Source organism: Tachyglossus aculeatus, chromosome 6, assembly GCF_015852505.1.
Source record: "Tachyglossus aculeatus isolate mTacAcu1 chromosome 6, mTacAcu1.pri, whole genome shotgun sequence".
Lineage (NCBI taxonomy): Eukaryota > Metazoa > Chordata > Mammalia > Monotremata > Tachyglossidae > Tachyglossus > Tachyglossus aculeatus.
In genome coordinates this window covers 40934016-41006104 of record NC_052071.1, presented here as the reverse complement: position 1 = coordinate 41006104, position 72089 = coordinate 40934016, and the positions used below count along the sequence as shown (strand labels likewise).

General features: G+C 46.4%; 1 protein-coding gene across 1 annotated transcript; it reads left to right on the top strand.

The window, feature by feature from the left end:
• Positions 1-36995: 36995 nt before the first annotated feature.
• XPNPEP2 (X-prolyl aminopeptidase 2) lies at positions 36996-71342 on the top strand. The gene is made up of 21 exons (XM_038747947.1): positions 36996-37149; positions 42173-42255; positions 44056-44166; positions 45304-45367; positions 45727-45831; positions 47746-47832; positions 48834-48980; positions 50082-50183; positions 52629-52710; positions 54509-54704; positions 55242-55331; positions 57066-57175; positions 61728-61805; positions 62453-62524; positions 62849-62909; positions 64531-64600; positions 67690-67794; positions 68713-68772; positions 69703-69779; positions 70593-70682; positions 70787-71342. Exons 1-21 carry the CDS (start codon positions 37104-37106, stop codon positions 70985-70987), a joined length of 2037 nt encoding a protein of 678 aa, XP_038603875.1. The 5' UTR covers positions 36996-37103; the 3' UTR covers positions 70988-71342.
• The last annotated feature ends 747 nt before the right edge of the window (positions 71343-72089 follow it).

The following is a 72089-nucleotide window of genomic DNA, read 5'->3' as shown; positions in this document are numbered from 1 at the left end:
TCATTCATTCAATCATATTTGTTGAGCGTTTGCTGTGTGCAGAGCACTGTACTGAGTGCTTGGGAAGTATAAGTTGACAACATGTAGAGAGTACGACTTCTCACTGGAAGGGAGAGGACAATAACTGTAGGCTACTCAGGTGTCCAACGGCTCCCGATCCAGTTGGGAATTGTCCAGGCGTTTAGATTTAGCTGGATCCCAGACTGAGCCCCCTTTTTCCTCTCCTCCTTCCCCTCCCCATAGCACTTGTATCTATATTTGTACAGATTTATTACTCTATTTTACTTGTACATATTTACTATTCTATTTATTTTGTTAATGATGTGCATAGAGCTTTAATTATTTGTTCTGACGACTTGACACCTGTCCACATGTTTTGTTGTCTGTCTCCCCCTTCTAGAGTGTGAGCCCGTTGTTGGGTAGGGACCGTCTCTATGTGTTGCCAACTTGTACTTCCCAAGTGCTTAGTCCAGTGCTCTGCACACAGTAAGCACTCAATAAATACGATTGAATGAATGAATGACTGAGCCCCCTTTTTCCTCTCCTCCCCATCCCCCCCACCTTACCTCCTTCCCCTCCCCACAGCACTTGTATATATGTTTGTACAGATTTATTGCTCTATTTATTTTACTTGTACATATTTACTATTCTATTTATTTTGTTAATGATGTGCATATAGCTTTATTTGTTCTGATGACTTAACACCAGTCCACATATTTTGTTTTGTTGTCTGTCTCCCCCTTCTAGAGTGTGAGCCCGTTGTTGGGTAGGGACTGTCTCTATGTGTTGCCAACTTGTACTTCCCAAGCGCTTAGTACAGTGCCCTGCACACAGTAAGCACTCAATAAATACGATTGAATGAATAAGTGCTGAGGGGCTGGGAGGGGGATGACTAAAGGGAGCAAGTCAGGGCAACGCAGCCATTGGCAACTGAAATCATTTTTATTGGACAGTTTAAGGACTTTCTTTCCTCTAGTATTTGAGGAAAGTCTGGTCCCTCTGGGCTGGTCTGTGGCACGATGGCCTGACACCTTCCCTCCCTCTGCCCAGGGACCTGGCCTGGATAGGTTTCTAGTGTGAATATTTGCAGACTTTCACACTCAGTGTTTCTAAGTTTAACCACAATTTACCTGCTTTTCCGCTCACTTTGCCTCTTCCTCTGCTCCGGGAAACCGGCTAGCATGGGATGGGATGGGACTAACACTGAGAAGTAGTGTGGCCTGGTGGAAAAGACACATGCCTGGGAGTCACATCACGGCCTTGCCTCCAGTCTCTGGTTAACAGATTCATAAGCTACAGTCCAATACGAAAAACAGTATGAGCTTTAAAAACCGCTCAGTATTTGGATTATTTTGGGTTTCATTCTGTCAACTCTCAATACCCTAAATGCTGCCATAACTTTTTTACTTTTCTTTTTAAGAAACATTCTATGATTAGATGTCCTATGTACATGGGCACATGGTGGAAGAGATTGTTCCTCCATGCCACACACAGACGTGGACACAATTTCACCAGTAGTTTGGAACTCAACAAAGACGGGGGGTGAAATATGTGTTCCTAAACTAAGCTGAGCCAGTTTCAATGTAACAGATTTTCAGATTCAAAAATGTGAATCTAGGGTCTCCTGTGGTTCTTTAAAGTAAGATAAGACTTAATGTATTTGTATTGTATGCACGTAATAAGACTGCAAGCTCCCAGGAGGCAGGGACCTTGTTGGATATGTATCTTGTATAGTGCTTAGCCCACTGTTTTAGCTTGATCCATTTTCATTAAAGCAGAACATCATTGAGACCAAGCAGGCTCCATCGCTCATGCTCTCTCTCTCTCTCTCTCTCTCTCTCTCTCTCTCTCTCTCTCTCTCTCTCTCTCTCTCTCTCTCTCTCTCACTCTGTAGGTCAATCATATTTATTGAGAACTTACTGTGTGCCGAGCACCATACTAAACTCTTGGGAGAGTACAATATAATAATTAATGAACACATCCCCTGCCCACAACGTTACAGCCTAAAAGGGTAGACAGATATTAATATAAATGAATACAGATATGGACATAACTGCTATGGGGATGGGAGAGGGGATGAATAAAAGGGGCAAGTCAGGGCAATGCAGAAATGCTTGGTCAGGGAAGGCCTCTTGGAGGAGATGTGCCTTCAATAAGGATTTGAAAAGACGGAGAATAATTGTCTTTCAAATATAAGGAGGAAGGGCGTTCCAGGTCAGAGAAAAGATGTGGGCAAGAGGTCCTCCCACCGATGATGACTAGGGGTTCCCAAGATTGGCAACCCTGCCATATATCTCCCACATTCTTTTTTTAGCTTTAAATTCTTCTCAGATGGGGCTTAAAGGTAGCTCCCATTACCTAGTCCTCTCAGGGGCTGTGTGGGACCACTAAGACGTGAAGAGGCTGTGCCAGGGAAGGTGGGAATCTAGAGAATAATGCCAGCCCACACTATGTGTGAGGGCACTGGGCAGTCTACCCAACACCCACCGCTCCCCTTCCCACTTGCCCTCTCTCCCCGAGTCAACCTGTTTGTGATTTAAGGACCAGACTATGAGCTCCCTGGAGAGACTTTGTTCTTCTTTTGGCCCAATTTGATCTATTATGCGAGATTATACTTGTGTATGATGCTGGTAAACATTAAGAAATATTATAGAAATCCCAGTCATAACAACAGATGTTGTCCCTAAATGAAGGGGACATCTCTCACCATTTTTCTTGGATGGCTTGTTGAAGCCAAGACCTTTTCAAGGCCTAGAGAAGCAGTGTTGCCTGGTGGATAGAGAATGGGCCTGGGAGTAAGAAGGACCTGAGTTCTAATGCTGGTTCCACTGCTTGTCTGCTGCGTGACCTTGGGTGAGTCACTTATACTCTCTGTGCCTCAGTTACCTCATCTCTAAAATAGGGATTAAGACTGTGAGCCCCATGTGGGACATGGACTGTGTGTAACCTGATAAGCTTGTATCTGCCCCAGCATGTAGTACAGTGCCTGGAACATAGTAAGTGCTGAATAAATACCATTAGAAAAATAAAATAAAAAGGCCTGCAAGTCAGCAAACCTGAGCAGTAGTCCAAGATGCTTCTCTAACTTATGAGGTCAGACAAGAGTCCTCTCTCTGTGCCTCAGTTTTCCCATATGTAACACACACACACACACACACACACACACACCCAACCATTCTCTACCGAACTTACCAAAGGGGTGAAATTTTGCCAGAATCGATTCCAAACAGGGATTCTAACTAGAAAAATGAAAATGAGCATATACCTACAGCCAAAATAATAATTAAACTGGGCAGAGGAGGCATCAGGCTGCAGCTGAGTAAAAATTTGAATTTATAGAGAAAATGTCATGCTCCTCTGCTCCTGCTGCCAGCCTCTGCCAGATGCTCTGTTCCTCTGATATTGCAAAGAGTGGATAAGGTTGGAGAAAATTTTTCAGGCTAGTCAAAACATTTTCTGACATTGTTTAAATAAAGGAGGAAAGGTGTGTGAGCAGGGGCTACTGGGGTGAAGTTGCAGATAGAATCCCTTTTATGGAGTGTGGGAAAAAGAAGGAAATAACCTTGGCCAGCATGGGGCAAGGGAACTGCGTAGTAGTCTTCCTTTTGGTCATTTAATCCTTTAGACAAAGAACTTAAGAAGGGAGGAGCCACTTGAAAAGATGGTTTGAGACATGGTTGTCAACTCTGTTCAGGCCCAGTGACGATCCTTACCTTTTTAATAAATGAAGTTGCCCATCCACCTCTACATCAAACAGAAACTCCTCAACCATTGGCTTTAAAACACTTAATCATCTTGCTCTCTCCTACCTCACCTCGCTACTCTCCTACTATAACCCAGCCCACACACTTTGCTCCTCCACTGCCAACCTTCTCACTGTGCTTCCAACTCGTCTATCTCGCCACCGACCTCTCGCCCATGTCCTGCTTCTGGCCTAGAAAGCCCTGTCTCCTCATATCCGACAGACAATTATTTTCCCCCCCTCAAAGCCTTACTGAAGACACAACTCCTCCGAGAGGCTTTCCTAACTAAGCCCTCCTTTCCACTTCTTCCACTCCCTTCTGCAGCTCCCTGATTTGTTCCCTTTCTTCATCCTTCCCCTTCTCAGCCCCACAGCACTTATGTATGTATCTGCAATTCATTTATTTTTAATTTATGTCTCTCTCCCCATCTAGGCTATAAGCTTGTTATGGGTAGGGATAAGCGCTTAGTGCAGTGTTCTGTACATGGAAAGCGCTCAATAAATAGGATTGACCGAGTGACTGACTAGACCCTGACATGGAGGTGCTGCCTCAGGGGGTCACACTGGAGACCACAGAAGAGCCAGATAATCTCTCACCCAAGCTCACTGCTGTCAGAGTCTAATTCTGAAAAGCCATTAGATGGAGAGAAACCAGAACCTCCCGGAAGCCCAGAAGAACAGCTCTATGGGGGCAGTCGTGATCCGAATTGTGATGGTTTTTATAACCGCTGCCTACTGTGCCGCCTTAGGTGAGTCACCTAACTACTCTGTTGCTCGGCTTGCTCTTTTGTAAAATGGGGATTAAATATCTGTTCTCTCTCCCTCTTAGAAAAGCAGTGTGGCCTAATGGCAAGAGTGCGAGTTTGGGAGTCAGAGGATGTGGATTATAATCCCAGCTCTGCCACTTATCTGCTGCGTGACTTTGGGCAAGTCTCTTAAATTATCTGTGCCTCTGTTACATCATCTGTAAAATGGGAATTAAGACTGTGAGCCCCACGTGGAACAAGGATTGGGTCCGACCTAATTACCTTGTATCTACCCCAGTGCTTAGAACAGTGCTTGGCATATAGTAAGCACTTAACAACTACCATAATTATTATTATTATTAAACTGGGAGCCCTATGTAGGACAAGGACTGTGTTCATCTGACCATTAAATAATATGAAATAGATCAGTGCGTGGCACATAATGCCTAACAATTTTTATTATTATTGCTAATAATAATAATAACATTAATCACCCAATCAATGGTATTTACTGAATGTTTACCATGTGTAGAGCGCTGTTCTCAGTGCTTGGAAGAGTACAATACAAGAGAATGAGCAGACATGTTCCCTGCCCATAATGAGCCTACAGTTAATATTATTATTATTATCCAAAAATGCCTGATCAAACTAAAAGCAATTGCCTCTCCCTGCAGCCTTCTACGGACATGGCATGCCTGTCTTCTCAGGTACAACAGCTTCTATTCATCCCCAGGAAGTTTCATCTATTGGCAATAGTGCAATAAATCCAGGCCCAACCTCCTCAGGTGATCATTACAGTCACCTGGACAATAGTAGATTGGCTGCAGCTGGCTCAGAATTTCACTCAGTTGAATCTTGAGTGTTTTTGTTCGGGACTCTTATGACATGAGTAACAGGCTACTACTCCAACTGCACTTGCTGTTTCAGCTTCTCATCCTCTTATAATGAATGGAAATGAAAACAAGCTACGGATTTTCATCTCTTGGCGGCATACTCATCTTTAATAGAGGTAATGATTTGGGGCATTTGTCATCCATATCAAGGCTTTTTACAGGGATTATCTTGGATCCTTAATTCCTACAGTCTTAACTGTTGGAATAAGGCAAAACAAGAGACCTGGATTCATGTGACCTCTCTGTCCAAGTTCAAACCACTATTTCTTCCTTGTGTCTGTGTTGAAGTTGTGAGTTTCCAAAGTCTTTGTTAGGTATTTGACCAGTGTGATGTCTATCCCTAGAAATCAAGTGAATTGGGCTTGGGCTGGTGATGGGTGGGCTGTACAGATGGGGTGGCTGAGGCCCAGAGAAGTGAAATGACTTGCTTAAGGACACACAGCAGACTAGTGGCAGGACCCGGCTTAGAACTCCCGACCTTCTGACTCCTAGGCCTGGGCTCTATCCACTACTCCATGCTGCTTCTCTGAAGCAGAGAGGTGTCTTGCTTAAGAAAACAAGCATAGAAATGTAGAACTCCGTCGTAGCCGGTCCTTGCGGACAGAGGCAGAGAGTATCGGGCCAGAGGCATTTTTCTTCGGTGAATCAAGGCAAGATTTGTTGAGCTCTGGGCATTCTGACAGTCTGGTATGAGTTTTTAAATAGCAGCAGCTCCCAGCCGGCCACACAGTAGTCCGGAGATTGTTTTCAGGCACCTGATGGACTGCAAGACTGGCTAGTTCCTTAATTCTGTGTACATTTTTACATATTGCGAAATCTTCATCACTCTCTACACTTGAAAATCTTAAGATGGTAGAGGAGGCTCGCTGCTGATCCACTACAGCGAAGAGCAAGATGGCATTAGACTGGTTTGCTATTCTGTAGGCTTTTTAAAATGGTATTTAAGCACTTACTATGTGCCAGAGACTGTTCTAAGCACTGGGTAGGTACAAGCTAATCGGGTTGGACACAGTCCATGTCCCACATGGGGCTCAAGGTCATAGTCCCCATTTTACAGATGAGGGAACTGAGACCCAGAGAGGTGAGGCAACTTGCCCAAGGTCACACAGCAGACAGGTGGTAGAGCATATATACATATTCATTATTCTATTTATTTCATTAATGATGTGTATGTTTTAGACTGTGAGCCCACTCTTTTAGATTGTGAGCCCACTGTTGGGTAGGGACTGTCTCTATATGTTGCCAATTTGTACTTCCCAAGCGCTTAGTACAGTGCCCTGCACATAGTAAGTGCTCAATAAATACGATTGATGATGGTGTATATATATATATATCTATAATTCTATTTATTTTGATGCTATTGATGCCTGTCTACTTTTTTTTTTTGTCTGTCTCCCCCTTCTAGACTGTGAGCCCATTGTTGGGTAGGGATTGTCTCTATCTGTTGCCGAATTGTACTTTCCAAGCGCTTAATCCAGTGCTGTGCACACAGTAAGTGCTCAATATGAATGAATGAATGAATGTTCCCTTCTTTTGGGGCTTCTGTGTATCCACCCCAGTGCTTAGTACAGTGCCTGGCACATAGTAAGCACTTAAATATAATAATAATGTTATATTATTATTATCCCAGGAGGCTGTGGAGCACTGGCTGTGATTTTCACCTATGAAATAAGATTAAAGCAACTTCAGCCTCCAGCAAAACAAGAAGCTGCTGGAGAAGCAGGATAATTTAGGGGAAGGAGCCCAGGTCTGGGAATCAGAGGACTTTGGTGTTATCCTAACTTTGGCATTATCCTGACTCCTCTTTCTCATTCAACCCACATATTCAATCTATCCCTAAATCCTGTCTTTTTAACCTTCACGATATTGCTAAAATCCACCCTTTCCTCTCCATTCATTCATTCATTCAATCGTATTTATTGAGTGCTTACTGTGTGCAGAGCACTGTACTAAGCACTTGGGAAGTACAAGTTGGCAACATATAGAAATGGTCCCTACCCAACAGTGGGCTCACAGTCCATCTTCTAGACTGTGTGCTCTGCACACAGTAAGCACTCAACAAATACGATTGATTGATCCAAACTATCACATTAATCCAAGTCCTTATCCTCTCTCTCTTTGATTACTACATCAGTCTCCTTACTGACCTCCCTGCCTCCTGTCTCTCCCCACTCCAGTGCATACTTCACTCTGCTGCCCAGATTATTTTTCCACAAAAACATTCAACCCATGTTTCCTCACTCCTTAGGAATCTCTAGTGGTTGCCAATCCACTTCTGCATCAAACAGAAACTCCTTACCATCAGCTTTAAAGCATTCAGCCCTCAACCACCTATCTCACCTTGTTACTCTCCTACTACAACCCAGCCCACACACTTCACTTCTCTAACGCCAACCTATACACTGTACCTCAATCTCATCTATCCTGCCATCTACTGCTCGCCACATCCTGCCTCTGGACTGGAACTCCCTCTCTTCATATCTGACAGATAATTACTCTCCCCACCTTCAAAGCCTTTATAAAGAGCACATCTCCAAGAGGCCTTCCCGACTAAGCCCTCTTTTCCTTTTCTTCCATTCCCTTCTACATCACCCTAACATGCTCCCTTTATTAATAATAATGATGGCATTTGTTAAGCGCTTACTATGTGCAAAGCACTGTTCTAAGCACAGGGGAGGATACAAGGTGATCAGGTTGTCCCAAGTGGGGCTCACAGTCTTAATCCCCATTTTACAGATGAGGTAACTGAGGCACAGAGAAGTGAAGTGACTGGCCCAAAGTCACACAGCTGACAACTGGAGGAGCTGGCATTTGAACCCATGACCTCTGACTCCCAAGCTCTTTCCACTGAGCTATAATGCTATTTTATTCATCCCCCCCTTTCAGCCCCACCACACTTATGTTCATAGCCATAATTTATTTATAGTAATGTTTGTCTCCCCCCACAGACTGGAAACTCACTGTGGGCAGGGAATGTATCTATTATACTGTTACATTCTACTTTCCCAAGCCCATAATACAGTGCTCTGCACACAGAAGGCACTCAATAAATACAATTGATTGATTGACCTGAGTTCTTATCCCAACTTCGCCACTTGCCTTCTCGATGACCTTGGGCAAGTCACTTAACTTCTCTATGGCTCAGTTTCCTCAACTGTAAAATGGGGTTTTGATATGCATTCTCCCTCTTACTTAAACCGTGAGCTCCATGTGGGACAGGGTCTGTGCTAGACCTGATATCTTGTATCTATGCCACCACTTTGTGCAATGCGTGGCACATGGTAAGCCCTTAACAAAGACCACAGTTATCATTATTAGCAGCCACAGGGACAAGTGACCATGGGAAACATCTTGCTTAGAGTCAAATATCAGGACAAAAGTGAATTTCCACCCTCTAGCTAGTTCTAGGAGGCCTGTTCTGCTGAACAAAACCCTTTCCTTCTTGTTAGACTCCAAAATAGCTGTAATCCTTTGAGGTTGGCATCTTTGATCCACCACACATGTGTAGGCTGGAACTTTTCAGAATGAGAAGCATGAGAAGCAGCATGGCTCAGTGGAAAGAGCCCGGGCTTGGGAGTCAGAGATCATGGGTTCTAATCCCGGCTCCGCCAATTGTCAGCTGTGTGACTTTGGGCAAGTCACTTCACTGCTCTGTGCCTCAGTTACCTCATCTGTTAAATGGGGATTAACACTGTGAGCTCCACATGGGCCAACCTGATCACCTTGTATCCCTCCCAGCGCTTAGAACAGTGCTTTGCACAAAGTATGTGCTTAACAAATGCCATTATTATTATTATTATTATTATTATTTTCCCCAAAGTTTGGCCCTGAGAGGCCATTTCTGCTACATTAGGAATGATGCTTCTTGTTGCAACTGTTTTGGACTTTAAATATTATCATCTTGCTAGACCCAGAAATTCCATCCTTCCTAAGCTTAGGGATCAGTTCACCACTTCTAGCTGAGGCCATTTTCCCAAAACGTATTTGTTAGGGTTCTTTTTCCATTCATTTTACTTCTTATTCCTTCATGTGCACAGCCTTTTCTCTCACGGCAGAGAATCAAAATGTCTTTCATCCACTCTATTTTCATGCTTTTTTTTTCCATACATAACTGCTTCTAATTCAAATTCTTGAAAACCCCTTTGATTTTCTATCCATCACCAGGTGTGGCAAGCAAAAATCCAACCGCCACAAACCACTTACCATCTCAGTCTCAAGAGCAGGTGCTAGTGGAATGAAAACCACCAGGTCATCATTTCAAAGTGGTTATAGCTGATGATGAGCACTCACTGTTTGCAGAGTAGTGTACCAAGTGCTTAGGAGAGTACAGTACTAGAGTTGGTAGACACGTTCCCTGCTCACAGGAAACTCACGTAGCTGGCCAGTGGCAGAGTCGAGACTAGAACCCAGGTCTTCAGAGCCCCAGGCCTGTGCTCTTTCCACTAGGCAACTCTGCCTCCCTATTCCTCCCTGTAAAGCTGGGATCATCTGGTCTCACAGTGCTGAGACTGGAGCAGCAAGGGTAAGCTGCTCTAATCTTGGAGGGGCAGCGTGCGGACTAGGGTCTCCTGGGGAGAATGCCTCTTCTGGGTGTGAGAGGGAGGGTCCCACAAATATGCTTAGAGATCAGCACATTCACCTCAGGGGACCCCCTTGCTTTGCACACAGCTGATTCTGCAAGAGTTGCCATCCCCGAGAAGGGGGATGGGATGACCACAGATTCACAGGACCCTGGAAATTTCAGAGTGAGGTTTTACAGTCATGGGAGGCTGTTTTCCAGTCAGAGCAAAGTGGTAAACACCTCCACCGGCAGTATGATGGCATACCGACCTTCAGACCTGGATCCTGAATGGTCGGGCATGAAGCTGAGAAGCCGGATGGTTTCCTGGAGGAGATGTGGGGTGACAGGCATTCCATGAGAAGGAGGAAAAGCTCTGTGGCCTTCCTGGATCAACCACTGTCTCACTGCATCCCAGAACTGGTCCTGGACTTTCAGGGTCTCAACAGGGTGTCGAATGTGTGGTTTAGACTGGGAGCCCTGGGTGGGACTTGATTAACTTGTACCTCCCCCAGGGCTTACTACAGTGATTGACACAAAGTGCTTAATAAATACCACAGTTATTATTATTATTATTCAAGTGTTCCCGAAGAGGGACGATAGGTCCAAAGACGAACCAGCCGGCATCAGTGGTCAAGAACTCAGGAAATATGTTGGGCTCCTGAACCACTGACCACTCTCTTCATTCTGACCGTATGGCTCAGATTTCCTCGGATAAAAAAAAGCCTACACGTTTCTCGTATCAGTGAGGCTGATGGTGTCCAGAAGATGTGAGGGACAGAGGTCATGTGCCACTGACAAGAATCAGGTGTGCCACTGCAAGCCTGTGCCCACAATCAGATCAGCCTACACTGTGGTCCCTGAGATGAGAAGGAGAGTTTTGAGTCCTTTTGGTCTCCCAAGATTGATCGAGCGGGAAACTGGAAAAAATGTGGGCCTGGGAATGAGAGAACCTGGGCTCTAATCCCAGTCCTTCCACTTACCTGCTGTGTGACCTTGGGCAAGTCACTTTACTTCTCAGTGCCTCAGAGCTCTCCTCCTCCAGGAGGCCTTTCCAGACTGAGCCCCTTCCTTCCTCTCCCCCTCGTCCCCCTCTCCATCTCCCCATCTTTCCTCCTTCCCTTTCCCACAGCACCTGTATATATGTATATATGTTTGTACATATTTATTACTCTATTTATTTATTTATTTATATTGTACATATCTATTCTATTTATTTTATTTTGTTAGTATGTTTGGTTTTGTTCTCTGTCTCCCCCTTCTAGACTGTGAGCCCGCTGTTGGGTAGTGACTGTCTCTATGCGTTGCTGACTTGTACTTCTCAAGTGCTTAGTACAGTGCTCTGCACACAGTAAGTGCTCAATAAATATGATTGATTGATTGATTGATTTCCTCATCTGCAAAATGGAGATTCAGTATCTGTTCTTCCTCCTACCAAGTCTGTGAGTGCCATGTGGGACCTGATTATCTTGCATCTACCTCAGCGCTTACTATGGTGCTTGACACATAGTAAGGCTTAACAAATAACGGAATTATTACTTATTGAGCACTTATGGTGCACAAAGCAAGGGAGAATGCCATAAAATAGAATCAGTAGACACTATCTCTGCACACAGGGAGCGTAAAATCTAGTGTGGGAGACCAACATTAAGATAGGGCAAGATACATAAATGCTGTGGGGGTGGGGGTGATTATTATTATTATTATTATTATTATTATCATTATTATTATTATTATTGTTGCGTTTGTCAAGCACTGTTCTAAGAGCTAGGGTAGATGCAAATTAATCAAGTTGGACACATCTCCTGTCCCACATGGGGCTCACAGTCTAAGAAGGAGGGAGAACAGGTATTTTATTCCCATTTTACAGATGAGGTAACTGAGGCCCAGAGAAGTTAAGCAACTTACCAGAATGTACTAGTGAGTAGAGCACAGGCCTGGGAGTCAGAGCACCTGGGTTTTAATCCTGGCTCCAGCACTAGTCTGCTGTGTGACCCTGGGCACATCATTTCATTTCTCTGAGCCTCAGTCACCTCATCTATAAAATGGGGCTTAAGCGTATGAGCCCCATGTGGGACGGGGACTGTGTCCAACCTGGTTAACTTGTATCTACCCCAGCGCTTAGAACAGTGCTTGGTAGATAGTAAGCGCTTAACAAGTACCAAAATTATTATATCTACTTCAGTGCTTAGAACAGTGCTTGTCACACAGTGAGTGCTTAACAAATACCACAGTTATTATTATTACTTGCCCAAGAACATACAGCAATCAATTGGCAGGGATAGGATTAGAACCTATGTTCTCTAACTCCCAGATCTATGCCCTTCCCTCTAGGCCACACTTTTTCCTGGGATGAATGTCAAGCATTATTGTTCCAGCAGCCAGACTCCACTGCAGGATTTCAGACACCCCAGCCCCAGGAGGAGCTGGCAGCAGGCTGGCCTTCACCCCAGAAAGCATCCCTCAGTGCTGTGGGCAGCAAGGAGGGAGGTGTAAAAAAACAAAAATAACAACAGTGGCCACTTTTCAAAGCTAAAATTGAGAGTCTATGAACAGAGAATTGTGCACAGTTGCTGATCAGCCTCGGTGCCCAGCACTTGCATAATACTAAATGTTAAATATAGAAACAATACAATCCTTACAAATGCCCCTCAGGGCCATCCTGGGGTGCCATGTTCTTTATTTATCTGGGCTTCAGTCTACTCCAGTCTGCCTCCATGTCTGCCTTAATGGATCTGTTGATTTGTCAGTATTATTGTATTGTATGTTCCCTGAGGAGCCACAATAAATACTCACTGACAATTGACCAAAACATTCTCTCTAGGTGCAGACTACTAAGGCCGTGTCTACATGAGGAAAAAGAAGGAGCATGGCCTAGAGGGAAAGAGCAGAGGCCTGGGTTTTAATCCCTACTCTTTCGCTTGTCTGCTCTATGACCTTCGGCAAGTTACTTCACTTCTCTGTGGTTCAGTTACCTCATCTGTAAAATGCGACTGAATCCTACTCCCTCCTATTTAGATGGTGAGCCCCATGTGGGACAGGGACTGTGTCCAACCTGGTTAACTTGTAACTGCCCCAGCGCTTAGTATAGTGCTTGGCACAAAGTAAGCACTCAACAAGCACCATTAAAAAAAAGTATTTAGAAACAGTTCTAAACCTTTTTCTTAACTTTCACTTTTTTAATCCCCCCTCCCACCTCCACAGGACTTATGGAAATATCTGAAATTTCTTTATATTAATGTCTCTCTCCCCCACTTTAGACTGAAAGCTCATTGTGGGCAGGAATATATCTGTTATATTGCTATATTGTACTCTCCCAAGAGCTTAGTACAGTGATTGCTAAATAAATATGATTGACTGACTGATTGGCCTTGTCTTCTTGAGGAGACAGAATGGGCCCATTTGGGGCAATTAATTAACCTAGAGGCAACTGACCATGGGGCATTTATAGAGCAGCAACTGGAGGCCCACACACCAAGATCCAGCCATGCCCTTGCTTACCCACAATCTCCAGAGTCAGTGCTAGGGAACCTGGATTCCTCTGCCCACTGACTGAAAATAACTGGGACGGATTGGAGCCTTGGTTCCAATCCACGGAAAAGGAACTTTCCTGTTCCCAGCCCGGAGCCCCTTCCCTCTTCTCCCAGCGGGCTTGAAAACTATGCCCTGGCACCCTGGCATCCTGGCATTCGCAGTTCAGCACGTTGCCCAAGCTCCAGGCATCCTGTTTTCCTAAGCCAAGAGCGGGGTGTTTGAGTCACCACGATGGGCTTCCCAGGTGGCGGAAAGCTAACAATAGCAAACAAAAAGAGGATGTGTCGCTGCTGCCTTCCACCCCCACCACCCGAACTCTGACACTGACCTGGAAATAGTCCTGCGATCCGCCTTCGAGGAAACCAGAGTCCAAGGGAGAGCAGAACTGCCCCTCCAGACGCAGTGCTGCCCGACACGTTTGGTCCTGTTGACTGCAGTGGCTCGGGCGTCTTTGCGGTTGGGGTCAGTAGAAGTGGGGAGCCTAGGGACACCTCTCCCAGACTCCCCAGGAGTGTGCCTTTCCTTGGAGAAAGGACAGGACACAGACCTGGTCCTCCTCTTCCTCCTCTTCCCCATTCATCAGCAGTCCTAATGAATTAAAGCATTTGTTCCATGCTTACTAGGCCCAGAGAACTGTGGTAAACAATGCGGTACATTCACAGCAATCTGATCAGACACGGTCTCTGTCTTACATGGGGCTCGTAGCCTAAGGGGGAGGGAGAACAGGGATTGAATCCCCATTTCTACAGAATAAGAAACTGAGGCACAGACTTGCTCATAGTCACACAGCAGGATTAAGGCCCAGGTCCTCTGATTCCCAGGTCCCTGACCTTTCCACTAGGCCAAGCCAGTCAGTCAGTCAATCATATTTACTAAGCATTTACTGTGTGCAGAGCACTGTAATAAGCGCTTGGGAGAGTACAATAAAATAGAGTTGGAAGACACATTCCCTGCATATAACAAGCTTACAGTCTAGAGGGGGAGACAGACATTAATATAAATGAATAAAACTACAGATATGTACATAGTGCTGTGGGACTATGAGGGAGGATGAATAAAGGGAGCGAGTCAAAGTGATGCAGAAGGGAGTGGGAGAATCTGCTTTCCCAATGTTGATGCCCCCTCCTCATCTCCAGGCAATATGGGAAAGGAAAGATGGGATAGGTATCTTGCTGGATACCTAACAGGGGTGCAAATTGCATCCCACCTCTGCCACTTGTCAGCTATGTGACCTTGGGCAAGTCACTTAACTTCTCTGTGCCTCAGCTCCCTCATCTGTACAATGGGGATTAAGACTGTGAGCCCCACGTGGGAAAACCTGATGACCTTGTGTCTCCCCCTGTGCTTAGAACATTGCTTGGCACATAGTAAGTGCTTAACAAATACTATTATTATTATTATGAGGAGGCATTTGATTGGATTATGGATATGCTTGGGCACCCCATCTGACCTATCTGCACCAGGCTCGCTATTGAAATGTATCCTCTGATCGGTCCATCCTGTCGTCTGTGACTTCCCTGACAAATCTCCCCAGTTTTGGGCGCTGGAGAAGTGTGACACATCAGTTGAAGCTGGAAGACATTCCCTGTCTGATTGTCTGGGAACGTGTCTCCTAACTCTGTTGTATTATACTCTCCCAAGTGCTTAGTGCAGTGTTCTGCACCTAGCAAGAGCTCAATAAATACCATTGACTGATGGATTAACTGAAGTCTTACACTGCTGCTTCCTGTTCACCATTCCATCCAACACAACCCTGTCTCCCCACTACCCCTTCCAACAGGCATATTGGCAACTAATCCATCATCATCAATTGTATTTATTGAGCGCTTACTATGTGCAGAGCATTGTACTAAGCGCTTGGGAAGTACAAATTGGCAACATATAGAGACAGTCCCTACCCAACAGTGGGCTCACAGTCTAAAAGACTGTAATCTAATCTAAAAGACTGTAATCTAAAAGATTTGTAATCCATCCATTACAAGCAAAGAGAATCAGTGTAGCCTAGTGGATAGAGCACGGGCTGGGAGTCAGAGGACCTGGGTTTTAATCCCAGCTCCACAACCTATCTGTTGTGTGACCTTGGGCAAATCACATAACTTCTCTGGGCCTCAGTTACCTCATCTGTAAAATGGGCATTAAGACTGTGAGCTCCATGTGTGACATGGATGGTTCCCAACCTAATTAGCTTGTATCCACCCCAGAGTTTAGTATCATGCCTGGCACATAGTAAGCACTTGACAAATGCCATAAAAATACCTAAGTGCTTATAGGGGTAGGAATCAGTGGGGAGAGAAAATAGAGTGGGGAGAGCTGGAGGGAGAGAGAGTGGGCATAAATCTCCTCCACAGGCCTGGTGAGGGAATGAGAGATTTCCTCATCTCCCTGCCCATCCCCCTGGTTAAATCCCCCCAACTGGGGTGGCTGTCGGCTGCCTGCAGTTATCCTGGCATCTGAGTGCATGGGGTGGGGTAGGGTGGGGTAAGTCAGGGCTGGACTTGCCCCAAGCCTCAGTGGCATATCGGCAGGGAGGAGAATGAGCAGAGAACCGACTGGAGACAGAATGGCAACCAATGTGGGAAGGAACAGATAACCCAGAGAAGCTATTCAGCTCTTTGGGATTTTGGAAAAACCCTTCCCGTTTATTATTATGCCTCTTTGTATTGAGAGTGGCAGTCATCAGAAGTGAAACAGGGAGGGAAGCTGAAGCAAAATAAGAAAACCTCAGAACACGTGACTTAATTACTGAAATGAAATCTAAAAGGTGACAAACAGGGCCACAAGGGCCAGGGAGAGTGACTCTTCCCAAAGGAAGCTACCCTGCCATTTCCTCTATCTGTAATTTATTTCAATGTCTGTCTCCCACTTGGGACTGGAATCTGCTTGTGGGGAGGGAGCGTTTCTTCCAACTCTCCCAGGCGCTTAGGTACAGTGTTCTGCATGCAGTACGTGCTCAATATCACTGACTGATTGACTGAATCAATCCCTTTTATGTCTCAGCTTGTAGAGCAGAGAGAAAGGAAGCCAAAGGGAGAATTCTCCAGAATTAGCCAAACTCATCTCATGACATATGTCAGTTCCACTACATTGTGGGTTTCTCAGGATGGTGTTTAATAAGAGTTTCTCACCTGGGTATTTGTACCCAGTGCTTAGTACAGTTTTCTGCACAGGGCAAGTGCTTAATAAATACTATTACTACTGCTAGCCATTTCAGAGAAACACCCACTGACAGAAATGGAGAATTTTCTTCCAAATGACACAGGACTATCAGAATTGATTCACTTAGGCTGTGAGCCCCATGTGGAACAGGGACTGTGTCTGACCTGATTGATTTATATCTACTCCAGCGCTTAGAATAGTGCTTGACACATAGTAAATCCTTCACAATCACCATAAAAAAAGTGGATTGCAACACGACATTGGAAGAAGCAGTTGTGAGTGTGTGTCTGCAGTATCGCATGTGGTGTGAAAACCGGGATATTAGTGAGGCCTAGTGAAAAGATCACAGGCCTGGGAGTCAGAGGGCCTGGGTTCTAATCCTGCCTCTGCCACTTGTCTGCTGTGCGACTTGAGCAAGTCACTTAACTTCTCTGTGCCTCAATTAGCTCACTTGTAAAATGGGGATTAAGATCATGAGCCCTATGTGGGACAGGACTGTACCCAACTTGATTATCCTGTACCAGGCACTTAGTACAGTGCCTGGGAGATAGTAAGTGCATACCACAAAAAAATACTACAAAGTGACTTTTCCTTAAAGAGCAGTCTTTAGAGTATGCAATTTCCTTGTTGTAGAAATGCTGGATGGGCCGGAGTTTTGCCTTTCCTTACTCTAAAATGCACACATCATTGAAAAAAGCTGCTCAAATTCCACCATCTTGGGAAATTCTTCTTTACCTGGCCCACCAGTGGCAGATACTCCTGTGAAGGGATTAGCTTCCTTTTGGCTATGATGGCTTCCCTATCCCAAATTCTTGACTCAGCTTCTCCTCGCTCCTAATGAGCACTTTGCTGGGGAAGGAAGGGAAGACTCACGAAGCCGAATCACTAACATGAACAGTGAGGTTGATTTTTCCTGGGGTCATATCTGGTTTAAGTGTCTCTCCTTCAACTGTACTGTCCCAGTGTTTTCCCAGTGACAGGTGGAGAATGTCAACAGGAATGGATAAAATTAAAACAGGAAAAAGAAAATCGGTGGAAGTTTTGCTAAAGTATGTCAACAAGACCTAGCCTGGCCGCAAAGGATAAGTTTGTTTAATCCGTGAATAACAAGGAAGGGATTGAAATGTTATCAGCTACACGTCTCTGAGGCAGAGGCAGGAGGGGACTTTTATTCTAGCACTTAGCATAATGCCTGACACATAGTAAGCGCTTAACTTTGCACATAGTAAGCGCTTAATAAATACCATCATCATCATTATCATTATTATTGTTAACAAATACCATAGTTATTATTATTATTCATCTTAATGCTTACTGTGTGAAATGTGTAATAAGCGCTTGGGAGATTACACTATAGCAATAAACAGTCACATTCCCTGCCCACAGTGAGCTTACAGTCTAGAGACTGGTGCCAGCTTTGGAGAGTCTCTAAATTCCCTGGCCTTGGTCTCATAGGAAACCACAGTGGTGTCTGTCTGTAGGCTAGCCGGTGCCATGAACAGTGAGCCAACAAGGGTGGTTCATGATACAGATAGGAGAGAAGCCACCAGCCAAAGAAGATTCCGGGTTCTACCACCCACTGTCAAAAGGGAAAGGTTTCACCAGTCTGGAATGGTGAGGAAACCAAGAAAGTAATAATAATAATGATGGCATTTGTTAAGCACTTACTATGTGCAAAGCACTGTTCTAAGCACTGGGGGGGATACAAGGTGAACAGGTTGTCCCACGTGGGACTCGTAGTCTTAATCCCCATTTTATAGTTGAGGTGACTGAGGCTCAGATAAGCTAAGTGACTTGCCCAAGGTCACACAGCAGACATGTGGTGGAGCCGGAATTAGAACCCAGGACCTCTGACTCCCAATCTCGGGCACTTTCCACTGAGCCACGCCGCTTCAGCTTAGAATAGTGCTTGGCACAAATACACTAATTATTATTAATTACGATGTTGCAGAGAGTCCATCACAGAGTCCCTGTTGAGTATGGTGGAGCCGGGATTAGAACCCATGACTTTTGGCTCCCAAGCCCGGGCTCTTTCCATTGAGTCACACTGCATCAGGTAGCAAGGGCTTATTCTAGTTGGGCAAAAGATCATAAAGTATAGATCCAATATGCATTTGCTAAGAGTTGGTAGACCCAATCCCTGTCCACAGGGAATTTACTATCTACTGGAAGAATGTACACAAGAAACTACTAGATGCCTGGGTACATCACTGAATTAGAATAATGAGTTTTCCTTAACACCTAGTTTTGCAAGAAAGTTCTTAACCAGCTGAGGTGTTTTAGTACAAGATACAGCCAGGGCATCTGTCTGCTAATTCTGTTGTATTGTACTCTTCCAAGCACTAAGTACAGTGCTCTGCACATAGTAAGTGCTCAGTAAATATCATTGATTCATAGATTAAGGAAGAAGAGGGTGATAGCTGGAAAAAAACATAAAAGGGATAAAATCCAGGAGATTGGTGGAAAGCTGGAGACTTCCAAGTCATGAAGGTCCAGCTTTCTTCTTTTGCCTTTCTCTTTTCTGGTCACCTCCTCCACCTTGCCCTCCCAGTGGGAGGTAATCATCTTAGTTTTTCTTGGGGGATGAACTGAAGGTAGAAAGAGTAGGGCAGTTGTCTCCCAGGTGCAGCCCTGAAGTGGGAGCAGAATGAGGTTGGGCGGGGAGGTTGGGGTACGGGCTTCGAGGCAGGCCAATGTCTCAGCCTCCTTCCTTCCACCCACAAGCACCTGGTAGTCATTTCCTCTCAAGCATAAGCTATGCTGCCCATTGAGGGGAGAGGGAATAATAATAATAATAATAATGACATTTATTTAGCACTTACTATGTGCTAAGCACTCTTCTAAGCACTGGAATGTAAGTTGAGAGAAGCTGCATAGTCTAGTGGAAGGAGCACAGGCCTGGGAGTCCTGTGTTCTAATCCCGTCTCTGCCACGCGTCTGCTGTGTGACCTTGGGCAAGTAACTTCACTTATCTGGGCCTCGGTGTCCTCATCTGGAAAATGGGATTTGAGACTGTGAGTCCCACGTGGGATTAGTCTGTATCTACCCCAGCATTTAGTACAGTGCCTGACACATAGTAAGTGCTTAACAAATGCCACTGAAAAAAAGGAGCCCCTGGAGGTAAAATTCATCTCAGTGTGTGTCACCAAACTGCTCTGCATACACTAAATGCTCCCTAAATACCACTGATTGATTGTAAACAGGGAATGTAACTACCAACTCTGTTATATTGCTATATTGTGCTCGCCCAAGAGCCTAGTACAGTGCTCTGTGCATAGTAAACGCTCAATAAATATGATTGATTGATTGATTGAAAAGGCAAACGCAGAACCCCCAGACCCAGCCACATCCTATGCACAAAACAGGCTGTCTCCTGAGTTGTGCTTCAGTTTGATGTTTGCAGCACCTGACTCTATTTTTCACTTTGGCCTCCTTGAGTCTCATTCCTGATGAAGGTTTTGCTCAAAAAGACCCGTTCCTTTGCCAACAGAGCTATTGATGAAAGCAGTTTGCTGTCCCAGTAGCTAGCAACAGATGAGATGTCGACACACTTCCTGAGTGAACAGCTCCTGTTTTTGAAAGACACTGGGAAAAAATAATGGACAAATATGGCCTCCCTCAGAATTTCATAAAAATGGGAAAACAACTAAACACAATAGAAGCAAAGGGAAATAAACAAACAGTGAATCATACCTCGGCACCTGACCCCTTAAAGAATGTTCAAAACTGACAGAGATCTCTGAGAATGCTACAGAGCTACCCTTTGGTGAGGCATTTGGCTCAGGCAATTGTGAAATTTCATTTTGCAAAAGCAACTTATTTTTTTTTTATCTTAGCGATTATAATTCATTTGTGTCTTAAACTTCCCGTTGGATTGAAAGCTTCCTGAAGATAGGGACTGTGTTTCTTCCTCTTTTAGCCTCTGAAGGCCTTGGTGCCAAGCTCTGCAGTCAGTAAGTTTAATCAATCAATCAATCAATCAGAGGTATTTATTGAGTACATACTGTATAGTCCACTATGCTGAGTGATTGGGAGAGTACTGAAGATCAGAGACATTTTCCCTGTCCCAAGGGAGCTAACAGCCTAAAGCAGGAGACAGATCTTAAAATGAATTACAGATATATACATAGGGGCTGTGGACCTGGGGTGAATACCAAGTGCTGAAATAATAATAATTACGTTATTTGTTAAGCGCTTACTATGTGTCAAGCATCATTCTAAGCAAGGGGTAGATATAAGTTAAGCAGGTTGGATACAGTCCCTGTCCCACATGGGGCTCACAGTCTTAATCCCTATTTTACAGATGAGGAAACTGAGGCCCAGAGAAGTGAAGTGACTTGCCCAAGGTCACACAGCAGACATGTGGCAGAGCTGGGGTTAGAACCCATATCCTCCTGACTCCCAGGACCATGCTCTATCCACTAAGCCACACTGATTAAAGAATGCAGATTCAAGTGCATGGGTGAAACAGAAAGAAGAGGGAATAGGGGAGTTGAGGATTTAGTCTGGGAAGGCCTCTTGAAGGAGATATGATTTTAATAAGACTGCAAAGGTGAGAAGAGTGGTGGTTTGTCATATATGAAGTGGGAGGGAATTCCAGGACAGAGGGGAGGATGTGGGCAAGGAGGTAGCGGTGAGATAGGCAAGATCAATGTATGGTAACTTGGCGTTAGAGTAGTTCTCAAATCAGTGGGCTCATCAATCTCTAAATGACAACCAGGGGTTCAAACTAGAAAGCCATCCAATAGGCCAACAGAAGTAGTACAATCAGTCTGTCAATCAGTGGTTTTTATTAAGCTTCTACTATGTGCAGAGCACTGCACTAAGCACTTGAAAGAGTACAACAGAATAGTTGAGCATGATCCCTGTACAAAACTTTGAGATGAGCCCAAATGAATCTCGGTCCCCTAGATTCCAAACTGCCTCAGAGAGATGTGATTCAAACCTTGGAAAGTCACAGTGAACAAACAGAAATTCCTACTTTTAATGGAATCCTGGATTCCCCAGAATAGGGGTAAAATGTTTGTTTACCCAAAGTATCTATGGGAATCAAGTGCCTTTTGTCCCCCACTTAAACTGTGAGCCCCTTGTGGGACACAAACTGTGTCTGACCTAGTTATCTTGTATCTACCTCAGTGCTTTGTACAGTGTTTGGCAAATCTATTATTATTATTATAATCAGAAGCAGTGTGGCCTAGTGGATCAGAGCATGGATGTGGGAGTCAGAGAGACCTGGTACAATCCTGACTCCACCATGTGTCTGATGTGTGATCTCGACCAAGTCACTTGACTTCTCTGTGCCACAGTTACCTCATCTGTAAAATGGGGATTAAGATTGTGAGCCCGGTGTGGGACATGGACTGTGACCAACTTGATTATCTTGTATCTACCCCAGTGCTTAGTACAGTGCCTGACACACAGTAAGCACTTAACAAATACAATAAAAAATAAATATTATAATTATGCCTAAAGGCCATAATTATGTCCAAAGGCCATTATTAAGTCCAGGGGCCTTCCCCGGCCATTTGTCCTGGGCTGAGCAGCTCTGACTCTCTCATGGGGAGGGGAGAGACAATTACCCAGTTTTGCTGCTATGGATAGGGAACTTGTCTACCAACTCTGTTATACTCTGTTATACTATACTCTGCACTCAGCTCTGCACTCAGGAAGCACTCAGTAAAACCACTGATTGATTAATTGATTCATTTACCCTATTCTCACATGCCTTGAGCCTGCATGTTTCTGCCTTGCCATGTGTCTAGCCCCGCCCAGACGAATGAGTCAGCCATAGAGCCGGGCCTCCTGAAAAGAAATCCAAGCTCCACTCATCAAATTCCTCCATGGGATGGAGTGACAAGCCCTTCCACCATTGAATGGGAAAGAAAACTGGTACCTCTCCAGCAAAGCTGTCCATCAGCTGACGATAACCTCGGTGGCAAGATACTAAATCTGATTTCCTCTTCTGTGAGCCCCATGTGTGACAGGGACATTATGGTTATTTTGTACCTAATCGAGTGCTTAATACAGTGTTTGGTACATAGTAAGCACTTAACAAATCATTATTACTTCTGAGAGAAATGGGACCAAACTTTGTCCACGCTTTTCCAATGTCTAATACATTTTTCCCCAGTTGGAGAAACAGTGTGACCTAGTGGAAAGAGCGTGGGCCTGGGTGTCAGAGGATGTGGGTTCTAATCCCAGCCCCACCACTTGTCTGCTGTGTGACTTTGGGCAAATCACTTCACTCTCTGCGCTTCAGTTCCCTCATCTGTATAATGGGGATTTAGACTCTGAGTCCCATGTGGGACAGGGACTGTGTCCAATCTGATTACCTTGTATCTACCCCAGCTCTTAGTATGGTGCTTGGCACATAGTAAGCACTTAACAAATACAGTTTAAAAAATGTCTAAACTGTTCTTCCTTGTTGGGAAGTCTGGATATCATTTGCCTTTCCAAGGATTTTTGGATTTCCTGGCTGGCCTTGTAACATCTAAAATCATCTGCTGCCTGTTCTCACACTTCACCCCTACTTGGAACAGAGCTGAGTTTTGAGTTGATACTGTACTTTCCCAAGCGCTTAGTGTGGTGCTCTGCACAAGTAAGTGCTTAATAAATACGATTGATGAATTGCCCCTTTTCCTCTGCTCCTCCTCCCCTCCCCTTTGCCCCTACTCCCTCCCTCTGCTCTACCCCCGTCCCACAGCATCTGTGTACACATACACATATTTATTATTCTATTAATTTTATTAATGATATTTATATATCTATATATTTATATTGATGCTATTGATGCCTACTTGTTTTGTTTTGTCTTGTTGTCTGTCTCCCCCCTTTTAGACTGTAAGCCCACTTTTGGTTAGGGATTGTCTCTGTTGCCGAACTGTACTTTCCACGTGTTTAGTACAGTGCTCTCTGCACACAGTAAGTGCTCAATAAATACGATTGAATGAATGAGTGAATGAATGAAATCCTACTCCTTCCTACCTAGACTCTGAGCCCTATGTGAGACAGTGACTGTAACCAAACTGATAAGCTTTGGGGTAGATACGAGGTTAATAATGATGGTATTTGTTAAGTGTGTACTATGTGAGAAGTACTGTTCTAAGCGCTGGGGGGATACAAAGTGATCAGGTTGTCCCATGTGGGGCTCACAGCCTTAATCCCCATTTTACAGATGAGGTAACTGAGGCACAGAGAAGTTAAATGGCTTGCCCAAGGTCGCACAGCTGACAAGTGGTGGAGCTGGGATTCGAACCCTTGACCTCTGACTCCCAAGCCCACACTCTTTCCTCTGAGCCACACTACTTCTCAACAATGATGGCATTTGTTAAGTGCTTACTATGTGCAAAGCACTGTTCTAAGCACTGTGGGGTATACAAAGTAATCAGGTTGTCCCACGTGGGGCTCATAGTCTTAATCCCCATTTTACAGATGAGGTGACTGAGGTTTAGAGAAGCTAAGAGACTTGCCCAAGGTCACACAGCAGACATATGGCAGAGTGGGGATTATTCATTCAGTCGTATTTATTGAGCGCTTCCTGTGTGCAGAGCACTGTACTAAGCGCTTGAGAAGACCAGCCCAGGACCTCCGACTCCCAATCCCAGGCTCTTTCCACTGAGCCACGCTGCTTCAGTTTAGAATAGTTCTTGGCACAAATACCATAATTGTTGGGTAGGGACTGTCTCTATATGTTGCCAGCTTGTACTTCCCAAGTGCTTAGTACAGTGCTTTGCACACAGTAAGCGCTCAATAAATACGATTGATTGATTTATTGATTGATTACGATGCTGGAGAGAGTCCATCACAGAGTCCCCGTTGAGTGTGAGCTGAGGATGGTCCTGGCTCCCTACTGAAGGGGGTCTCTGTGAGCCTCTGCTGCCCCCTGCTGTCTCAACCCAAATATGCAGATGCACTTGAGCTCCCCTCCATCTGTGCACCCGGGATTTAATAATAATAATAATAATAATAATAATAATAATGGCATTTGTTAAGCGCTTGCTATGTGCAAAGCACTGTTCTAAGCGCTGGGGAGGATACAAGGTGATCAGGTTGTCCCACCTGGGGCTCACAGTCTTAATCCCCATTTTACAGATGAGGGAACTGGGGCACAGAGAAGTTAAGCGACTTGCCCAAAGTCATATTCACAAAAATTCACAAAAATACAATTGTCAATTCTCTGGCCTTTCCAGTGAGTGTATGGATCTGAAAGCTGGACAGTGAAAACATAAGATAGAAAAAGCATCGATTCTTTTGAAATGTGGTGTCGGAGAAGGCTTTTGCAAACACCATGGACTGCACAAAAACAGACAAATGGATTTTGGAGCAAATTAAAGCAGAGTGGTCTTTGGAAGGCCAAATGACTCGACTTGGATTAGCATATTTTGGACACATAATCAGTAGGAATAATTCTCTGGAGAAGACACTAATGCTAGGAAAAGTCCAGGGAAAACGTGGAAGAGGTAGACCGTGCACTAGGTGGATAGAAACCATAACAACGATAACAGAAGAAACGTCAGCAAGGTTACGGATTGTGGCAGAGGACAGGACATTCTGGAGAAAATATATCCCTAAAGTCACTATGAATCGGAAACAACTCGACAGGACTTGATAATAATAATAATAATATCGTGCCCTGTCCCATGTGCTGGAGGATGCACTATCAGATCCCATCCTTGCAAAAAGTTTTTTTAAGGCCAGGAAAGCCAAGGTATCTATCCTCTTGAGCAAAACCCACTTCCGGTACCCCTGAACCTAAAATGTGAAGGACCACAATCCCTCATTTGTGTTTCTCAAGAGGCCTGATAGAAGAAACATGAAACAAACAGCCTACAATTCACCAATCACAAAGAAGGAAATGAAATCTGCCTTTAAAGCAGAGGAAATACATCCTTCCTGTTTGCCATGATGATTCTGTTCAGCTAAAGGAGACCCCACATCCTGCTCCACCCTCAGCCTGGTTTCCTTTCCATCCAGGCCAGGCTTTCCTAGGGGAAGTGATTTGGGAGACCTCTCAGCAGGCCAGAAAGCAGACAGTCCTCTCCAGCCTCTGTCCATGTGAATCAAGCCCAGGACTGGGCTATTAGCCCACTGATTGAGAAGCAGCATGGCCTTGTGGATAGAGCCCGGGCCTGGGAATCAATCAATCAATCAATCGTATTTATTGAGCACTTACTGTGTGCAGAGTACTGTACTAAGCACTTGGGAAGTACAAGTTGGCAACATATAGAGACAGTCCCTACCCAACAGTGGGCTCACAGTCTAAAAGGGGGAGACAGAGAACAAAACCAAACATACTAACAAAATAAAATAGAATAGATATGTACAAGCAAAATAAATAAATAAATAAATAGGGAATAAAAAGGTTGTGGGTTCTAATCCCAGCTCTGCCACTTGTCTGCTGTGTGACCTTGTACAAATCACTTTACTTCTCTGTGCCTCAGTTTGTTCGTCTGTAACATGGGGATTGAGACTGAGCCCCACATGAGACAGGGACTGTGTCCAACTCGATTTGCTTGTATCTACCCCAGTGCTTAATGCAGTGTCTGGCACACAGTAAGCACTTAAATACCAGAATTATTATTATTATTATTAGCAGACAGAGCACTGGCCTGGGAGTCACAAGGTCCTGAGTTCTAATCCCGGCTCCACTGCTTATCTGCTGTATGACCCTGGGAAAGTCACTTAACTTCTCTGGGCCTCTGTTACCTCAATTGGAAAATGGGAATTAAGATGGTGAGACTGATTTGGGATATGGACAGTGCCCAACCTGATTAGCTTGTATCTACCCCAGCCCTTAGAACAGTGCTCGGCACATACTGAGTGCTTGACAAATATCATTTAAAAAAAAAGATTGTGACGTGTCTTAGCTTGGAATAGCCTACATAGCCACCCTGGAGATAGGGTCTGGCACCTTACTGCTATGGAAGTGAGGTACAAGGTAAGGTGAGGAATGGTAGTAATAGTAAGAGCACTGTACTAAGCCCTGGGAAAAAATACCCTTGTGGGAATTATGCATGGTTCCTGTCCCTCAGGTGTTCCAGAACTCCAGACCCAGGGCTGGGGTCTTCTATTCAAGGTCCCAATGCTCATTTGTGCCTATTCTTCCAGCACCATGTCCCTGAACCTAGTAACAATTATAATAATAATAATAGTATTTGTCAAGTGCTTATTCCATTTCAAGCGCTAGGGTAGATACAAGATAATCAGGTCGGACACAGTCCCTGTCCCTCATTCATTCAATAATATTTATTGAGCACTTACTGTGTGCTGAGCACTGTACTAAGTGCTTATGAGACTCATGGTCTAAGGGGGAAGGAGTACAGGTGTTGAATCCTCATTTGGTGAATGAGGAAACTGAAGGACAGAGGAGATAAATGACTTGCCGAAGGTCACACAGCAGGCAAGGAGTAGAGCCGGGATTAGAACCTAGGTCATCTGACTCCCAGGGTCATGCTCTTTTCCCTAGGCCACTCTGCTTCTCAAATAGTTCAGCCTGGACCCGACACTGACAATAATGAGCCTGCACCACTTGATTCTGAGCTTGGAAATTTTGACAGTTACTCTGGCTATTTCAGGACCTAAGGACACCACTGAGGTCAGGGTGGTCATTCATTCATTTATTCAAAAGTATTTATTGAGCACTTACCATATGCAGAACACTATACTAAGAGCTTGGGAGAGTATAATACAACAATAAATAGTCACATTCCCTTCCCACAAGGGACTTACAAACTAGAGAAGGGGAGACAGACATCAATACAAATAAATAAAATTACAGATAAATACACAAGTGTTGTGGGGCTGGGATGGGGGCAGAGCAAAGGGAGCAAGTCAGGGCTGTGCAGAAGGGAGTGGGAAATGAAAAGTGGGACAATCTGGGAAGGCTTCTTAAAGGAGATGTGCCTTCAATAAGGCTTTGAAGGGGGAGAGAGTAATTGGTGGATTAGAAGAGGGAGGGCATTCCAGGCCAGAGGCAGGACGTGGGCTAGCGGTCAGCAGCCACACAGGAGAGCTGGAGGCATTGTGAGAAAGTTAGCACTGGAAGAGCAAAGTGTGCAGGCTGGGTTGTAGAAGAGAAGCGAGGTGAGGTAGGAGGGGCCAAGTTGGTGGAATGCTTTAAAGCCACTGGTGAGATTTTGTTTGATGCAGAGGTGGATGGGCAGGGATTGTCTCTGTTGCTGAATTGTACTTTCCAAATGCTTAGTACAGTGCTCTGCACACAGTAAGCGCTCAATAAATATGATTGAATGAATGAATGAACCACTTGTCCAACCTCTGGAAGTTAGCAGGCTGTTGCCCAGCTAGGATCATCATCATCATCAATCGTATTTATTGAGCGCTTACTATGTGCAGAGCACTGTACTAAGCGCTTGGGAAGTACAAATTGGCAAACATATAGAGACAGTCCCTACCCAACAGTGGGCTCACAGTCTAAAAGGGGGAGACAGAGAACAAAACCAAACATACTAACAAAATAAAATAAATAGAATAGATATGTACAAATAAAATAAATAAATAAATAGAGTAAAAAATATGTACAAACATATATACATATATACAGGTGCTGTGGGGAAGGGAAGGAGGTAAGATGGGGGGGATCAAAGACAGAGTCAGACTATCGCTTCTGAATCACCTCGGGTGGGACAGGGCAGGGCAGGGAGGTTGGCCAAAGAATTGTGGTTTAAAAACACTAGCTCACTGTAACGCCCAGCCCTTAATTCTTCTAGGGCTGGGGAGGAGAGAGGGCTCCCAAGCAGAGGTAGCTAGCTTCAGTGGCTGTAGGGGCAGTAGCAATAGTAATACAATTTACAGAGTATCCACTTCATGCAATGCACTGTACTAAGTGCTTGGGAAGTACTAAACAGACAACTGACCCACTCCCTTCCCACAAGGAGCCTACACTTCAATGGGAGAGAATGTCATGAAAATATTTGCAAGTAATGTAAAGGAAGTTATTGAATGCAGCTTGGCCTAGCTGGAGCACGGGCCTGGGAGTCAGAGGGCCTGGATTCTAATTCTGGCTCCCCTACTTGCCTGTTGGGTGATCTTGGGCAAGTCACTTCACTCCTCTGGGCCTCAGTTACCTCATCTGTCATATGGGGAATAAACTGTGAGCCTTATGTGGGACATGGATTAGGTGCAACCTGATTAGCATGTATCTCCCTAGTGTTTAGGGAACCTTTTAGACTGTGAGCCCACTGTTGGGTAGGGACTGTCTCTATATGTTGCCAACTTGTACTTCCCAAGCACTTAGTACAGTGCTCTGCACACAGTAAGCACTCAATAAATACGATTGATTGATTGTTTAGTAGAGTGCCTGGCTCATAATAAACACTTAACAAATACCACCACAAAATACACAGTCAAATAGTAAGCACGCAAAAGTGGACAGGGTGGGTATAAGTGCATGTGTTTCAGATTGCCAGTGGATATGTACAATTTGGTGGGCTGGGAACTAATGAGGAAGGCCTTTTGGAGAAGTTGGGGTTTCAGGAAGTCACTGAATGTGAGGAGCACTATGGTCCCCATATGGTCACTATGGGTTTGTGAAGGGATGGAGTTCCAGGTCAGGGCTACAGCGTGAGCAAGGGGTGAAGGTGAGAAAGACAAGAACAAGGCACAGTGAGGACCTCAGCTTGAGAGAAGCAAAGAGTCAGTTAGGGAGAAGCTAATCAAGAGAGCAGATATGTAAGGTGGGGTAAGATGATGGAGTGCTTTGAAGCCATGAGGAGTTTTAGTTTGATGTGTTTGAAAACGCATACCCTCGAGACAGGTGAACAATACCTGAAGATTGAGATTGTGAACCCAACTCCCACCGAAGACTGTCATAAATGAAGAAACAGCATGACCTCATGGAAAGCGCATCAGCCAGGAAGTCAGGGGACCTGAGTTCTAAACCCAGCTTTGCCTGCTGTGTGTTGTTGGGCAAGTCATTTAACTTCTGGGCCTCCACCTTCTCATCTGTTAAATGGGAATTAAATACCTGTTCTCTCGCCTACTTAGACTGTCAGCTCCATGTGGAACAGGGACTACATCTAGCCTGATTATCTCGTATCTACCCTGGCACTTAGTACAGTACTTTGCACGGAGCAAAAATTGCAATTATTATTGGTGAAATGGAGCTGAAGATTGTCACTGAATTTTGCTATGCAGGCGACAGGCAGTCCAATGATGGGTAGAGATACATAGAATTAGACAAGCAAATCGTGGGAGCACCATGTGTCTTGAGAGACTAATGGACAGAATAGGGTGTCCCTGGACACCAAACTTCAGACCAAACTGAAGGTCCTCAATATAACTGTTGTGTCCGATGTCCTTATAGGGCTGCAAGATCTGGACTTGTTTGGGGGAACCCATGAGAAGAATGGGTGACTGCAGGATACCCAAACAATGGCTATATGTTGAGCTGAAGTGGATGTATCATAAGCACACATCCGCTTCTGGTTTCCGTCCCCTACACTCCATGGAAACTGCCCTCTCAAAGGTCACCAATGACCTCCTTCTTGCCAAATCCAACAGCTCCTACTCTATCCTAATCCTCCTCGACCTCTCAGCTGCCTTCAACCACTGTGGATCACCCCCTTCACCTCAACACGCTATCCAACCTTGGCTTCACAGACTCCGTCCTCTCCTGGTTCTCCTCTTATCTCGCTGGCCATTCATTCTCAGTCTCCTCTGCGGGCTCCTCCTCTCCCTCCCATCCCCTTACTGTAGGGGTTCCTGAAGGGTCAGTTCTTGGTCCTCTTCTGTTCTCTATCTACATTCTCTCCCCACTTGAGTCTATACTTCGTGCTGCTGCCCGGATCATCTTTGTGCAGAATCGCTCTGAGCATGTTATTCCTCTCCTCCAAAATCTCCAGTGGCTGCCAGTCAACCTACATATCAAGGAAAAACTCCTCACTCTTGACTTCAAGGCTGTTCATCCCCTCGCCCCCTCCTACCTCACCTCTCTTCCCTCCTTCTCCAGCCCAGCCCACACCCTCCACTCCTCTGCCTCTAACCTCATCACTGTACCTCGTTCTCACCTGTCCTGCCATCGACCCCCGGCCCACGTCCTCCCCCTGTCCTGGAATGCCCTCCCTCCGCACATCTGTCAAGCTAGCTCTCTTCCTCCCTTCAAAGCCCTACTGCGAGCTCACCTCCTCAGGAGGCCTTCCCAGACTGAGCTCCCTTTTCCTCTCAATCAATCAATCAATCGTATTTATTGAGCACTTACTGTGTGCAGAGCACTGTACTAAGTGCTTGGGAAGTACAAGTTGGCAACATATAGAGACAGTCCCTACCCAACAGTGGGCTCACAGTCTAGAAGAGGGAGACAGAGAATGAAACAAAACATATTAACAAAATAAAATAAATCGAATAGATATGTACAAGTAAAATAAATAAGTAAATAAATAGAATAATAAATATGTACAAACATATATACATATATACAGGTGCTGTGGGGAAGGGAAGAAGGTAAGACGGGGGAAGGAGAGGGGGACATGGGGGAGAGGAAGGAGCGGGCTCAGTCTGGGAAGGCCTCCTGGAGGAGGTGAGCTCTCAGTTGGGCCTTGAAGGGAAGAAGAGAGCTTTCCTGCTCCCCATCCCCCCCCGCCCTACCTCCTTTCCCTCCCCACACCACCTGTATATACGATTGTACAGATTTATTACTCTATTTATTTTACTTGTACATATTTACTATTCTATTTATTTTATTAATGATGTGCCTCTAGCTTTATTTCTATTTATTTTGATGACTTGACACCTGTCCACATGTTTTGTTGTCTATCTCTCCTTTCTAGACTGTGAGCCTGTTGTTGGGTAGGGACCGTCTCTATATGTTGCCAATTTGTACTTGCCAAGTGCTTAGTACAGTGCTCTGCTCACAGTAAGCGCTCAATAAATACAACTGAATGAATGAATAAGCAGAGAGCAGACAAAATGCTTAAAAAGGTACACCTCAAATGTGTGGCTTGTCTGGGAGACAACATTCATTCATTCATTCAATCGTATTTATTGAGCGCTTGCTGTGTGCAGAGCACTGAACTAAGCACTTGGGAAGTACAAGTTTGCAACATATAGAGACGGTCCCTGCCAATAGCGGACTCACAGTCTAGAAGGGGGAGACAGACAACAAAACAAAACATATAAACATATAAATATGATTTAACAAACCACCCCAGTGCCAGCAGATGGGAATAAAAAGTGCCTGTTTTAGGACTTGGGCTTTGGGAAGATCAAGAAATCTAGTGGTCAAATTGAAAGCAATACCAGGCAAATCCCCTTCCTGTGTGCCCAGTGAGTCAGAAATGGTAAATTAAACATCAGCCACACCCTCACATGGGGATAAAGTTTGACTATCTGGAGTATCAACTTCAAGCCCAAAGGAGAGTCACTGTATAAATCTCTTATATGGTATGCGGGCAGTGATGGCGATAACAGCGCTATCTGGATGGCAGGAAGCAAAAATAACTGATCAGAGATAAGAAGGAGGGTGGCACAGACCAGTGTCCCTGGAGCTGGGACTTGATCAGGGTAGGTCACCCCTCTAACCCTCTATTTAATACCCAGAAGATAGTGGGGCAAGATAATTCTATTGACATAAATTATGTCTGAGCCTTTTCTCCCCTGTTGACACACGTCTCCTTTCACTTGCATATCCCAGTCTCCCACGCTCCCCTTCCCCCTTTCCCATTCCATTCCCTCCTTTATGCAGCAGCTAAAATGATTTTCCCTGCATACTGTTTTGATCCCACCGCTCACCTTTTCTGAAGTCCGTAGATTCAGATCCAGAAGCAACTTGGGCTGGTAGTCAGAAAACTTAGGTTCTAATCCCAGCTCCAACACTTGCCTTCTGTGTGACCTTGGGCAAGTTTTTTTACTTCTCTGAGCCTCAGTTTCCTCACCTGTAAAATGAGGATTCAATACCTGTTCTCCCACCCATGTAGACTCTGAGCCCCATGTGAGACAGGGACTGTAACCCACTTGATTAGCTTATATCTACCCGAGCACTTAGTAATAACAATAATAATAATAGCATTTATTAAGCACTTACTATGTGCAAAGCACTGTTCTAAGTGCTGGGGAGGTTACAAGGTGATCAGGTTGTCCCATGGGGGGCTCACACTCTTAATCCCCATTTTACAGATGAGGTAACTGAGGCCCAGAGAAATTAAGTGACTTGTCCAAAGTCACCCAGCTGACAATTGGCAGAGCCAGGATTTGAACCCATGACCTCTGACTTCAAAGCCTGGGCTCCTTCCACTGAGCCACGCTGCTTCTCTGCCTGGCACATAGTAAGAGCTCACCAAATATCACAATCATTCTATTATTAGAGCTAATCAAACTCCTGACATGGGCCATCCAGCAGCTTTCTGCGCTCCAGTTCAATCAATCAATTGTTTTTATTGAGCTCTTCCTGGGTGGAGAGCACTGTACTAAGCGCTTGGTAGAGTCCAGTATAACAACATAACAGAGTTGCTAATCAAGCAATCATATTTACTGAGCACTTACTGTGTGAGAGCACTGTACTAAACACTTGGAGAGTACAATATAACAGAGTTGGGAATCAGTCAAGTGCATTTATTGAGCACTTACTATGTGCAGGACACTTTACTAAGTGCTTGGGAGGATACAACACAATCATATAACAGACAAATTTCCTGCCCACACGGAGCTTACAGCCTAGAGGAGATCATTCCCACACTCCATTTCTGCCATGCCAACCCTCTCACTGTCCGCCACACTGTACATCCCTCTCCTCCCATCTGGGAGGTTCTCTCCCCATCTAAAAGAACCATTTTATCGCCACCCCAAGCAAGATCCCCCCCTTCCTCCCCTCATCCAGGGGGTGGGGTCCTTCCAGCTGTTTCTCCCTTCCCTCAACTCTGAAGACAAATCATCATCATCATCATCAATCGTATTTATTGAGCGCTTACTATGTGCAGAGCACTGTCCTAAGCTCTTGGGAAGTACAAATTGCCAACATATAGAGACAGTCCCTACCCAACAGTGGGCTCACAGTCTAAAAGGGGGAGACAGAGAACAAAACCAAATATACTAACAAAATAAAATAAATAGAATAGATATGTACAAACAGGACTGTGGTGACCAGGAGCTATTCAACTCTTCCTCCGACTTCAGTGTTCCCAACTGGCTAGTGGCATGGCCTAGTGGATCGAGCATGGGCCTGGAAATCGGAAAGACCTGGGTTCTAATCCCAGCTCTGCCACTTGTCTGCTGTGTGACCTTGGGCAAGTCACTTCACTGCTCTGTGCCTCAGTTACCTCATCTGGAAAATAGGGATTAGGACTGAGAGCCCCACGTGAGACAGGGAATGTATCCAACCTGGAACATAGCAAGTGCTTAACAAATATCACAATTATTATTATTATTATTATTATTATTATTATTCTGGGCTGCCACTGCCCCCACTGAGCAATTCTGGACCACTAGGGAAATTCTGGAAATGGCAGCAGCGGCAGCCTAGAGCTGACCCTGCTGCTCCTCTTACCAGTTGGCTTGGTCACAAAATAATAATGATGATATTTGTTAAACGCTTACTATGCGTCAAGCTCTGTTCTGACCGCTGGGGTAGATACAAGCTAATCAGGTTGAACACAGTCCCTGTTCCACGGGGGGCTCACAGTCTCAATCCCCATTTTAGCTGAAGCATCATAACTTAGTGAGAAGCAGGTGGCCTAGTGGGTAGATCGCAGGCCTGGGAGTCAGAAGGAACCAGGTTCTAATCCTGGCTCCCTCCCCTTACCTGCTGGGTGACCTTGGGCAAGACATTCACTTCACTGGGCTTCAGTTCTCTCATCTGTAAAATGGGGGTTAAGACAGTGAGCCCCATGTGGGATGTGGACTGTGTCCAACCTGATTAGCTTATATCTACCCCAGTGCTTGGCACATAGTAAGGGCTTAACAAATACCATTATATCACCAACTTGTACTTCCCAAGTGCTTAGTACAGTGCTCTGCACACAGTAAGCACTCAATAAATACGATTGAATGAATGAATTAAAAAAAACCCCTCTGTTCCCTGACTCCCTCTCCCTTCTGCATCATCTGTGCATTTGGATCTATGACCTTTAAACACTTAATATTCACCCCCACCCTCAGTCCAGCCAGAGTTATGTACCTAGGTATAATTTACTTATTATTACTCTATTTATTTTGCTTGTACATATTTACTATTCTATTTATTTTGTTAATGATGTGCATATAGACTGTGAGCTGCTGCTGGGTAGGGACCGTCTCCATACGTTGCCAACTTGTACTTCCCAAGCACTTAGTACAGTGCTCTGCACACAGTAAGCTCTCAATAAATATGATTGAATGAATGATTGAATGAATGAATGAATATAGCTTGAATTCTATTTGTTCTGAAGACTTTGACACTTGTCTACATGTTTTGTGCTGTTGTCTGTCTCCCCGCTGTAGACTGTGAGCCCGTTGTTGGGTAGGGACCGTCACTATACGTTACCGACTTGTACTTCCCAAGCACTTAGTACAGGCTCTGCACAAACTAAGATCTTAATAATAATACTAATAATAATAATAATAATGGTATTTATTAAGCACTTCCTATGTGCAAAGCACTGTTCTAAGCACTGGGGAGGTTACAAGGTGATCACGTTGTCCCATGGGGGGCTCACAGTCTTAATCCCCATTTTACAGATGAGGTAACTGAGACACAGAGAAGTTAAGTGACCTGCCCAAAGTCACACAGCTGACAATTGGCAGAGCCAGGATTTGAACCCATGACCTCTGACTCCAAAGCCTGTGCTCTTTCCACTGAGCCACTCTATTTCTCAATAAATACGATTGAATGAATGAATGAATGAATGAATGAATAAATTTATAGTGCCGTCCACTACGACATGCACAGTCTTTTGAGGGTTCCCAATGGGAAAGTAGATTGAAGTCATTCCTGCTTTAGAGCCCTCTCAATTCCTCTGCATCTTCCACCATAGGATAATTTTAGAGACTGGAGCCCAGAGATCTCACCATCCTTGTAGATCATAGGGGAATTAGTCCTTCAGGCTAAAAATATGGTTGCCTGACTATTGCTATCCCAGCATGCCCTAGGCCCAGCAGGGGATTTTCCTCCCAACTCTAAATCAAGCCTCAGCTCTTAAAAACAGTGTGGCCTATTGGAAAGAGCCCACACCTGGGAGTCAGAGGGTTTGGGTTCTAATCCCAGCTCTGGCACTCATCTGCTGTGTGGCCTTGGGCATGTCACTTCACTTCTCTGTGCCTCAGTTACGTCATCTGTAAAATGGGATTTAAGACTACCAGGCCTATGTGGGACAGAGACCACCTCCCTCCTTATTTGCTTAGTGCTGTGCCTGGAACATAGTAAGCGCTTAATAAACACCATTTAAAAAACTCCAAATCTATGCTCTGGGACTTCTTCTCTATTGCCAAACACGGGGATGTACATTCCTCACAGTAAGTCAGGAATAATAATAATTATGGTATTTGCTAAGCGCTTACAATGTGCCAGGCACTGACCTAAGCGCTGGGGTAAATAGAAGATAGCCGGGTTGGACACAGTTCCTGTCCCACATAGAGCTCACAGTCTTTGTCCCCATTTTACAGATGAGGTAACTGAAGCCCAGAGAATAATAATAAAAAATATGGTTGCCGACTTGTACTTCCCAAGCGCTTAGTACAGTGCTCTGCACACAGTAAGCACTCAGTAAATACGATTGAATGAATGAATGAAACAGGCCCAGAAAGGTTGTGACTTGTCTGAGGTCACATAGCAAGTTAGAGGCAGAGCCAAATTAGTTCCCAGGTCTCCTGACTCCCTGCCCCTAACCTTTATCTAACCCTAAACATTAGGACATTGCTTCACATTTCTGTTTGTGTGGATATTATTTTTGACAGAGAGCTTTGGTTTGTCCCCTGCCCCCATCCCCACACTTTGACTGTGAATTCCTCAGGGAGCAGGGGCCGGGGGTGCTGCATCTTCCAACAGAGAAAGAAACCTAGACTTCGGCTAGAAGCTGCCCACCCTAGCAGTGCAGAAGGGGAAATGCTTCAGCCCTCAGGAGCGAGAGGCACTGGAAACTAACAGGGATTTCCAATCTCCCCAGTCACTAGGCCGGCAGGGGTGAGAGAGGGGGAAAGCGCAGATCAGAACATCCAGCTGGAAAGGGGGGCGGACTTGGGGAATCCGGTCAGAGGCAGGAAGCACTGATTGGGCTATTAAACACATTGATCCTCAGCTGCCAAGATCTTTGGACTTCGCCTTTGTCCCGTGCCTGCCCAACTCTTGTTTGCCCGGAGCTGGGAGTTGCAGCCCGAGGCTCTGTCCACTCCCCCACCCCGGATGAGGGCCAGGAAGGGGAGGCAGGATTCAGAAGCCTCATTTTTCTCCACAGTCGGACAAGAGCCCGCCCCTTTCCCTGGGGACTATCTAGTGCTGGATGCCACTAAACCAGCCCCACTAGAAGCTCTGCAGTTGCAAAGAAGCCGCTCCCATGATGACCTCTCTAGGGACCTCCGGCCTACTTGTCCTTCTCTGCGGTATGTTTGGGGATATATCTTCATTTCTCTCCCCTCAGTGCCGGTGCCAAGAAAGGAAGGACTGAGCTACATTCGGTCCCTCCCGGGGCCACAAGGGCCTCCTCTCTGCAATCTACATGGGTCTGTGGGGGCCGGGCCCATTGCTAAGATGCTGGACCATTGTCAGATCTCCCCCACTTCTCTCTTCCTCCCTCCTTCCCCAGAAGGAAACAGAAAGGGAGGATAAACCCAGAAGAGGGAAACTGGGTAAATTAGGGCTCTGGGAATTGGCAGAGGTTTTGCGAGCGGTCTCTGCACTGAGGAATCCCAGGGCGAAGTGCCAGAGGGAAAAGTTCCTATCTTCCCTCCTGGAGGGAAGAGTGAGGGATGGAACGGCTGTCTCTGGCTCAGACTCTTTTGCCCCTGATGGCTGGGTAAAGAGCAGTCCCGGCTTACCAGAGCTGAAAGGTGTTCTCTCCTTCAGGGCAGGGACTGTGTCCTCTAGCTCGGTGGAGTAAATGCTACTGATCGGTTCCCCTATTTCCCTCACAAACCTTCTTAATAATAATAATGATGGTGTTCGTTAAACGCTTACTATGTGTCAGGCACTTTACTAAGCGCTGGGGTGGATACAAGCAAATCGGATTGGACACAGTCCCTGTCCCACATAGAGCTCATGATCTCAATCCCATTTTACAAGGAGGTAACTGAGGTTCAGAGAAGTGAAGTGACTTGTGGCGGAGCCGGGGTTAGAACCCATGAGCTTCTGACTCCCAAGCCTGCACTCTATCCACAGACCACTCTGTTTCCTATTCTTCTCTCCTCTCCCCTTCTCCTGGACTGGGGCCTCAGGTACAGTTTCTCTCCCGATCCTCCCTTCCTTTCTTCACAGGGGAGTGTTGGGGGAAGGGGAAGGGTGTTTCAGCTGCTTTAGCTCAGGGTTACCCCCAGAAACATGCTTTCTTCCAACAGCTGCAGAGTCTTGGGGTTACTTGGTGCTCCTGGCTACCATGACATTCAGCATGTGAATGATTTATATATATGAATGCCTGTTTTCCCTCAAGACTTTAAACTCATTGAGAAGCAGCATGGCGTAGTGGATAGAGCACTGGCTTGGGAGTCAGAAGCTCATGGGTTCTAAATCCAGTTCGCCACATGTGTGCTATGTGACCTGGGGCAAGTCACTTCACTTCTCTGGGCCTGTTACCTCATCTGTAAAATGGGGATTGAGACTGTGAGCCCCAAGTGGGACAGGGACCATTCCAACCCAATTTGCTTGTATCCACCCCAGCACTTAGTGCAGTGCCTTGCACATAGTAAGCACTTAACAGATACCATTACTATTATTATTATTATTATTGCAGGCAGGGAATGTGTCTCTGTTGTGTTGTCCTTTCCCAAGTACTTAGTACAGTGCTCTGCACACCATAAGTGCTCAATAAATACCACAGATGATGATGATGATGACCAACAGCTACATTCATTCATTCTGCACCTCTGTGCACAGAGTCCAAGTAGGAGGAAATAAGACATGGTCCCTGCCCTCCAAGAGTTTACCACCTCAGGGAGGGCTCTATTACTACTATTAATAGAAAGATCATGGAACTGAGAGTCAGAAGATTTGAATTTTAGTACAGATTCTGCCACTGGCCTGCTGTGTGACTTGGGGGCAAGTCACTTAACCTCTCCGGGTCTCATTTTCTTCATCTGTAAAATGGGGACAAGATATCTGCTGTCTCTCCCTCTTACACTGAAAGCCCTGGGTAGGACAGGGGCAGTGTCTGAACTGATTTTCTTGTATCTATTTCAGCGCTTAGCAGAGTAAGTGCTTAATAAATAAGAATACTATTAAATACGGAAGAGATTAAAAATCACTCATCACAAGATTAAAGTACAATAATATATAAGTACAAGGACAGACCATACTTATTTATAGACTATTTCTGGAGGAAACATGTGGGGAAAGCAGGAGTGAGGAGAAGCCCTTAGTACAGTGCTCTGCATGCAGTTAGCACTCAATAAATATGATTGAATGAATGAGAAATCTCAGAGTCAGGTGAGATTATTCTGAAAATGTTTCTAGAGATGTGAACTAAGCCCCTTTTGAAAGGAGAGCAAAGGGGGCTGATGAGGCAGTGGGAACTAGTATTCTTGATGGGACTCATAGGGGAAGGGTCAAATGGAGGGGATCAGGCATCCCAGAATCCCATGGGCTCAGCCATGAGAAACCAGGGTTTGTCTTGCCACTGACTGTCTTCCCACACCCACTCAGCCCCTCTCTGGAAAGGACAATGGATTGGCAAGTGGGCTCCAACTCTCTGTGGGGAAGGCATACCAGGCCTCTTTCCCTGCCGCCCAGAGCTCCCGGGCTAACTCCCGGGAATGGGACAGGAACGTCAGGGAAACAGGAGTCAAACAAGCTGACTGAAGCAGGTGGAGAATTTTGCCAGGAGCATCTTGGATGCGTTCTGGGAGGTTCTGAGTGTGACGACTAGAGAAGCAGCATAGCCTAGTGGAAAAAGCAAGGGCTTGGGAGTCAGAGGACCTGGGTTCTAATCCCCACTCTGCAATACCTGCTATATGACCTTGGGCAAGTTACTTTATTTCTCTGTGTTTCAGTTCCCTCATCTGCAAAATGGAAATTCACTACCTCTTCTCCCTCCTACATAGGAGGGATCTGATTATCCTGTATCTACTAAAGTGCTTAGCACTTAGTAAGCATTTGACAAATACCACAGTTATTAGCGAACAATTGCCCTCCAGTGTCTGAACCAACTGTTTTGATACATTTCTCAGCCTTGACCAGGGGATTCTGAGATAGTGGCATTATCAACTCAAAGCCTCCCTATTATTTGTGAGCAGGCCCAGACTTAGCAGAGCTTTGGTTTGCCCCCTTTGCCATCGCTGACCCTCTGGCCAGATCACCTGCCCCTTGAATCCGTTTTAGGCTAGCTAACCAAAAAGGTTTTCCCTTCATTTAATAATAATAATAATGATGGTATTTGTTAAGTGCTTACTATGTACTGGGCACTATTCTAAGTGCTAGGGTAGATACAAGATTACCAGGTTGTCCTACTGGGGCTCACAGTCTTAATTCCCATTTTACAGAAGAGATAACTGAGGCACAGAGAAGTTAAGTGACTTGTCCACAGTCACACAGCTGACAAGTGGCAGAGCCAGCATTAGAACCCATGACCTCTGACTCCCAAGCCTGTTCTCTTTCCACTAAGCCACGCTGGGCTTACTCAACTCCAGGACTTTGATGTGCCTTCAGAAACATAGGTGGCCAACCATACTTTGGTTGAGCTTGGTATCAAAACCTAGTTTTGAGCTTTATGTCTTATTAATATAAATAGACAAATGAACTACCAAACAATAGGTACTCAGTAAATACTCCTGATTGATTGATTGATTAACCAATCAATGAGCTTACTCTAGAAAGGGAGATAGACGTTAATATGAATAAAATATGATTGATTGGTCTATGAGGCTATGGCCCAACATAGATATTGGTAGGGTTATTTTGGCCATAAATGAGTCTTGTAGGTAAAATGTTTCTATGTTCTTCAAAATGTATAAAACCCTCCAATTGGTCAAGGGGTTTTCCTGGGGTCAGCAGTCCATGAAAAATGCAAGGGGAGGGAGTCAGATGGAAGCGTGACCTAATGAAAAGATCATGGGTCTGAGAACTGTGAGATCCAGCCAGTGGAAAGAGTCTGGGCCTGGGAATCAGAGGCCCTGGTTCTTAATCCTAGCCCCATCACTTCAATGCTGCATGATCTTGGTCAAGTCACTTCACTTCTCTGTTCCCCAGTTCCCTCGTCTGCAAAATAAGGATTCAATACCTGTTCTCCCTCCTACTTAAACTGTGAGACCTGATTATCCTATATTTACCCCAGCATTTAGTATAGTGCTTGGCATTTAGTAAGCAATTAACAAATAACACAGTTATTATTACATATCAGTGCTTCTGCGGTATCTCCCAAGTGCTGTACTGCTTGGTACATACGAAGCACCAAATAAACACCATTATTATTAGCAGGTACTTAATGTATTTGACATCCATAATAGTAATAGTAATTGGATTTTTCATTAAGTGCTTCCACTGTGCCAAGCACTGGAGTAGATACAAGATAATTGGGTCAGAGACTTTCTCTGTTCCCCCTGAGTATCCCAATCTAAATAGGAAGGAGAACAGGTAATCTCCATTTCACAGGTGAAGAAAACAAGGCACGGAGAAGTTAAATGACTTGCTCAAGGTCACACAGTGAGCAAGTGAAGGAGCAGAGTTCAGAACCCAGAGCCTCCGACCCCCTGGCTCATGCTTTTTCTACTAGGCCAGGTCGCTTCCTGTTTTCCCTCCGATGACAGTGCCAAACATGTCGGTGTCTGTGCTGGAACAGGAGTTATTTGCCTACGACTTCATTCCCAGCCCCACCTTGATGTAGACACCTACTGCATTTGGCAAAGGCGGGTAGAAGTGCTGGACTTGGTGGGGAAAGCCTGAGGGGAACATTCTCTGCGGCTCCCTGCCCTGTATCATCAGCCTCTGCTCCACACCCAAGTGGCACATGCTCAGGACTCCATGGCCAGCAGTGGTCCCCAGAGACCAGTCCAGTTGGCCATTCTTAGCCTTGACTGACATTGTCCTGCCCCTGTCAGGAGTAGTGGCAAGGCCCAGTTCCCTCGGACTTTCTCTGCAGAGCCCCGTCACCACTGCCACCGCCCCCCCCCCGCCCCCGCCACAAGTCATTCCCTTGCTTCCAAATCCCCTCATAGGGATTCCCAGCCCCAGGCATTCTGTTATTTCTGGGGTTGCCCCACCCCGTTCCCTGGTAATGGGGTTAATGAGCAAGGCAGAACTCTTAGCTTCCTCCAAGAAGGCCCTAAAAGGTTAACAAGAGGAACCCTGTGTGGATAATTATAATCACAGCAGGAGATTCCTTTCTGAGCCCTCGGAAGGGAGGCCAGGGAAGGGATAATGTGGCCATCCTGCTGGCTTCAGTGGCCCCAAATGACTCACTGTCTCATTCCCTTCCTCTAGCATATGCCACCATGGGCTACCCCACAGAACTGGGCTCTGCAAAGGAGAACGGAGATGTCAGAAACTGCTCCGACAGACCTCCGGTGAGATGGTCTTCCTAAGCGCGTAGTAAAGTACTCTGCACACAGTAAGCGCTCAATAAATATGATTGAATGAATGAATACGTGAATGAAGGGTACCTGTCCTCCCTTCTCCTTCGACTGTGATCCGGAGTGGGACAGGAACTATGTCCCACCTGATGATCTTGTACCTTTATCTTGTGGAAGTAGTGTGGCCTGGTGGATAGAGCACAGGCCTGGGAGTCAGAAGGACCTCGTTTCTAATCCCAGCTCTGCCACATGTCTGCTGAGTGACCTTAGGCAAATCACTTCACTTCTCTGCACCTCAGTTACCTCATCTGTAAAATGGGGATCAAGACTGTGAGCCTCATGTGGGACAGGGATTGGGTCCAACCTGATTAATTTGTATCTACTCCTGTACTTAGAACAGTTCTTGGCACACAGTAAGCACTAGCAGCGTGACTCAGTGGAAAGAGCACGGGTCTGGGAGTCAGAGGTGATGGGTTCTAATCCTGGCTCCACCAATTGTCAGCTGTGTGACTTTGGGCAAGTCACTTAACTTCTCTGTGCTTCATTTACCTCATCTGTAAAATGGGGATGAAGACTGGGAGCCCCACATGGGACAACCTGATCACCTTGTATCCCCCCAGCACTTAGAACAGTGCTTCGCACATAGTAAGCGCTTAACAAATACCATCATTATTATTATTAATGAGTACCATAATTATTACTGTTATTACCTACCCCAGTGCTTAATGTGGGGCTTGGCTCATAGTAAGCACTTAAAAAATACCACAGGCATTAGTAATGATCATTACTAACTAGTAATGATCATTACTAATTAGTAATTATTATTTGGGTCCAAACAGCAGCTCTTTGACCCCTCTCACCTCAGTCCTTGTTGCCCAGGGACTCAGCAGGGGAAAGGAAATGCCTGGACTTCATGTTCACAGGGCAGCTTCCAACAGAGCATCTCAGGACCCACAGTGCTTTGCACAGAGTAAGCACTTAACAAATACCATTATTATTATTACTATTATTATTATTTGCCTCATTAATAATGATAGCATTTGTTAAGCACTTACTCTGTGCAAAGTACTGTTCTAAGCACTGGAGAGGATACAAGGTGATCAGGTTGTCCCATGTGGGGCTCACAGTCTTCATCCCCATTTTACAGATGAGACAGAGAAGTTAAGTGATTGCCCAAAGTCACACAACTGACAAGCAGCAGAGTTGAGATTAGAACCCATGACCTCTGACTCCCAAGTCCAGACTCTTTCCATTGAACCACGCTGCTTCCCCTCATTGCTCTCATATTTCCCACATGTTGGTGGAGCCTATGGAAAGAGCCCCAGACAGTGAGTCAGGAGATCCAGATCCTTGTCCCTGCTCTGCCACTTGCCTGCTGTGTGAACTAAGGGAGATAAAATACCAGTTTTCCCTCTCTCTTAAACTAGGAGTTCCATGTGAGAGAGGGGTTGTGTCTGATCTAATTACCTTCTATGTACCCAAGCACTTAGCATAGTGCCTGGTAAATGCTAAGAAATTATTATTATTATTATTAGTAGTAGTAGTAGTAGTAGTAGTAGTAGTAGTAGTAGTAGTAGTAGTAGTAGTAGTATTACCCTCCCAGAAAATACCATCTGGGGACTAGAATGACATAGCTTTAGAGGTGGTCCATGCAAGAGGATGCTTCACACTTCCAGGTCACCTGCTAAAAGCCAGTCCCATATGCTTAACCACTTATGAGGAGGTCACTGCTCTTGGAAACAAGGTTCAGGCTTCACCCCCTTCACTAACCTCCGTGCCTCTCTCTGACTTCAGTACCTGCCAGCCACTGTGATCAACACCACAGAGCGGCTGACAGCCCTCCGCCGGCAAATGAGTCACCACAATCTCAGTGCCTACATTATCCCTGCCACCGATGCCCACATGGTGAGTGAACCATTCCGACACATTTTTTTGCTCCTTTACCCTCCTCAGCCAAGGTCCTGGCCCGGACCAGAGTGGTCTGCCCCGTGCCTGATGATGATCCTCCTTGCACTACATCCAAGTAAACCTGAGACGCCGGGAGAGTTCCGCTCCTGACATACTTGTGGTGCCCTGTGCACCCGCAGACCACCACGGTTACCAGGTGCACACAGAGCTATCATAGGCGCCGGGTACACACACAGGCTGCCACAGATACTGAGTACACACGCAGGCTGCTGTAGGTCCCCGGTACTCACACTGGCTGCCGTAGGCACTGAGTGCATTTACAGGCTGCTATGGACACTATGTGCCCTCCTTAGGACCATAAATGTCAGCAGTGGCTCAGGAAAACAGAAAATACCTCATTCATCATCCATATGAAGTCTCTTTCTCTTCTTGGCTCAGATTGACCCCAGCCTCAAACAAATCTTCCCAAACCCTGGAAAGGGACCCAGAATCAGTGAACTTTCCACAACAGGTTGTCACTGCTCTCTTTGGCTCTCTGGAACAGTCCCGTTCACAGCCAAAAGACAGTATGGTCTAGTGGGCAGTGCTCTAGCCCAAGGAGTCCCAACAAGGGTTCTGGAGGAACTCACTATATACTTGCAGCTGACAGCTGTAGAATCGGTGTTATCAACTAGCAGAGCAATGATTTTTCATAAAAAGAGCCAGACAGCCACTCTCGGACTTGTACTTAGAGTTGGAGTTGGGGATCCTTCATCCTCCTGAGGAGGGAGAAGATCAAAGGACCCTGATAATGTGCTCATGTCCCAAGAGGCCAAAGGGGTATTGGGGTTAGGACACATCTTCTGAATGACCATCAGGGGCACAGCCTCAGGACATATGGCCTCATCCATCTCCTATGAAGCAAGCACCGGATTAAGTCACTCTCTTGGCTTAAGACCTGGGGCATTCTGGGCCTCCAGCTCTTCTGCAGAGTCGCCTCAGTCCCTGTGACTCCCCGGTCATCCAGGAGGACAGGATTCTGCCAATCATGGTGGCATCACTGGGCAGAAGGAGGAGAAGGACAATGGGCTAAGGCCTCAGGTGATCTTGTCAGTGAGAGCCCCTCTACTTGTGATGGGCTTTATTGTTTTTCAGAGTGAATACATTGCAAAGCGAGACGCGAGGCTGGAATGGATTTCAGGCTTCTCTGGATCTGCAGGTAAGAGCCCGCTATTTCTCTCAGTCCCCCCGATTCCTCTCCTGATTTCCCTTCCTCAGTTTGGACCCAGAATCTTCTATCTAGGAAGGACCCTGATTCACTCCCTTCAGGAGAGTGAATGACCGGTTGTCTGAGACAGGATCTCTGATTAAAGCTCCCCAGGAGACCCAGGCTTCTATCTTCCTTGTTACAGGACCCTTTCCCCAGCCCCCAGCCTGCTGATCTCTGCCCCGCCAGAATCCATTCAGTTCAGAACCGAGGCCACTTCCCTCCACTCCCCAGAGAACCCCCCTGGTTCTTCCCCAGTGGGAATAGCTAGGAAAGTGGTTGGAAAAAGCTTTTGCCTTGCTCTGACTCAGGGACGGTGGTGGTCTCTCCAATGGGAGCCGCACTCTGGACAGACAGTCGCTACTGGATCCAGGCAGAGCGGCAGATGGATTGCAACTGGCAGTTACTGCAGTCAGGTCAGTGCACATGTGGAAGGGGTGGCTTTTGAGAGGAGGCAGAACTCCTCTAGAGATACTGCTGGGATGGATGGGAGAGTTGAAGAGGGGGCCGGAAGGGGAAGGGACTGAGAAGGGGCAGGGGAGATTTTAGAGAGCTCACACCTGATGGTGTCAATTTTCTTAATAAAGTAGGTGGCCAGGATTCCTAGGCCTGGGCTCTATCCTCTAGGCCACACTGCTTGTCTGACAACTGGGCTACGGGTGATGCAAAGTGACATGTGTAATGCAATCACAGGGAGGATGTGGGGGAAAACATGGACACAGGAGGAGTACAGTCCTCCAGAATGTAAGCTCTTCCTCTAGATTGTAAACTTATTTGGGGCAGGGAATATGTCTACCACCTCTGTTATATTGTTACAGCGTACTCTCCCAATCGCTTAGTATGGTGCTCTACAAACAGTAAGCACTTAATAAATTTGATTGATTATTGTTTGTAATAGTAGTAGAAGTAGTAATAATTATAAGGATGGTATTTGTTAAGTGCTTACTATGTGTCAAACACTGTTCCGAACGCTGGAGTTAATATAAGCTAATCGGGTTAGACACAGTCCCTATCCTATAAAGGCCTCACAGTCTTAATCACTATTTTACAGAAGAGGTAACTGAGGCCCAGAGAAGTTAAGCAACTTGCCCAAGGTCACACAGCAGACAAGTGATGGAGCCAGGATTAGAACCCAGGTCCTTCTATCATTGTGGCCTATTGGGAAGAACATGGGCCTGGGAGTCAGAGGTCCTGGGTTCTAATCCCAACTCTGCCACTTTCCTGTTGTGTGACCTTGGGCAACTCATCTAACCCTTCTGTTCCTTATTAGTAGTAGTATGGACTTGCTATGTCCAAAACACCTTGTTAAGAGCAGGGGCAATTACAAACTAAACTGTCCCACCCAAGAGCTCACAGTCTAGACAAGGCAAGACAGACACATAGGATAAGAGCAGAAGGAAACAGGACAACAGTAAATTAGAAATTCAGTAAATATTCTTATACCTTATTATTTCCCCTATCTATAACCTATTTTAATGTTTGACTCCTCCTGTAGACTGTAAATTCTTGCGGGCAGGTTTGCATCTACCAATTCTGTTGTACACAACAGCCTCATACAGTGCTCAGCACACAGTAAGTGCTCAATGAATTCCATTGATGGGGAAACAGCGTGGTCTAGTAGAAAGAGCCACTCTCGAGCTTGGGTGTCAGAGGCCCTGTGTTCTAATCCCAGCTCTGCCACTTTCCTGCCTTGTGACCTTGGGCAACTCACCTAACTTCTCTGTGCCTCAGTTTCCTCATCTGCTAAATAGGGATTCAATAACTGCTCTCCCTCCTACTTAAACTGTGAGCCTCATGTGAGACCCGTTTACCTTGTATCTACCCCAGTTCTTAGTACAGTGCAGTACAGGAGAAACAAAGCTTGGCCTTGTGGATATAGCACAGGCCTGGGAGTCAGAAGGAACTGGATTCTAATCCTGGCTCTGCCATGTGTCTTCTGTGAGATCTTGGGCAAGTCACTTCACTTCTCTGTGCTTCAATCACCTCATCCGTGAAATGGGAGTTTGTGAGCCCCATGTGTGACAGGGACTGTTTCTAACCCAATCTGCTTGTTTGCACCCCAGGCTTAGAACAGTGCCTGGCACTGAGTCAGTGCTTAACAAATATCGTTATTATTATTATTATCATTATAGTGCTCAGCATATAATCAGCACATTATTATTATTATTAATTGGTAAGATGGAATGGCTTGGTTTGTGCTTTTCCATTGCCAACCCTCCCATCTCCATCAAACCCAAGTCCCATTCCCCAGGGGGCTCCGTCTGGCCCTCTCCTCCCTGCCAGGTGTTTAGTGACATTTGTGGAGGCATAAATTGTGCTTTTTCTTGCAGTGGACTTTTCTTCCATTTTATCATGGATCCTAGAGAAGACCCCCGAGGGAGGAACGATTGGCTTTGACCCCTTCCTCTTTTCTATTGGTAGGTCATTTCTGTGTGGCCCTTGAGCTGGTTTGTTTCATCGATGCTTTCTCAGAATCTATAAAGCTCCCACCATTTGGCTTTCTGATAAAACCCTCCTTGCCCTTTGGGTCAAGCCAATCCCACCCATGCTATATGGCTGCCTCCCTAAGGAGGAGGAAGAAATTAACTCTGGCATCCCTGGGCAGCCATCAATAGTTGAATGGATCTGAGAAGCAGTGTGGCTTAGTGGATAGAGTGCAGGCCTGGGAGTCAGAAGGACCTGAGTTCTAATTTCATCTCTGCCACATCTCTGCTGTGTGACCTTGGGAATGTCACTTAATTTCTCTGCACCTCAGAAACTCATCGGTAAAATGGGGATTAAGAGTGTGAGCCCCATGTGGGACAGGGACTGTGTCCAACCTGATTAACTTGTATCGACCCCAGCAATTAGAACAGTGCTTGACACATAGTATGTGCTTAACAAGTACTGTAATTATTATTATTATTATTACCTGTGGTGTCAGCAAAGAGGAACATGAAGGAGAGGCTGGAGCAGAGGGGAAATGGGGAACAAGAGGGAGACTGAGGGGCAAAGATCCAAGAGAAGGGGTCGAATGGAGCTGCCAAGCCATGGGAGCTTCCGGCGGGCACCCTGGCCAATGGCTTGCTCATGACTGGCACTCACAGCTGGTAAGATCAATGACAGCTGTAAGGGCTTGGTTGGGGTCATTGAGGGCAGGGAATGTGTCTACCAACTCTACTATACTGTACTTTTCAAGCACTTAGTCCAGTGCTCTGCGCACAGAAAGTGCTCAATATGATAGATTGATTGATTGCTTGGGATCCCAGGCTCCTCAGAGGGACTGGGCACTGCTGCAGTGGTAGAAGGATGTAAGGGAGGTCAGCGGGACAGCAGTTGAATGGATAAAAGTCACCACCTCCCCTTCCTGCCCTCTGAGAAACAGAAAACCCATGTGAGCTGCTGCTGGGTGCCTAACAGACCTGCCTTCTCCCCTCAGGCTCCTGGGAGAGTTACAATACAACTTTCCAGGGATCCAAGAGGACCCTGACCCCGCTAGTGCAAAACCTCGTGGACGTTGTGTGGGGGACCAGCCGGCCTCCCCCTCCCACAGAGAAAATCTACCACCTCCAAGATGAATTCACAGGTACCACTCCCCTCGCCCTCCTCCTCCTGGCCCCCCTCTCTCTGACATCATACCCTCGCTATTTCCTGATTGCTCAACAATGGGATGTCCTATGGCTATGTGCCAAGCTGCTTTAATGCAGGGCAGAGGATCCTGTGTTGAGCCTACTGTCCTTGGCAGTGAGAGAGGCCTGGCCTCCTCAGCCATTGAAGCAGACCCCGCTCCCCTGCCCCCCCACACCAAGCCATCCCTTGCCTAACACCACTCCCCTTCTCCGGTGTCACCAAGCAACTAACAGTAACCGGGGCAGTGGCAGGGAGTGGCACGCACATGCTTCAGGAAGGGCAGCATGAGGAAGAGGGATGTGATGGTTGCAGCTCCCTCTTTTCTTATCCTCAAAGCCACCACCACTCGGTGGTGAGGTTTGGGAGGGCTCTGGAGGGAGGCGTTCTCAAGGGCAAGCAAAGAGGGACAGAGCAAGGGAGGGAGAGATGGAGTGATGGAAAGAGAGAAATAGGGAGGGAGGGAGATAGAGGGGGAGGAAAGGTAAGGGGAAGGGAGGAAAGAAAAGAGGGAGAGAGCAATGGAGGAAAGGAAGGAAGAAGGGAGTGGGCAGTGCCCAAGCTGGCACCCCCAGGCCTCAATCCTTGCCATGGCTGCAACAGAAGTTAGAGTGAGCTGAGGGACCATTTGGGGAGAAAGATGGTGGGACGGGGCAGCTCTACCTGGGCCCAGCCCTGGGAGCTTGGCGGGAGTTTCGTCTTCACAGAAGTGACCAACCGTTGCCAGGTTTCAGGAGATGGGTCTGGAGGAGGGTTGAATGGCGGCCTCCTCTCACCCACCCCAAAGGTTGCTACAGAGGTTGCCACTTGTCAGCTACAAATGTTGCCACTTGTCAGCTGTGTGGCTTTGGGCAAGTCACTTAACTTCTCTGTGCCTCAGTTAGCCCATCTGTAAAATGGGGGATTAAGACTGTGAGCCCCACGTGGGACAATCTGATCACCTTGTAACCTCCCCAGCACTTAGAACAGTGCTTTGTGCATAGTAAACGCTTAATAAATGCCATCATTATTATTATTATTACAGAGACTACATGTCACTGACTCATCCCTTTGCTTCCAGGGAGCTCCTGGAAGGAGAAAGTTTCCAACATCCGAAGCCAAATGGAGAGTCACCGTCAGAAGCCCACGGCGGTCCTGCTGTCAGCACTGGATGAGACTGCTTGTGAGGGCCCACTGACCACTCAAAAAGCAAAATGTCATAGTCCATGGCCACAAATGTCAACTTCTTCCCATCTCTCCAACCACTTTCTTGCCTTCCATCCATCTCCCAGGAAGTCCCAGCCTTGCACCCTTCTGCTTTCTCTCAAGACTCTTCCTCCTGGTTTCACTTTTCCCATCTTCCCAGCATCGGGAAATCCATCAGGGAGCAGCCAAATTCAGGAGAAGGGGGAGGGGAAAGACTAGTCCACAGTGGGAGTGAAATTATGGATAAATGGAGTTCCTCACTCCAAAGGGACTCTCCAGAGATAGAGCACAGGGAAAGTCCAAGCAAAAAGCCCAGCAATAACTGTAAACTAGTGACCTGAGAAGTTCAGTCCTGATATCTATTATCACCTTTTCCCCTACTCACTCAAACATTCTGCCTTCCAGCCCCTTTCCCATGCCCCCTCCCCATTTCCTTTCCCAATCAGACAATTGTTTTCAGACCCTCATAAGTAGTCACTTATGCAAATATCCACTTGGAAAGCAGCCTAGTGGAAAGAGCTCTGGCCCATGAGTCAGAGACCCTGTGTTACTTACCTGCTGTATGACCTTGGGCAAGTCACTTAACCTTTCTTTGCCTCAGTGCCCTCAAAGGCAAAGTGGGCATTCAATACCTGTGCTCCCTCCTACTTAGAATGTGAGCCCCATGTGGGGCCTAATTATCTTGTATTGATCCCAGGGGTTGGCACACAATAAGTACTTAACAAATAACACAATAATTATTATTATTACTGCCTCGTGTTCCCACCCAGCTGGGCTACCATTGCTATTATCTTTCCTTCACTTTACTTTCCTGTCTCTACCTCTCATTCCCGTCCATCTCCCTGGCTTCCATTTTCTCCCTCCTGCTCTCCTCTCACTCTTCCCCACTGACCTCCTTGCCTCTCTCTAGCTTCAGTACCTGCTGGCCACTGCGATCAACACCTCAATGGCTCAATGTCTTCTCTCTCATCTTCTCTCGGTTTCATCTCCTTCCCTGACCATTTCTCCCTTCACCCTCCCCCTCTCCTCACCTCTTCCTCTTGGTTTCTCTTCTTCCTCCCTCCTCAGGAGCTGGGGGAGTCGGGAGAGATGTAGGTCGGAACAGTCTGAAGCCACTGCTGAGTTTGGGTGGAGAGAGGTAGTGAGAGGGAGGTGGAGGGGAAAGAAAAGAGCTACCTTTGACTGCTACTTGCTGGGGATTTCAAAGTGCAGGATGGAGATCTAGGGGGCCACCACTCACTGGGCAGAGGCAAGGCAAGGGAGGGCTCCAAGCAGAGGTGGCTTAGGGACCTTATGGGTGAGGAAGATTGAGGGTGAGGGTGACCAGCCCTGACAGCCCCTCACCAGGGCGGGTTGAGGCCAGAGGAAGGAATGCAGTGGCAGGCTGAGGATGGGGACGGGGGAAGACTAGGAATTACCTGAGGGAATCTGGCCCTAAGATCGAGTTTGGGCCACGGAGACCAGGTTTTCCACTGATAGAGACCTGGTTGAGGGGGTGAAGCAGTGTGGCCTGGTGGAAAGAGCACAGACCTGGAAGTCAGAGAGCCGGGGGTTATAATCCTGGCTCTGCCAATTGCTTGCTGTGTCACCTTGGGCAAGTCACTTAACTTTCTGTGTCTGTATCTTGTCTGTAAAATGGGGATTAAATCCTACTCCCTCCTATTTAGACTGTGAAGCCCAGGTGGGACAGGGACTATGTCCAACCTGAATAATTCGTGTCTACCCCAGATCTTAGAACAGTGTTTTTTTTTTTTTTATGGTATTTGTTAAGTGCTTACTGTGTGTCAAAAACTGTCCTAAACTCTGGGATAGGTACAGGTTACTTAGGTCAGACCCACCCCCTGTCCCTCATGGGGCTCGTAGTCTAAATAGGAGGGAAAACAGGTACCCACATTTTACAATTGAGGAACCTGAGGCACAGAGAAGTTAAGTGACTTGCCCAGGGTCACACAACAGGCACTTGGCAGAGTCAGGATTAGAACTCACATCCTCTGACTCCCAGACCTGTATTCTCTCTCCACTAGGCCACGCTGCTTCACCCTCTCGACCTGACCCCCGGCAATCCTCTAGCAGCAGACACCCTGGTCTCCACAGCCCAACCTTGGTCTTTGTGCCAGATTCCCTCAGATAACTCCTATTCTTCCCCCATCCCCTGTCACTGTATTTCCTCCTCCCACCCTAATCCAGTCTCATGAGTGGCAGTTAAGTCCAGTGGCCTTTGCCCTCGATCGATGTTTGGCACATAGTTAATGCTTAACAAGTGACATTATCACTGTTGTTATTATGATTATTACTATCATTACTGATATTGTTGTTGAAGAAGAGCACTGGAGAGGGGGTCGAGGAAGGTCCAGAGGCTGCTGAGACCCATCTCACCAATGACGTGGTAGTGAGCAGGCCAGTTTTCTGTTCTCCTCCTCAGGGCTTTTCAACCTGCGTAGCAGAGACATCCAGTACAACCCTTTCTTCTACTCATACACCCTGCTGACCAACACATCCATAAGGTACCACTTTGCACCATCTTCCATGCCCCCAGCCAGCCACCCCTGCCCCTGGAAGAAACCAGGCAGGTCCTCTTTTGGGTTTTTGCCTGGCCCTTCCGCCCAGGAAGATGCCACTTCCTCTTCCCCATAAACTTTGGCTCAGGCCAGGTACAGGCCACCCATAGAGGAAGATCAGAGTTCTCTGCCTCTTTCTTCCCTTAGCCACCTGGTACAAATGGGGAACCAAAGAGTCCAGGGCAACTGGAATCTGAAACAGAGACCCCCAAAGGAGAAGCAGCTGTGGGGTGTTGGTTAACTGCTAGTTTGAGGTGGGGAGTTGGGAAGAGAGAAGTGGGCAGGGCAGCGTGGTGGTGGAAAATCAGTAACAGGGCCTTCTCTCCTCACCACAGCTCTCCCTGGAGGACCAAGGAGCTGGTGTTTAGAGTTGCCCTAATCAAATCGATTAGGGTCCAGTCATCAGGAGGGGAAATCTCTATGGAAAGAGAAGGTAGAAGCATCTAAGAAGCGAGAAAGCTAGCCAAGGAGGAAAGACATGCCGGCGGGTGCCGATGAGGCAGAGAAGGGGCAAGCCAAAGAGGCCACAGAACCAAAAGTGAGAGAAAGACAGGAAAAGATGTTTGCGGGGAGGGAGGAAGGCTGCCTGCAGAAAAATCCATCAGAAAGACCCTCAGAAAAAGGAATGTGGGAAGGCAGAGGAAAGACAGGCCAATGGGCAGAGAATGTCATTGGGACGAGCAGAGAAAGTTGATGAGTAAGTAAGGATGGCCTAATAGAGCACGGGCCTGAAAGTCAGAAGACCTGGGTTCTAATTCTGGCTCCACCACCTGTCTGCTGAGTGACTTTGGGCCTTGCTAGCCTCTTTCTCGCATACTCTAGCAAGGAGGAAATTGGAATCCATCACACAGGTTTTCCACCCCCTTCTAAGCATCTCCTACTAAGTTCACAGACAGGGAAGACTGCCTCGAGATGATCTGGAATCTTCTCGATTAATCATTCAATCAATAGTATTTACTGAGCATTTACTCTGTGCCTAGTACTGTTCTAAGCGCTTGGGAGAATTCAACTGAGGATTGAGCCTTTATCTCACCAAGTCCATGTACTTGGATCTGTACCCATGAGGCATTTCATATTCTCCCCGCCCCATAACACACACACACACACACACACACACACACACACACACACACACACACACACACACATTTATATATATACATATATATATAAATTAGGGAGATATATATATATATATATCTCCCTAATTTATGTATTTATACTCATATCTGTAGACCTCAATTCTTCCTGCTGGGGAAGCAGTGTGGCCTAATGGAAAGAGCATGGGTTCTAATCCTGCCTCTGCTACTTGCCCACTTTGTAACCTTGGGCAAGTCACTTAATCAATCAATCATATTTATTGAGCACTTACTGTATGCAGAACACTGTACTAAGCATTTAGGTGAGTATGATACACAGAGTTAACTTCTCTGAGCTTCAATTTCCACCTCTATAAAATAGGGATTCGGAATCTGTTCTCCCACAATCCATCATTCAATCAATCAATGGTATTTATTGGATGCTTACTGTGTGCAGAGCACTCTACTAAAAGCTTGGAAGAATACAATACAATACAACATTCCCTGTCCACAGCAAGTTAGACCATGAGCCCCTTAGAGGACCAGGACTGGGTCCAAACTTATTATCTTGTATCTACCCCTGCACTTAGACCAGTGTTTGGCATATAGTAAGTGCTTAGGGAATGCCACAATGGAGATGATGACTATCATGTCTGTCCCCTCAGTTTATTTGTAAATAGGAGTCGGCTGGACTCAGAAGTCGAGCAGTATCTGAACACCCAGTGCAAAGACCCATTGTGCGTGCAGATCCAAGATTACAACCAAGTTCAGGATAGCATCAGGAAGTACGCAGAAGAAGATGTCAAGATCTGGATCGGGACAGAATATACGACATATGGACTCTTTGGGGTAATCCCCCAGGTAAAAAAAAAATCCCTAAAGAACCAGCCCCATCCTGAGTAGATGATGATGATGGTATTAATTAAGTTCTTACTATGTGTCAAACCCTGTTATAAACGCTGGGGTAGATGCGTGCTAATCAGGTTGGTTACAGTCTCCATTCCACATGGGACTCACAGTCCATTTTCCAGGTGAGGGAACTGAGGCACAGAGAAGTTAGGTGACTTGCCCAAGGTCACACAGAAGACAAGTGGTGGATCTGGGATTTAGAACACATTTCCTTTTGACTCCCAGGCCCGTGCTCTAGCCACTGGGCCATGCTGCTTCCCTGAGTTGTGCCTCCAGGGCTTCCCAGCCCCTGTCATTTTCTCTCCCGGTCATGGGGCCCCATTCCTCATCACTAGCTAAGTGCTTCCTATCAACGGGGTCCAGCAGCTTGGATGAAGCCAGTGGCCTCTGACAAATCACTAAGCCCAGCCCTCCCCCAAGTCTGAACACCTCCTGGAGGTGTCCTCTGGAGTCCCAGAGAGATTTGACTCCTCCTCTCTGGTCTCCCAGGAGAAACTAGTGGTGGAGCCCTACTCTCCGGTGATGATGACGAAGGCAGTGAAGAACCAAAAGGAGCAGGAACTTCTGAGAGCGGCCCACGTGAGTTCCGGCCTGGTTTTTCCTAGCCTTGTTCCAGAAGGAGGGGCGGGATCTAGGGAATCCCAAACCAGTCACCAGGAAAGAGCAGGAACTAAGCAGAAAGGAAGCGCTTAACAAATACCATTAAAAAGAAGGTCCAACTTTGTCCTAATAATAATATTTCATTAAGCACTTACTATGTGTCAAGCACTGTTCTAAGCTCTGGGAAAGACACAAGATAATCAGGTCAGACACGGTCCTTGTGCCACCCAAGGCTCACAGAATAAGTAGGAGGGAGAACAGGTGTTTAATTTCCATTTTACAGATGAGGGAACTGAGGCATAGATAAGTGAAGTGACCTACCGAAGGTCACATGGCAGGCATGGGGCGGAGCTAGGATTAGAACCTAGGTCCTATGACTCCCAAACCCGTGCTCTTTCCACTAGGCTTCACTGCTCCTCTGGAAGTCTTATGGCAACTTCCCCATCTACAAAGCCCCATTAGAATCTTATCTCCACCATGAAGCCTTCTCTGATTAACCTCTCTCTCCTCAACCTACTTTTCCTCTCTGATTCATCACCTAGCCACTTGGGTCCATACCCTCTAAGCACTGTGACACCCATCCACCCCCAATACATATCTTTAGTCTCTGCTGCTTCCCCCTATCTTTAATGTATTTTTAATATCTATCCTCTGGTCATTCATTCATTCAATTGTATTTATTGAGCACTTACTTGGGAAGTACAAACCAGCAACATATACAGTCCCTACCCAACAATGGGCTCACAGTCTAGAAGAGGGAGACAGACAAACCCAGCATTATCTATAGCAACTACTGTGTCCACCTCCAGTCATTTCCACCCACAAAATTATTTCATCTGAGTATCATACATGTGCAGGCCTCTTATTCCAAGAGCCAGGGATCCTGGGGGAAAGAAACAGAGGAAGAGCTGGGAAACTGACAGGGGGGGCAGAATTCCCACAAAATACAAATAGATTAGAATCCCTTTCTCCCCCTCTAGACTGAAAGCAGGGAACATGCTTACCACTCTGTTATTTTGCACTCTCCCAAGCACTCAGTAGAGTGCTCTGCACACAGAAAACACTCATTATATATAATATGCATATATATACACATATACATATATATATACTTGATTGATAGATTTTTGTCAGAACACTCAAATATATATATACACGTATACGTGTATATATATATTTGATTAATTGATTTTGTCAGTCGGGTCCCAGGCTGTTAGAAATGCTAAAGGCCCAGAAGCAGCCACCACGTTCCTTGAGCTCTGTTAATTACCCAGCCCCATCCTGTGCTAATCAATCAATCGATCAGTGGTATTTATTGAGTGCTTACTATGTGCAGAGCACTGTTCTGAGCACTTGGGAGTGGACAATACAAGAGAATTAGCAGACACATTCCCTTCCCATAAAGAGCTCACCAGAATAATAATAATAATAATAATGGCATTTATTAAGTGCTTACTATGTGCAAAGCACTGTTCTAAGCGCTGGGGAGGTTACAAGGTGATCAGGTTGTCCCATGGGGGGCTCACAGTCTTAATCCCCATTTTACAGATGAGGTAACTGAGGCACAGAGAAGTTAAGTGACTTGCCCAAAGTCACACAGCTGAAAATTGGCGGAGCTGGGATTTGAACCCATGACCTCTGACTCCAAAGTCCATGTTCTTTCAACTGAGCCACACTGCTTCTCTAAGCACCCCGTGTGACCCTTCTCCGTAGGTGCGGGATGCTGTGGCAGTGATCCGCTACCTGGTCTGGCTAGAGAAGAATGTGCCCACAGGGACGGTGAATGAATTCTCGGGAGCAGTTTATGTGGACCAGCTGCGTCGGTGAGTGCCACAAAGAGACACTTTTCTTAGGTTTCTCCCTCTTACTTTTACTGAGGGTGGATGGGAATACCGGGAATTCACAAGGGAGGCAGCATGGCCTATTGTGGAGCGGCTAGAACTGCAAGTCAGGAGACCAGGGTTCAAGTTGCCCCTCTGTCACTGACTTGCTGTGCATCTGTGAGCAGGCCACCGAACATCTCTGGGCCTCAGTTTCCTCACCTGCAAAATGGGGATAAGGCAGAGTGTGAGCCCCATGTGGGGCAGCATCTTTATCCAATCTTATAAGCTTAGCATACAGGAAGTGCTAATAAATGTCATAATAAGAATTACAATCAATCAATGGTGTTTACTGTTGTAGAGCACTGAACTGATCTCTTGGGAGAGAGAATTGGTAGACAAGTTCCCCCCTTTTTAAAATAGTATTTGTTAAGCATTTATTATGTGCCAGGCACTGTTCTAAATGCTGGAGTAGATACAAGTTAATGAGGTTGGGTGCAGTCCCTGGTCCCACATGGGGCTCATGGTCTTAATTCCCATTTTATATGTGAGGGACCTGAGGCACAAAGAAGTTAAGTGAATTGCCTAAGTTCACCCAGCAGGCAAATAGAGGAGTCCAAATTAGAACTCACATCCTCCATGTCCAAGACTGAAATCCTTGTCTTCCCTCCCAAACCCTGCCCTCTCCCTGACTTTCCCATCACTGTTGACGGCACTACCATCCTTCCCGTCTCACAAGCCCGCAACCTTGGTGTCATCCTCGACTCCGCTCTCTCGTTCACCCCCACATCCAAGCTGTCATCAAAACCTGCCGGTCTCACCTCCACAACATTGCCAAGATCCGCCCTTACCTCTTCATCCAAACTGCTACCCTGCTTGTTCAAGCTCTCATCCTATCCTGTCTGGATTACTGTATCAGCCTCCTCTCTGATCTCCCATCCTCCTGTCTCTCCCCACTTGAATCCATACTTCAAGCCACTGCCCGGATTGTCTTTGTCTAGGCATGTTACTCCCCTCCTCAAAAATCTCCAGTGGCTACCATCAACCTACACATCAGGCAGAAACTCCTCACCCTCGGCTTCAAGGCTGTCCATCACCTCGCCCCCTCCTACCTCACCTCCCTTCTCTCCTTCTACAGCCCAGAGGGCACCCTCCGCTCCTCTGCCACTAATCTCCTCACCATGCCTCGTTCTCGCCTGCCGCGCCGTTGACCCCCAGCCTACGTCATTCCCCTGGCCTGGAATGCCCTCCCTCCCCACATCCGCCAAGCTAGCTGTCTTTCTCCCTTCAAGGCCCTACTGAGAGCTCACCTCCTTCAGGAGGCCTTCCCAGACTGAGCCCCCTCCTTCCTCTCCCCCTCCTCCCCCTCTCCATTCCCCCCCGCCTTACCTCCTTCCCCTCCCCACAGCACCTGTATATACATATGTATGTTTGTATTTATTACTCTATTTATTTTATTTGTACATATTTATTCTATTTATTTTATTTAGTTAATATGTTTTGTTTTGTTCTCTGTCTCCCCCTTCTAGACTGTGAGCCCACTGTTGGGTAGGGACTGTCTCTATATGTGGCCAACTTGTACTTCCCAAGGGCTTAGTACAGTGCTCTGCACACAGTAAGCGCTCAATAAATACAACTGAATGAATGAATGAATCCTCCCAACTTCCAGGCCTATGCTCTCTCCACTAGGCCATACTCCTGCTTCTCCTCCCCACCCTTAGTTTGTGAATGGAAAACAATAATAATAATAATGATAATGGCATTTATTAAGTGCTTACTATGTGCAAAGCACTGTTCTAAGTGCTGGGGAGGTTACAAGGTAATCAGGGTGTCCCACGGGGGGCTCACAGTCTTAATCCCCATTTTACAGATGAGGTAACTGAGGCACAGAGAAGTTAAGTGACTTGCCCAAAGTCACACAGCTGACAAGTGGCAGAGCCAGGATTTGAACCCATGACCTCTGACTCCAAACCTGTGCCCTTTCCACTGAGCCATGCTGCTTCTCTAAAAATAATGATGGTATTTGTTAAGCACTTACCATGTGCAAAGCACTGTTCTAGGCACTGGGGAGGTTACAAGGTAATCATCATCATCATCATCATCAGTCGCATTTATTGAGTGCTTACTGTGTGCAAAGCACTGTACTAAGCGCTTGGGAAGTACAAGTTGGCAACATATAGAGACGGTCCCTACCCAATAGTGGGCTCACGGTCTAAAAGGGGGAGACAGAGAACAAAACCAAACATACTAACACAATAAAATAAATAGAATAGATATGTACAAGTAAAATAAATAAATAAATAGAGTAACAAATATGTACAACCATATATACATATATACAGGTGCTGTGGGGAAGGGAAGGAGGTAAAATGTGGAGGGATCAGGTTGTCCCACAGGGAGCTCACAGTTTTAATCCCCATTTTACAGATGAGGTAACTGAGGCCCAGAGAAGTTAAGCGACTTGCCCAAAGTCACACAGCTGACAGTTGGCGGATCCAGAATATGAACCCATGACTTCTGATTCCAAAGCCCGTGCTCTTTCCACTGAGCCACGCTGCTTCTCGAATGAAACTTGATACATCTGTGGGTTCTCTCTCCCGTGATTTTTGAGGTCCACGAGGTGCGGGGCTCGGAATGGAGGAGTTTTGGGGTCGGCTTTGTTTGGTTCTCCTAAAATTCCTCGGGTCAACTCTGGCGGGCTCAACTGAAAAAGTTACATGATGCAACTGCGACACCTGCTGGATCCTTCTGACGTCTGGGTCTCTGTGGAAATTACAGACCGGACTTCTACATGGGTGGGGGATTACCCTGGCTCGATAATAATAATTATTATGGTATTTTGTTAAGCGCTTACTAGTGCTAAGCACTGTTCTAAGCGAAGGGGTCGATGCGAGGTCATCAGGTTGGACAGAGTCCCTGTCCCAGTTGGGGCTCACAGTCTCAATCCCCGTTTTACAAATGAAGGAACTGAAGCACAGAGAAGTTAAGTGACTTTCCCAAATTCACACAGCAGACAAGAGTCAGAGCAGGGATTAGAACCCACGTCCTCTGACTCCCAAGCCTGTGCTCTTGCCACGAAGCCAAACTGCTTCTCCAGCCCAGTGATGGCCATGAGCAGACTGAAATAAGAGACCCAAGCAAACAGACTGTGAGAGGGAAACAGCCAGTGTGTTTTCAAATACAGAGTGCTTCCAAATTTCTGCTACTTCTGAAGCAGTGTGGCCTAGTGAATAGAGCACAGGCCTGGGAGTCAGAGAACCTGGGTTCTAATCTTGACTTCCAGGATTAGATTCTAATCCTGATTCGTGTGACATCGAGCAAGTCACTTCACTTCTCCTGTACTTGGGTTTCCTTATCTTAAACTTAGGTATAAAATCCTATTTAGACCATGAGCCCCATGTGGGACAGACCAACCTGATTATCTTGTATCTACCCTAGTGTTTAGTACAGAGCTTGGCATATAGTAAGAACTTAAACAAATTATTGTTATTGTTATTATTATTATTTTCAACGTTATGCTAGTGTTTGACAAGGCATGGCCACTAGATTGACATAGCCACAAATCCTGGCACAGATGACTTTTCTTTGAGATGAGAAGCATTGAAGCCTGGTGATAAGCCCTTCTAGACTGTAAACCTGGTGTGGGCAGCGATTGTCTCTATTGCCAAACCGTACTTTCCAAGCGCTTAGTACAGTGCTCCGCACACAGTAAGCGCTCAGTAAATATGATTGAATGAATGAATGAAAGAACCAGGGCCTTGGAGCCAGGAAACCCTGGTTTAAATCCCAGCTACTCGACTTGTCTGCTGTGTGACCTGGGGAAAATCATTCAACATCTTTGTTCTTCAGTTTCCTCATCTGTAGAATGGGGATTAAGTACCCATTCTCCCCTCCTTTTAGACTGTGAGCCCCGTGCAGAACATGCCGCTTAGAGAAGCAGCATGGCATAGTGGACAGAGCATGAGCCAGGGAGTCAGGAGGTTGTGAATTCTAATCCCGGCCCCACTACTTGCCTGCTGTGTGATCTTGGGCAAGTCACTTCACTTCTCTGTGCCTCAGTTACCTCATCTGTAAAATGGGGAATGAGACTGTGAGCCTCATGTGATATAGGGACTCTGTCCAACCCAATTTGCTTGTATCCACTCCAGCGCTTAGTACAGTGCCTTGCACAGAGTAAGTGCTTAACAAATACCATAATTATTACTATTAAGGACCGAGGCCGAATGAAGCATTTTAGTACCACAGCACTTAGTACAGTGCTTGGAACCTAGTCAGCACTTAACAAATACTAGAATGATTATCATTATTATTATTATTATTGTACCACAAATACTATTATTATTATTATTATTATTATTATTATTATTATTATTATTATTATTATTAAAGACTGGGGCCAAACAAAGTATTTTAGATGTACCCCAGAATTTAGTGCAGTGCTTGGAACCTAGTCAACACTTAACGAAGACCACAATTTTTATCATTATTATTAATATTATTATTATGGTTGTTGTTTGAATTGTTGTTATTATTATTTTCCACTCATCCTGTCCAGAGAGGAGCAGTACTGCGATGGGCCGAGTTTTGAAACCATCTCAGCCAGTGGACTGAATGCAGCTCTGGCCCATTACAGGTAGGTCTTCCCCTGGGAAAATCAGTTGCTCAAGGCATTCACGGGGCCCACTGGGTTAGTGATTTCATGGGGGAGAAGCCTGGATGTCATTTGCGACTGCTGGTCCCTGGAGGGCTGGAAGGACTTTAGGAACGTCTAGGAAGGAAGTGCTGAGAAGCAGCATGGCCTTGTGAATAGAACCCAGGTTCTAATCCCTGCTCCACTACTTGTCTGCTGTGTGGCCTTGGGAAAATCGCTTCACTTTCTGGGACTCGGATACCTCAACTGTAAAATGGGGATTAAGAGTGTGAGCCATATATGGAACAGGGACTGTACCCAACCTGGTTATCTTGTATCTACCCCAGCTCTTAGAACAGCACCTGGCACATAGTAAGTGCTTAACAAATATCATTAAAAAAAATAAAGAGGACTCGGTTCTTGTTTTTTTAAGATGGTGTGCCAGGTGTGACCTCAAGCCACACACCTCACCCCTCCATCCCTGATCCCTGTTACCATTCTGGGGTTTTGCCTCCTGTCCATACCCAAAGACCGGAATGACCGCAAAGCTCCTAGGGAGGCCTTATGTGGGCAGGGAAGGGGGCGGACGAGGATTGACGGGGGGGGGGAAGTATCATCCATCTCCTTATTGGTTCCATTTTCCTCTCCAGTCCATCCAATGAGACCCACCGGATGCTGTCCAACAATGAAATGTACCTCCTGGATTCGGGAGGACAATATTGGTGCGTAGTGCTTGCCTCTCAGCCCCTCCACAGGTCTCAGCCTAGTGACTGACTGATCCACAAACCGATCCCTTCCTACTTCCCCCTCATCCCAAGCCCCTCTAGTGGCTCGGGCCTCCTACTCTGGCTTCAGAGGTGGCACTGGTATGTCTGCTTTCATCCTCCCTAGCCTGAACAGCTGACCCACAAGTAATCATTCAGCTCCCATAAGGAGAGCAAAATTTGGCTAGGCCCTTAGAGAGTGCCTGGGGAAGAAGAGGCCTAAATCCTGGGACTCTGCCCTGCCCTGACTTCAGGTTAAAGGTTGTTTGCCCTTTCGTGCAGGGATGGAACAACTGACATCACCAGAACTGTCCACTGGGGCAAACCCTCCTCTTTCCAGAAGGTACGAACCTGGGGTCTGACCTCACCTTTTGAGGGGTGAGGGGGGACCAGAGGAGGGTGAGGGGAGGTGCCATGCTGGTCAGAATACCTTCTCGACTGTAAGCTTGTTGAGGGTAGGGGACATGTCTACCAACTCTGTTGTATTGTTCCCTCCCAAGCACTTAGTACATTGCCCTGCACTTAGTAAGCCCTCAATAAATACCATTGATTATTTAAGAGAGTGATAGATTTTAATGTCTGTTTTCTCCTCTAGACTGTAATCTTGTTATGGGCCAGGAACATGTCTACCAACTCTGTTGTCCTGTACTCTTCTGAGCATTTAATGCAATGGTCTACACACAGTAAGCGCTCAATAAATACCATTGATTGATTGAGTATCCATCCAATCAATCAACTGTATTTATTGATATCAATCGTATCTAGTTTCAACTCTGGTTGTGAGGATGTCTTTTCCCAGGCTTTGTCCCGGGAAAATTGAAGGTCAAGTTCACCTTTATCCCTCAGGCACGGTTTCTCCTTCCCTGCTCTTATGGGTTGGAGACAACAGAGGCCCTAGCACAGAACATGCAGTCAGTCAATCATTGGTAGTTACTGGGCGTTCACAGTATGCAGAGTACAGTACTAAGTGCTCAGGAGAGTCCAGTACAAAAGAGTTATTATAATGATAATAATAATAACAGAGAAGCAGCATGGCATAGTGGATAGAGCATGGGCCTGGGAGTCAGAAGGTCGTGTGTTCAGAGCGCTGTACTAAGCATTTGGGAGAGTACAATATAACAATAAACAGACACATTCCCTGCCCACAATGAGCTTACAGTATAGAGGACGAGCTTATAGTCTAGGAAGGAGAACAACTTAACTGAGGCACGGAGAAGTTAAGTGACTTTACCCAAGGTCATACAGCAAGCCTTTGGCAGCACCAGGATTAGAACCCAAGTCCTCTGACTCCCAAGCTCCTACAATTAGGCCATGCATCAAGTTTGTCAACATCACTGCATCTCTGACTAAGAGTGCCCAAGGAGACGCCCAACTCCGGGGCCTGTCACTCCCTCTCTCTCACCCTGGCCAGGACTGCCTGGGCATCATCCATGCTATTTATTGAGCACTCATTATAGGCAGAGCACTGTACTTAGCGCTTAAGCCCAAGCACTCTAGGCAAATCATTTAACTTCTCTGTACCTCAGTTAGCTCAACTGGAAAATGGAGATTTAGACTGTGAGCCCCATGTGGGACACGGACTGTGTCTCTCTTGATTTCCTTGTATTTACCCCAGAGCATAGAACGATGCCTGCCACATAGTAAGTACTTAGCAAATATCATAGAAAAAAAAAATCACTTGCCCCAGATACAAAAATAGTTTATTCTGCCTCTGGTCAGGACCAGTCAGTTCCCAACCAATGAGGGCTGGGGAAACTGAGAGGGGGTAGATCCAAGGAATGGTGGGGGGATGGTTGGAGGATGGGGACACCCCAGAATGTCACTCTCTGAGGGGCAACACACACACATATGAACCAGCAGAATCTCAGAGTTTTTAGCTCATCAGGACTATTTCAAACTTTCAAACAGCATCACTAAACCTGTTCTGGCCTTTCTGATTATCCTCTGCTCTCTGTCCCCCAAAGGAAGCCTACACCCGAGTGCTGATGGGAAACATTGACCTTTCTAGACTTGTCTTCCCCTTCAGAACTTCAGGTAAGCAGGTACCTTGGGAATCCATGAGGGCTGGTAAAAAGATCACGGGCCTGGAAGTCAGAGGACCTGAGCTCTAATCCCTCCTCTGCCACTTGCTTGCTGTATGACTTTAGAAAAGTCACTTAATGTCTCTGTGCCTCAGTTTCCTCATCTGAATAATGGAGATAAGTTAACTGTTGTCCCTCTCCTTTAGATTATGAGCCCCATGTGAGATAGGGACAGTGTCCAACCTGATGATCTTGTATCTAGCCCAGGGCTTAATACTGTGCGTAACACATAACTGTGAGTTTAGCAAATACCACAAATTATTAATAGGTAGGTGTCTGAATGAGGCCTAAATGAAGTGTGACTATATCAGCTGGGCCTCCGTGGGGGTTGGCCTCTGAATAAATCTCATGATAAAAAGAAGCTACAAGTAAGCAGTCTCTCTTTTCTCCTCTCTCATTTCTCCTATTTTTTTTCTGGTTGGCTGCAGCCACAAACTTGGACCCTGACACAGAGCTGTGTTTGAGAAAAGACTGTAGTCACCTTTCATGAACTTTGGCTCATTTTGAAATAAGCCTTAGCCTAATTCTCCTTTGATGCCTTCTGGGCCTGGTTCAGACCCAGCTAGCTGCACACAACTCTAGAACTGCCTCATTTATTTGTCCAATATTCAGAGGACCAGATAAAGGCAGAGCTTTTTTCCAAAAGAGCCTGGAACCTCTGTTGACTGTCACAGTGGGAGAGCAGACTCCCAGTCAGAAAAGGACAAGGGAAAGGAAGAGAATCAGCACGAGCTGGTGGAAAGGGCACAGACCTGGGAGTCCGAGGACCTGGGTTATAATACAAGTTGCACCAATTTTCTGCTGTGTGACTTTGGGCAAGTCACTTCACTTCTCTGTGCCTCGGTTACCTCATATGGAAAATGGGGAAAATGTGGGACATGGACCGTATCCAACCTGATTATCTTGTATCTACCCCAGCACTTTGTACTGCTTAGTAAGGGCTTTACAAATACTATTTAAAAAAAGGGACAGGGAGCCAGCCAGCAGCTCTTTAGCCACTCCCATTTCCAGGTGTCAGAATTTTTTGTTTTGTTTTCTCTCTTTATCAGCTTTTGTTCTTTTTTTTTTTTTAGGTGCTTACTCAGGGCACTCTATCGAATGCTGTAGTAGATACAAAATAATCAGGCTGGACACAGTCCCTGGCCCACAGTCTAAGTAGGGAGGAAGCTTTAGATACCATTTTACAGATGAGGGAATTGAGGCACGGAGAGTCAAGTGACCTGCCCAAGGTTACACAACAGACAAGTGAAGGAGTCTGAATTAGAACCCACATCTTCTAACTTCCAGGACTGTGTTCTTTGGAAGTTTAGTCCACTGCCCCCATCTTACTCGGCCTCTCAGACTGGGTCCTTCTGGGGTAAAAACAGAAGCTGTTTTATCCTTTCATTCATTCATTCAATCATATTCATTGAGCACTTACTGTGTGCAGAGCACTGTACTAAGCACTTGGGAAGTACAAGTTGGCAACATGTAGAGATGGTCCCTACCCAACAACGGGCTCACAGTCTAGAAGGGGGAGACAGACAACAAAACAAAACATGTGGACAGGTGTCAAGTTGACAGAACAAATAGAATTAAAGCTAGATGCACATCATTAATAAAATAAATAGAATAGTAAATATGTACAAATAAAATAAATGGAGTAATAAATCTGTACAAACATATATACAGGTGCTGTGGGGAGGGGATGGAGGTAGGGCAGAGGGATGGGGAGGAGGAGAGGAAAAAGGGGGCTCAGTCTGGGAAGGCCTCTTGGAGGAGGTGAGCTCTCAGTAGGGCTTTGAAGGGAGGAAGAGAGCTAGCTTGGTGGATGTGTGGAGGGAGGGGATTCCAGGCCAGGAGGAGGACATGGGCCGGGGGTCAACTTGATCCACTACAGCCCTAGTGTCTCTTTTCCCAGGATGCATCTCTGTCCCTCCATAAGGGAGGATTGAGCGCTGGCACTGGGGAGAGAGCCAGGCCAAACTCTGACTCTGGAAACCTCCATCCAGTGCCCCTGCTTTGAAAAGAAGCTGTTGTACTCTTCCAAGTGCTTAAGACATCATTCTGCACATAGTAAGCCCTCAATAAATGCCACTGATTGATTGATTGATTAGCCTGGGAAGGGACAGAGGTGCAGTTATTAGAAGGCTTGATGCCCACCCTACCGGAGAGACATCTGGGTGAGAATAATAATAATAACAATAATAATTGTGGTATTTGTTAAGCACTTACTATATGCCTGGCACTGTACTAAGTGCTAGAGTAGTTAGGTAATTGGATTGAACACAGTCCTTGTCCCACAAAGGGCTCACAGTCTTTATCCCCGTTTTACAGCTAACAGGCACAGAGAAATGAAGTGACTTGCACAAGGTCACACAGCAGACATGTGGCGGAGCTGGTATTAGGACCCAGGTCCTTCTGACTCCCAGCCCCGTGCTCTTGCCTACTAGGCCACGCTGTTTCTCTTTGTGCTGCACATGGTAAGCAATCAATAAATACCACTGATTGATTGATTACGAGACTGTCCTCCAGGAACCAGCAGGAGAGGGAAAATGACACACTTGACCATTATCATCAACAGCCAAAGGTCATGGAATGTCCTTTGGAGGCTTATGTCTGCTTTGCACCCCAGATCCCTGTAACTCTGATAAATATGAACATAGACAATAATAGTGGTGTGTATTTGTTGAGTGCTTACTATGTGCCAAGCACTCTACTAAGCTCAAGGGCAGATACAAGCAAATCGGGTTGGACACAGTCCCTGTCCCATATGGGGCTCACAGTCTTAATCCCCATTTTACAGATGGGGTAACTGAGGCCCAGAGAAGTGAAGTGACTTGCCCAGGATCACAACCAGACAAGTGGTAGAGCCAGGATTAGAACCCAGGTCCTTCTGACCTCCAGGCCTGTACTCTATCCACTAGGCCATGTTGCTTCTCTGAACCTAACCCAGGGCTGGTTATGTTCTATGACCATAAATGGAAGTCAAAGTTGCTGGACTGGGAGCGGAGGGGTTGCTAGGCCAAGAGTTTCCTGATTCAAAGACATTTTCTCCTTTAGGAAGAAACATGGAGGTCTTTGCCCGCAGAGCTCTCTGGGAAGTTGGACTTAACTATGGTCATGGCACAGGCCATGGTGTTGGAAATTTCCTGACTGTTCATGAGTGTAAGTGACTCCCTGGCTGTTTACTAGTGCAAATAATTGATTGTTCACGGGTGTGAATGTCTCCCTGGCTGTGGCCTAGTGTGAATGACTTCCTGACTGTTCACCAGTATTGTTCACCAGTGTGGATCACTCTCTTACTGTTCACCAAGGTGGTGACTCCCTGCCTGTTCACGAGTTTGAGTGACTCCCTCACTGTCCATGAGTGCAGATGACTCCCTGAACATTTAAGAGTGCAGATGGCTCCCTGATTGTTCACGAATGTGACTTTCTGATTGCCCACGAGTATGGGTCCCTCTCTGACTGTTTAACAGTGAAAGTGACTCCCTGACTGTTCACCAGTATGAGCGACTCCTTGACGGTTCACAATTGCAGGTAGATCCCTGACTGTTCACCACTGTAACTTTCTGATTGTTCACGAGCGTGGGTCACCTTCTGACCAATTTAGGTGACTCCCTGACTGTTCAAGAACAGGAGTGACGCCCTGACCGTTCACGAGCGTGGATGGCTGACAGTTCACAAATGGAACTGTCAGTTCTGTCCTGTTGGCCTCCAGTTCCAGCTAGAACCCAGGACGTCGCACATGGCAGAAACGCTCCTCATTCTTCATCATTTACCCCATTGCTTTAGGTGTTCCCCTCTGGCAGCTAGCCATCTCCAAACTCCACTCTTTTTAGTCATGTAGTGACTCAGTTATCACTAACATAGGCAGGATCGGTGACATTCTTCCAGTCTGCCACTGGGCCTGCCAGCCGAGATCATTACGGAGCAAATAGCAGAGTTGTAAGCGGCAGCCCCATAGGGTAATGGTGAGGGAGTGGGGAGTCAATAGCCAGCCTGCCCAATCCCTCCTCACCCATCTTCCAGTTCCACCCAGCTCTCATCCCTTGGGGGAGGCATAAACTTTACCTTTCTTTCCAGGGCCAGTGGGATTCCAGTCCAACAACATCGCCATGACCCAGGGAATGTTCACCTCCATAGGTACAGCTCCTCAACCCTCTTCCTTCACTGCCCAGAAAGTGAACACGCATTTCCTTGGGGCAGTGTTTTGCTCTGAGGGGAGTAAGAGATTAGTATCGAGTAGGAGCAGGGAGAGGGAGTGACTCAGTCAATCAGTCAGCAATTGTATTTATTGAGTGCTTACTGTGTGCAGAGCACTGTACTAAGCACTTGAGGAGAGTACAATAGAACAATAAACACATTCCCTGCCCACATTGAGCTTACAGTCCAGAGGGGGAGACAGATATTAATATAAGTTAAAAAAATTACAAACATGTACATAAGTTCTGGTCATCTGGGAGAGGAGATGGAAAAAAAGGAGCAAGTCAGGGTGACGCAGAAGGGAGTGACAGAAGAGGAAAGCAGGGCTTAGTCAGGGAAGGCCTCTTGGAGGCAATGTGCCTTCAAAAAGGTTTTGAAGTGGAGCAGAGTAATTGTCTGTCGGATATGAGGAGGAAGGAGGGAGGGAGGGAGGGCGTTCGAGGCCAGAGGCAGAAGTGGTCAGTGGTGAGATAGATGAGCTTGAGGTTCAGTGAGAAGGTTAGCATTTAAGGAGCAAAGTGGGTGGGCTGGGTTGTAGTTGGAGAGTAGTGTGAGATGAGGTAGCAGGGGACAAGGTGGTTGAGTGCTTTAAAGTCAACGGTAAGAAGTTTTTATTTGATGCAGAGGTGGATGGGCAACCACTGGAGTTTCTTAAGGAGTGGGGAAACATTTTTGTAAAAAAAAATGCTTAGAAATGTGAGCTGGCACCTGGGCATCATCTGTTGGCTTCTCTACTCCAGACACGGAGCACCGCTGCTGTCTATAATGCCAAGAGGCAGCACCAACATGGGGGTGACCCTTTCCGGAGTCAGTCAGCATCTCTGGGATCTTCTCAATGGCCCCTCCCAATGGTTTCTCTTTGTTCCCCAGAACCTGGCTATTATCATGATGGTGAATTTGGAGTCCGTCTTGAGGATGTGGCCCTCGTGGTAGAAGCCCATACCAAGGTAACTTGCTAGAGATTGAAAAGAAGCACTGCTTTTTTTTAATTGGTATTTGTTAAGCGCTTACTATGTGCCAGGCACTGTACTAAGCTCTGGGAAAGACACAAGATATCACACTGGACACTATCCACAGTCCATCTTGTATCCACCCCAGTGCTTAGTACAGTGCCTGACATATAGTAAGGACTTAGCAAATACCATAACCCATCCCCCGCCACCAAAAGATAAATACCAGTAAAAAAAAGTAGTGGAAGGTGGAAAGCCATATCCCAACTGGGTGCTTGGACTAGGAGTGTGTGGATGCTGATGAACAGTCCCTGACTGCAGGAATAATTAATACTTCAAATGTCGAGCCTGTTCCTGTCTTCAGGGATCCCCAGTGTCTGAACTGAGCAATTCCGAAAGGAGGTATTGTGGGAAAGCCCAGCAGGGAGGGTGGCTGTGATGGGAAGACCAAGGCAGGGGCCCAAGAGAAGGCCAGGGAAGAAATGAGGTGAGGTAAAGCTCTAAGCTTGAAGGGGGGATGATGGATATGCGCCTGAGCCGGGAGGAGGGCACTGTACTTATTGAGCATTTACCATGTGCAGAGCACTGAACTAAGTGCTTGAGAGAGTACAGTAGAGCAATATAACAGATACATTCCCTGCTCACAATGAGCTTACAATCTAGAGACGGAAGCAGATGTTAGTAGTAATAAATTAGAGATGTGTACAGAAGTGGTGTGGGGCCAGGAGGAGGAATGAATAAAGGGAGCGAGTCAGGGCAAAGCAGAAGGGAGTGGGAAACCCTCAGCTGATTTTTCCTGTGATCTCACAGTTCCCCGGGCTTTTCCTGACCTTCGAAGTGGTGTCCCTGGTGCCCTACGACCGGAACCTCATCGACACCAGCATCATGTCCCATGAGCAGGTGAGTCCCTCATGGGAGGCGGAGGGATTGGCCGGGCAGTGGTCCGATCGCCCCCCCCCCCCGCGCCCCCCCAGCTCACCTCCCCCATGCCCCCTTCCTCTCAGCTCCAGTACCTGGACAAATACTACCAGACCATCCGGGAGAAGATTGGGCCCGAGCTGCAGAAGAGGAATCTGCACGAGGAGTTGTTGTGGCTACAGGAGCACACTAAGCCTTTCTCCCATGGGAATCTGCTCCCCTCATCCCTGGGAACTGCAGCCATGGCTGCCCTTCTGGCGGCCTTTATGCCATTCCTCCAAGCCTAGTCCCATCCCCAGGCACTTCCTTTCCCACCCCAGGGAACCACACTCCTCTCCCCGCAATGGCCCTCCCTTTAGAAGGTTCATGGTCCAGCAGCCTCATTCTCAGATCCTTTACTCCTCCTTCATGTGAGAAATGAACCTGACACCGAAAGCAAAATGCTCTTCCCCTCCAAGCCAATAGTCATCCCAACCCCTGGTCACGGCTCCTTTGGCCCGCTCCCAGCTTCCAGGCTGTACTACCTGTTGGACTTTCTGCTGGCCTTGTTGAAAATAATCAAGACCATAGTGTTTGTTAAGCGCTTTTACTCTGTGCCAAGCACTCAGGTTGATGCAGGATAATCAGGCTGGACATAGTCCCCATCCCACATGAGGTTTGGGAGGGAGAAAGGGTGTTTAGTCTCCATTTTACAGATGAAGAAACTGAGGCACAGGAAAGCCAAGTCACTTGCCCAAGTTCCCATAGCAGGCAAGTGGCAGAGGCTGTGTTAGAATCCAGGTCCTCTGGCTTTCCACTAGGCCATGCTGATTCTCATGCTGTTCCTCAACTGACCTGGGAACTTTTGGGCCACCCATCCTCCTCTGCCCGGCCTCCGAGATCTCCCTCCATCTCTGTCCAACCCCGCTGACCCTCCCAGGGGACCAGAAACCATTTGCTCGGTTAAAGCATAAGGTCACATGATTTGCATCCTGAGGGGAAGGTGAAGTCCGTTACTTCATCCCTCTTTCAATCGATCAATCAATCAATCAGTGATATTTATTGAGCACTTACTATGACTACAGCATGGTACTAAGCACTTGGGAGAGTACTGTACAACAGAACTAACCACCATGTCCCCTTGCCTGTAACGAGCCTACAGTCTTTCAGCATTCCTGCTTCCAAAGTGATCCCTGTGAGCATGCCTTTCCAGGTCTCTGCATCTTTCTCTGTCCAGTGCCAGGACCTTTGCCAGCACGCTATCTTTTTCACTCTCTCCCCAGTCATCATATCTTCTGGAAGAGGAGAAGGGTGCAGCATGGTGTAGTGTAAAGAACTGTGAGGTCGGAGACTTAAGAAAGACTTTTTTTATGCTATATGTTAAGCACTTAATATGTGCCGGGCACTGTA

Excerpts from the sequence above, each read along its gene's own strand:
- XPNPEP2 (XM_038747947.1), top strand. The coding sequence starts at position 37,104 with ATGATGACCTCTCTAGGGACCTCCGGCCTACTTGTCCTTCTCTGCG. Across the intron at positions 50,184-52,628 it reads AGCACTGGATGAGACTGCTT|GGCTTTTCAACCTGCGTAGC; the intron begins GTGAGGGCCCAC and ends TCTCCTCCTCAG. Across the intron at positions 62,525-62,848 it reads GATTCGGGAGGACAATATTG|GGATGGAACAACTGACATCA; the intron begins GTGCGTAGTGCT and ends CCTTTCGTGCAG.